The following is a 60,948-nucleotide window of genomic DNA, read 5'->3' on the forward strand; positions in this document are numbered from 1 at the left end:
ATGATAGCTTCTATCGTATTGTTAGTTATGTAAAATGGCAGAGTTTCGAACACCCGAAGGCTGCAAGAAAAGAAATTATGAAAGTACAAATGGAAAAAGACAATCTGTTATTCTTCCTGGTATTTGAACCAAAATGTGACACAAATATCAATAAAGCCATCGATATTGAAGAAAATTTGAAAAATGACTTGAACACGAGCAAAGCTGCGAGGGCCATTCCCACGCGCCGTGACATGTATGCAACCGCTGAATTTCTTCAAAGACCCATACATATGATCTACTGGGAGCGAAATGGTGTTCAGAAAGAGGTCATCGATCCGCCTTTTACATCATATGTAACAGATGAGATCATATATATCCTATCAGTCAGTCAAGAAAACAAAACTTCGTACATACTACTAACACAAATGGAGGGCGCTGCTACCATAGATATTGCGAAACACAGTCAGTGTCAAGGAATGGTATTCCGCAGAACATTTGCTCATCGACTTCCTGTTGCTGAGGAAACGATCACAGTAGGAACCGAAAACGACTGGGTGTGTGATCGAACTGTGACGAATGATGTAGGATTATGTTTTTATCAATCCCTCAGTAAAGCAATGTACGGTTCGAAAGTCTATTATCATTATGTGCGCAAACTCATAGTGAAGTGCTTGCGAGAGGATCTGCTGGCCGATGTTTTTTTTGACGCCAATCCCGATGATGACAATCAAAAAGAAACAGAAAAAGCAAAGAAAGAAAGACACATGAAGGAGATAGATATGATTGAGAAACAATGGAAAAATCCAGGGAAAGCAGAACTCTATGCGGCTGCATATATTTATAGGACACGCATCTTTGTAGACAGGAAGGACATAAAAGGATGCGAACTTTACTTGCCTCTTTTCTTACCAGAAACCTCGCGTCTGAAAACCTCCTTCATCAAACTGACACATCATTATAGACTTCTTATTCCCGAAACAGCACCATGCAGCTGTTTGATGAATACACCCTCGGTTGAATACATCGAAAACATCACCAGCGAAAACCTTAAGTCTTTAGCGTTGATGTTTGTCGGTAAGTATGTAAGTGTGTGAGGATTTTTTTTTTCACAAACTTGCTTACGGTATGAATTTCATAATAAAAGTGACATTGACATTTTGATCAGATATCACAAACACAAACTCTTCCGAGGTGTTAGTTTTTACAAATTAACAATGATAACCATCATTTTCCTCTCGCGCTAGACAAACATATTTACTTTTCATTCTTTGCAAGCTTAACATTGAATTATTTTTACGGTTATTTTTTTATGAAAAACCTAATGTATTGTAACAGCGACCTCAAAATACATTATGAATTGTGTTTGGAATTTGAAAGCTATGTCAAGGATATAAGAATCTAACATGTATTTAAAAAAATTATTACAAAAAATCATGCATTGCCTTGTTTAAATCCTTTACCTTTTAAGCTTAGTCATATATTAAGTGCAGTTGTCATTTAAGGATATATTTCAAGTGGTAAATATACAGAGCAAACACTTACTCTACTGGTATCATATAGTGTTAAGATCCACCTCTGTATTAAGATCCCCAGGTGATCTGAATAGAAAGGTTTCACTGTGCATATTCAAGACAGTAAAAGTATTTATACATTGCAAGGCCATGCTGCCCAACGTTCAGTCGTCAATAAGTATTACAGTTTTTAATCAATCATATTGATAATTAATATTCGCAAGAAATATTTCCAGCAAACAAACACACAAAAGGAAAACAAGGAATTATTTTGCAAATGAGAGAAAGACTATTTGAAAAATGTCTTCTGATCGGTTGTCAGGTTATTTTCATTGACATATGAATGCTGTCTAGATGACGACAACCTGACGCCCGTTAAATGGTTAAGTTGATTTGAGTTGTGTGTTTGCTTACTATATGAATCGAATTGTTCAACCTAGCAAAAGGCACGTGCAAAGGAACACTTAGTTAGATATTCCAGATATTGACAAATATTTTATTCTATTTCATTTTAAATGACGCAAAGGCTAGGCTAGAATAAAGATAATTATTTTTTGTGCCAATCATCAGATGCTATTAAGGCATAATTAAGTAGGAATAAAACTTCTCGCTTTTATTTGTAGTGAAGAAAAGGGAGCAGGTATGTTGCCCTGGAGAAGGGGAGACATGGTGGACACAGACACTTGGACGCCTTCTGTCAAAGGACGCCGACGATACAACGCACACCAGACAGTCCTATGCCTTCACCAGACGTCCTGGGTATAGATGGAAGGACATTGGACAAAGTATCCGGAGAGACTGCGACCTTCCAACAGTGTCTCCACAAACTGATATACGGAACCGATGAAGTTTCTGAAGACTTTGAGGTACGGGTCAAAGCTCCCGATAACAATTACCTACGGTATATAGCCCGTTGGCTCCAGAAAAGCATCTTCATTTACTCCACACTGTCTCGGTCCTGGGAGGTTTACAGTCCTGACGAAGATCCTAGCAGTGCAAGGCTGTTTGATGAATCTAGATCTGTAAAACTATGCCGGTATTACATCACCCTATTCTATGACCACGCTGCTGACAGATACGACATTCTCAGGCCAAGAGACGGCTGTAATTGTACAATGAGACCACCTACGTTTGTCAGAGGCGATACAGGTATTTTTAACGCATATTTGATTATTGATTGATGGGATACTTTGAGCATAATTCAAAGAATTGCATACACTTGTATCCTGCTATTTAAGCATTACATTGTCTTGATGAGATATCTATGGTAGATTTTAATGTCAGTATTTTCTCAATTTCTCAAAATTATGCTCAAGTAAACTTTTAAGCTGCTTTAGTAAATATACTCTTTGTAAAGCGTATTCCAACTTAAAACACTTATTGCCAATGACGTGACATACCAATTTCCGTACTTTCTGTTTACAAACAATGACACGTGGATCACAACACGTGTTCGGTCGTATGCTTCCTTCAGAATTTAGAAATTTAAAATCTAGTGAAAATAGACCCAGAAACAGGGGAGACGCCGCATAAAAAGTGGAAACCAAAATGGACCACCGACAAATGCAAAACAAGGACTTGTTGAAGTATATAAATGCGAAAGATCACGATCCAAAAGAAACGCAAGACGTGAAGAAAATGATAGTGGTAACAACGGGAATGAAGTCAGAGCTGTCCAATTACGGGAGGCAGGCAATGATGAGAGGTACGTTCACACTTAAGTCTAGAAGGTGGTTTAATATGTCTCGAAAATCAGCTAGATTCTGCATTAAAGACCGCATTTGATCTAACAGTAGCAGCGTTCATGACATGACATGTATCAAAATACACTTTTACTTGCCATGTGACAATGACAGATCACACGATTTATGATAAACTATGTTGAAATTGTGTATATAGACTGGGTGTTTTCTCACAGATTAACCAAGGTAATAAATCGGTAGAAAATAAAATAAAAAAGATATTAGAGTGAGAATGAGGGTTTGCACATTTGAGCTTTAATGAGACCTGGAAATGTACACTGAATAAGTATAAGTGATAAAAACAAACTTCAAAATGCATCTTCAACAATTTCACTGAAATACATAATGTAATTGTCTTAAAAGAGATGAATGAATTGTTTTTTTTTTGTATTTATTTTATTTTTCAAGTTTTTTTTCAGCATAGTAAAAACATAAATATAACACATACACTTACACTCGCACATAAGATCATAATCACATCACATATATGATATCATCATTATCATCGATATCATCATCATAGTTCATTATATCATCCTTTTCATGCTACACATTCAATTCCTTTACACACATTAATTCTTAAATATTTAACATACAATGTAGTGACCACACCTATACCTACAGTGTACATCATCACGATCATCATCATCATCATCATCATCATCATCATCATCATCATCATCATCCACTCAATATATCACAATCAACATATATATACTATACAATAAATTACATGCAATAATTATCTCACATAGTGATAATCATCATCATCATCATCATCATCATCATCATCATCACTCGATATATCACCATTTTCATTTCATGCTATACAATATTCAGTTACATACACTAACTATCTCAGAAATAGTGACCAAAAACACTATCATCATCACACATACATCATCATCATCATCATCATCATCATGCAACATAATCATATATATTTGTTATGATATCATCAACATCATCCTATATCCTTATTATCATTTTCCTCATATATATTCATTATGATATTGTCATCATTACATATATATATAATTAGTAAAATAACAAAATCATCATCATCCACACGTTTACATTATGACAGTATATCATCAACATACACACATTCTCCATACCCTCACAAAAATCATCACATCCATTCCACAAAAAAAAAAAAAAAAAAAAAACAACGAGAGAGAGAGAGAGAGAGAGAGCAAGAGAGAGAGAAGATAGACCGGGCTAGAAATGAGACTTACCAAACAAATATGTCAAATAAAACCGTAAAAAATAATTGTCATAGATATTTATCTTACATAGCTATATCAATTGAATCTAGGGTCTCCAGGGAAAGTAAGTAGAGAAACATAAAAAAAAAAAAAAAAAAAAATAGGATATAATACACTGGACACCATATATCAATTTAGAAAAAACTGTCCGCCAATTCTAATAATTTTCCCCACTTTCTCCATTCTTTGTCAAAGTTCTGCTGTACCTGGTCACCTTGGCTATTAGCAATATATTTTTGAATGATATAGAAATCTTTAATAGAATTAATCAGAGCATGTGGACTTAATGTTTTATGTAGACACCTTGTCTTGTATATATAAAACTTAATCATAATCAAAATTTCATTATCCAGTCTATTTGTTGTAATATTCATATTTTTTACAAAAACACCAAAAAGGAAACTTTTTTTGTTAAATTGGAAAGGAATAAAGAGAGCATCAAGTAGTGTTTCTACACTTTGCAAAAATCTTTGTGTTTCTCGACATTCCCACAAAATATGAATAATCGTTTCTCGCTCTAAATTACATAGATTACATATTGGACTATTCACCAGGCCTATTTTAAACATGAGAGCATTTGTTGTTAGTATATGTTGAACTATTCTGTATTGAAACCATTGTAGTTTTGTGTTTTTTGTAACCCTAAAAGGAGTTCCATAAATGTCTGACCAATTCAATTCACCATCTTCAAAAACTTCCTCCCATTTTCTCCTACCTCTAGAAATAATACTATTTTTAACCATCAGATTATATAAATCCTTAGTCCCTTTCACACTTTTCAGGAGTAGTAATATATTATTAGGAATGATTGGGTAGACTATTAACTGTTTTTCAAAGTTCATCTTTGCTAAGTATGTTCTGACAGCAGCAATCACACCCTGATATTGGAGAAAGTTAGTGTTTATTTGGTAGATCTCAGTAAATTCTTGAAATGAATAGAAAGTGCTCGTACTGTGATTTTTTACCAGATCATTAACTATTGTTACTCCTCTATTGTACCAAACTTTGTAAAAAATCGTTTTTTTCCCAATAACTAAATTTCTATTATACCATAATGGCATGGTCAGTATGAGGCTTTCCTGTTTTTCCCTTACCATATCCGAATTATTGAACCGTATCCATGCTTTAAACACATCCTTCCAAAACTTGTTTTTACATTTATTCTGACATTCCTGAATATAACCACTGCCACAATTAGATAGCTTATGTAAGTCTGAGTGTGTCTTAAAAATAGCTTGCCACTTGCATGTTTTCTTATATAACCTTCTCACCCAACCTAATTTCAATGAGTCTATAAACAATCTTACATTTACCATTTTAAGACCCCCTTCATAGTAATTCTGGGTTGCGACATCTCTCTTTATTTTGTCAGCCCTACTGTTCCATAAAAATGCGAAAAGAATTGAGTTAAGCTCCTGCAGAATTAATTCATCAGGGTTTGGCAAGGAAATAAACAGATGATTAAACTGTGATAATAAAAGAGATTTTATCAAAGTTATTCTCCCAAGAGGTGTAAGTGATCTTCTAGTCCATGTCTTAATAAGCATTTTCAGTTTAATTAACTTTTTATCAAAATTTAACTTGGGAATCTCATGAAGGTTCACACTAAAATCAATTCCTAGCAGTGTAAATCTATGCCTTCCCCATTGTAAGTTTAATTCTGGCAAAAAAATATCATTACTATAAATTTTACTCCCTATCCAGACAACCTGCGTTTTATCAACATTAAGTTTCAAACCAGAGATATTTGCAAATGTATTCAACTCAATAATAGATTCTTTTAAAGACCTTTCGGATCCATCCAGTATAAGAGTGGTGTCATCAGCATACTGAGAAATGAGAATGGGACAACTATCTAACTCAATACCCTTTATCTTATTATTATTTCTAAACCTAATACCAAGTATTTCAACACACAGAATGAAAATATAGGGGGCGATTGGGTCACCCTGACGACAGCCTCTTTTAATATGAAAAAATGCAGATAGATTACCCCCCTGATTTACAGTTGCTTTAACATCAGTGTGAAATAACTTAACCCAATTTCTAATTTCTGGACCAAAATTAAAATAATTCAAAACTTTGTCAATAAATTTCCAAGAAATTGAATCAAACGCCTTCTCAAAATCTATCATTAGTAACATACCTGGAATGTCTTTTTCTTCAGCATACTGCATGATATCATAAACAAGTCTCGTATTTTCTCCAATATAGCGACCCGAAAGAAATCCTGTCTGATCTTCACCAATTATTTTATCTAAAACTTTTCTAATTCTTCCTGCTATACACCCTGAAGCTATTTTATAAATTATATTCAATAATGTAATGGGTCGCCAATTTTTTAAGAAGTGCCTAGGCTTATCTCCCTTGGGAATACAGGTAATGCTTCCTTGTCTTTGTGTTACAGATAGCAAACCTTTATTATATCCAAAATTAATTGATCTAACAATGAAAACTCCTAACTGTTTCCAAAAGCATTTAAAAAATTCAACTGTAAAACCATCTGTACCTGGACTCTTATTATTTTTCATGTTTTTTAAAGTTTTTGCTGCCTCTTCTACAGAAATTAACCCTTCTAGATGTTCAGCTTCATTTAAATCTAATTTTGGAACTTCAAACTTATCTAAGAATTCTGTTAACTCAATATCATCTATTTCATAACTGTCATCATACAATTTTTCATAAAAAGAGCGAATCTCATCAAGAATATCATCTTGCTGTGTTATCATAACATTATACTCTTTCTCTATCTTTGGTATTATCTTAGAGGTAAAATTCCTATTCTCCAGATTAAAAAAATATTTTGTTGGCTTTTCACCTTCTTCCTGCCATCTTGCCCTAGATCTTATAACACTTCCTTTAATTTTTTCAACTCTTATGCTTTCTAACTCTTTTTTCTTACCCTCTAATTCTTCAATGTCTACCTGTTCTTGCTCTTCCATGCTTTGTATTGTTTTCTTAAGAATGTCCTCATTTCTATTCTGCTGTTTCCTTCTAAAAGATGAGTATGATATGCTTTTCCCCCTAATTTCCATAAGCAATGTTTCAAGAAAAAGTTGATCATCAATTATAAATTCAATCTCTGTATCTGGAATATTTATTATATCATTTCTGTTATAAACTGGAAGACAGTATTGCCTTTTTGTATCTAGAATAACATTTTTAACTAACTGAAGATATTCTTCATTATAGAGCAGAGAAGAATTGAATTTCCACAGTCCCTTTCCTCTTTTGAATTCATTAAATTTTAAATTAAGCAACGGGAATGAGTGATCAGACCTATATCCTGCTTCAATAGTTGCATTAGTTACACTTGGTAACAAATTGTCCGATATCAAATAAAAATCTAATCGGGCCTGTTTTAGTGGGTTTTTCTTTCTCCAGGTATACCTTCTAGTTTCTGAATGTAGTTCTCTATAAATATCAACAAGAGAGTAACTTTCAATAATTTCCATAACTTTTTCTCTTGCTTTCTGGTTATTTACATTTTTATAGTTGTCATAGTCTAGCTCTGGATTTATAACAAGATTGAAATCCCCACATATAATGTATTTATCATTGCCAAAATCCTCTATAGTGTTTGCTAATAAATCATAAAAACTAGGCGTGTCTGTGTTTGGGCCATACAATGTAATCAAAGTAATTCTTGAGCCATCTAGTACAATGTCAAGTGCTAAAAAATTTCCCGTTGAGTCCTTCTTTTCTTTATTGACCTTAATTTCAAAATTATTATTAATTAAAATAGCTACCCCTCTTGAATTGGATTTAAATGAGTTAAAATGACAGTCAAAGCCCCATTCATTCCTAATAAGATTATGATTTTCCTCAGTAAAGTGTGTGTCTTGCAGGCAATAGATACAGTACTTCTTGGCTTTTAAATAGGAGAAAACGTCCCTTCTTTTTATTCTATCCCCAAGACCCTGACAATTTACAGACAAGATAGATACACCATCCATTACGTTATATTCTCTTCTACAAGTAGTATGATTTCTAGCCCATCTATAGAACACAGAGGTGAAGAGAGAAAGACAAGTGTAGAAAAAGAGTAAAAAGTCATATCAAAATGGCCAAAGTCAAGTCCTACTGTTACTCACGTACACACACTATCAATATTCAACTGCACGCACCATGCGGTCAGGCGGAAACAATGTAAACCGGAAGTAGTATACTAACATTTGATACGGAACATTGTAAATATTTTCCGGATATAGATTATAATGTATAAAAAATAAAATGGTTTCCGTCCGGAAAGCCCAGTCTTCAAAAACATTATATAACTTATGGTAACATATTTACATGAGTTCTTATTTCATGGTTCTAGAAAGAGATTACTCACATGTATAAAAATGAAGGAGTTACTGAAAATTGACTTACCGGTTGACAAGAATTGTTCCCACATTATCCAGTTATTACATAATTCCATTACGAAAAAATGAGAACACTGACATATTAGGAAAAGCACAAAAAAACAAACATCCAAGTTTCAGCAAATGTCCGATCGATAAACCAGAGAAAATGTTAATCTCCGGTGGTACTATAGAGGTACCTAGAGTCCATTATCAATCAGATATATCCATATACGTATCAACTGGTTAGATGTTTCCAAAAATGAAATGAAAATCAGTAAAAAAGTCCCGTCCTGAAATTGCTGTCATCTGCTAAGTACTGATCCGTCAACTCAGTGTCATATCTCAGTCTACGTTTCTTTTCATTCGCTAACACAACAAAAAGTTTTCCGTCCACGCTATATGTATGCTTAACACTTTTAAGTCTGTACGCTTCTTTCAGAATTTCCTGGTTTCTTCTCGTCAAGTCTTCAAAAACCACTTGTCTCTTTCCTCTCAATTTCCGTCGATTGTTAAGAATCTCAGTTTTTTTTCTTCTGTGCGTTAATTTACAAATGACGGTGCGTGGCTTATCTCTGCTATATCGTCCCAATCGATGGGCAATGTCTATGTACTTTTCCTCTAATTTCACGTCTAGAGAATCTCTCACAAAAGTAACAATTTTCCCCACACATTCTTCCACCGATTCCCGTTCGTTGGTGTCGTCTAGTCCTACGATACGGATGGAGTTCTTTCGCCCTTGCTGCTCCAGGTCATTCAGTTTATAATCCAGCGAGGCGTTGAATTTCTCAGAATCTCTCAAATGATTTACTAATGTATCCACCTTGGTCTTCAAGATATCGTTTTCTTTCTCCAGATCGAAAATTCTTCCTTCTAGTTGTTCAACTAAAACACGGTTTTCCTCCCTGATATCATCCCTTAGTCTTTCCAACTTTCTGTCCATCATTTTGTCCATATCTGTCTTGGTCACCAGAGACGATATCATAGTAAAAAGTTCATCAATCCTGTCCTTTTCTACCGGTTCTGTCAAGATATCCAGAGGTCTGCTTTTAGTACCCGTCTTTCCGCTACCTACACTGGACCTGTGTCCCGGCATGATTATAGAATGTAAATGTTCAATTCCAAGTTACGAATACAGGTAGCACACGTGCAGGAAAGGTATACACACACTAACGCGAGTGAACAGTAGTCACTACTGGTGGTCAGTCCATTGTCCTTAGTGTCGTTATCTAAAACAACATTTTCTTCAAAACTTCTTCCGAAAAAGTCCTGTGATTAGGTTTCAATAAATCACCGAGCTATTGTATGCCAAAAAGAATCATCCTATTTTAAGGAGAAAATAGTAAAATCTAACAAAATTACGGAGCTCACGAATCGTCGATCTGACCAGGTCCAGTGCTGTCCTTGACCTTCCCATGAATGAATTGTGTGGACAATATTGAGGTTTTTAAAGTAAAACCAATTTTCATGAGGTAATACTTACCATAACTTTAGTATGCATATTCATCACTTACACCCATCTTTGTATCCCCAAAAAACAAGATTCAAAAATCCCGCCCTCCCTACCGTCACGTGACCTGTATCTTAATGATTACGCAACAGAGTGATCTCCCATCCTCAAAAACCTTTATGGAGCCACATGGGCAGCCAGGATAATGAGTTAAGGGGAGGAATAAAAGGGTGGGACTCCATAAAGTTATGGTAAGTATTACCTCATGAAAATTGGTTTTACTTTAAAAACCTCAATTTCATTTCAGTAATAATTACCATAACTTTAGTATGCGAATTCGTCTTACCGTAGTGGAGACTCGAAGCCAGGCAGCCCATAACGACGGCACAGCAACCCAGATGCAACTCCAGGTAGGTAGGGAGATAAATAGGTTCAAGAACCCCCCAATTTTAGCCGACAATGATTAAAAAATGGCAACTACCTCCGCGTATGCAGAGCAGGTGTACCATTGTGATGCCTGATCGCATGATAAATTAAAAAACCCTACAGATTACTGTGGAGGCACAGCCACAGACTGTGCCACCACCACCGGACCAAGAGAGTACAACCCATCTGAATGCGAAGCCAATGACCGGAGATAAAAATCTGTAAAGGTATTCTGCCCACGCCAGAAGGCAGCGGACATGACATCCTGAAAGGAGGAGCCATTGAGAAGAGCCCATGATGTAGCAAGGGCCCTAACCTCATGAGCTCTCACCTTGTAACGAGCCTGAACCTGATCATCAGAATGGTCATAAGCAAACTTGATAACCTGACAGATCCATCTGGAAATGGACTGGGAGGAGATCTCCTGCTGACCCTGCTTTATGGACAAGAAAAGCCGGGATCGAGTACCCCGCCCCCCCCCCCCCCCTTGGTTTTCTCAAGGTAAAACCTAAGTGCCCGACAGGGACAGAGCAGTTTATCCCGCTCCACAGAACCCATTGAGCCCTGCAAGGAAGGGATCTTGATAGGCTCAGGCAAGAAACCAGGAACCTGATTCTTAGCCAAAAAGGCAGGATCAGTGAGAAGGGTCACGGCAGAAAAGTTCCTAGCCCAACGGAGGCAAGAGGGGTGAGAGGACAAAGCATGGATCTCACTTCTCCTACGACCAGAAGCCAAGGCGATGAGGAACACCACCTTGAAAGTAAGAAACTTCAAGGTGGCCGACTCCAAAGGCTCATAAGGAGCACGCGTCAGAGAATCGAGCACCAGAGCCAGATTCCATTGAGGAGCCAACTGCCGTATTCTTGGTCTGTCCAACCCAAACCCCCTAATCAGGGCAGATAGAGAAGAGGATGAGCTCACCTCTGATCTACCCTGAAAGGAAAGCACACTGGCTATCGCCGTACGATAACCAGCAATTGTGCCCGGGGCAAGATTGCGATCTCTGAACAACCAAAGCAGAAAATCAGCAATCAGTTGTACAGATGCCTTGACCGGATCAACCTTCCTGCCGACACACCAATCACAGAAAATCTTCCATCTTGATTGGTAGACGGCAGAAGAGGAAGACCTAATCGATCGAGCGATGCGAGCTGACACGTCTCTAGAAAAGCCCGCCTGAGCGAGGCCTCCTGAGATAGCCTCCACGCGTGAAGTGCATCGTCCTGGACCGAGGCTGGCGAAGGAGATTCGTTCTGAGTGGGAGAATCAGAGGATCTTCCACCAGAAACGACAAAAGCTCCGGAAACCAAGGCTGCCTCGGCCACAGGGGTGCTATCAGGAGCAGGGAGCAATGATGCTTCCGAAACTTCTGCAACACCCTGCCCACCAAATTGAAGGGGGGGAATGCATAAGCATGCATCCCCTCCCAGTCCAGAGATAGAGCGTCCACGGCCCAAGCCCTCGGATCTGGAACCGGAGAGACAAACGTTGGCAACTGATTGTTCAGGGATGTGGCGAACAGATCTATGTGAGGTCTGTCCCACACCTGACAGACTCCCTCGAAAATCGAAGGATTCAGTTGCCATTCCGTCAACACCGGTTGGCGGCGCCTGGACAGAGTATCCGCCAACACATTCAATCTGCCCGGAAGATGCTTGACAAGGATAGTTAATTGCATCTCCTGGCACAGAAGAAGAACACGGATAGCGAGGGCACACAGGATGTGGGACCTGGTACCCCCCTGCCTCTCCAGATACGCGACAATTGTTGAGTTGTCCGTAGCCACACAAATCACCTTGGATTGCAAGATCCCCCGAAGAGACTTCAATGCCAATAGAACAGACCTCAACTCGAGCACGTTGATGTGCTCGGAGAGCTGTTCCCCAGACCACTCCCCCGACCGGCAATGCCCGTCGAGGTACGCCCCCCAACCCGTCATGGAAGCATCCGTGAACAGGGTCATAGTGGGAACGGGCTTGGACAAAGGAACCCCACGGAGAACGTTGTCCTGAAGGGTCCACCAACGGGCAAACTCCTTGACCGACTGGTCCAGAGGAATCCAAGCTTCCCAGTCCCTTGACGAAGGGACCCAATTGCCAAGAAGGAACATCTGGAGAGGTCTGATGTGAAGTCTCCCCAAGGGGACCACATCTGCCAGGGAGTTGAGAAATCCCAGGAAACTGAGAAACCAACGCACCTGGACCCGAGACCAGCCGATGAAAGTCAGGGCGAGATCCCTGGCTTTCTCGAACTTCCCCATTGGTGGAAGGGCAATGCCCTGAACCGTGTTGAAACGGTTTCCAAGGAAAACGAAATCCTGAGAAGGGGTCACCTCCGACTTCTCCCTGGATGGAATGAAACCGACCTTTAGGAAGAGTTTCAGGACCAATCGGGTGTCCTGCAACAAGGATCTCCTCACTAGGTGAAGCATGAGGGAATCGTCGAAATAGATGTGAACATCTATTCCCCGAGAATGCAGGAATCCCACGACCACCTGCAGCAGCTTGGTAAACACCAAAGGTGCAGTCGTGAGCCCGAATGGCATGGCCCGGAACTGAAAGACCTTCCCGTTGCAAGTGAACCGGAGGAACTTCCGTGCCGACTTCTTGATGGGGATGTGGAAGTAGGCATCCTTCAAATCTATTGAAGTGGCCCACATTCCATCTCTCACGGAGGCGATTATGCCCCGAGGAGTCTCCATCTTGAAGTGAGGAGAATCTACGTGCCTGTTGAAGGCACTTAGATCTATGATCGGGCGCCACGCCCCGGACTTTTTCCGTACCAGAAACATTCTGGAATAGAAGCCGGGGGTGCACTCCGCCAAAGGTACCTCCTCGACCGCGCCCTTGACAAGCATGGTCCTTACTTCCTCCTGGAGAGCCAAAGCCTTTCCTGGATCCCCGGGAGGAGGAAAAAAGATTGGCCTGGACGCTAACGGCGGATCCCGCAAAAGCGGAATGCCTAGCCCCTCCTTGACCACAGACAAGGCCCAGGCGTCCTCCGTGATCTCCCTCCACTCTGGGAGGAAGGCGGATAGACGTCCCCCCACAGGAAGATCTGGCCGTGGCAGATCGAGCCCTTGCCAAGCAAGAGAGTCGTCTGCCAAGCCTGATCCTAATCCTGCGAGAGACGGACCGGAATCTGAAACGGGAGGACTGCACTCCTCCCGTACAAACTCCTCGTCTGAAAGGACCAAGGAGGGTAGAAGAGAGTCAGGAACTCTTCTTCTTACCCCCAGGAGGGTTCTTCCCTTTCTTACCTTTCCCTTTGTTGCCCTTGAAGGAAGGCTTCGCCTTTGGCTGAGCAAAAGTTTGCGTAGCCGAAGGTTTTGCCTTCTTCTTAGGAGGCGCTGACCCCTGCGAGGTGCGGGCCTTCTCAGCCTGAATCCTCTTCACCAAAAGTGCTGAGGCGACTGAGTCCTCCTTCAAATCCTTCTGAACAGAAGGAAGGGACCCTCCAAAAAGAGTGGACCCAGAGAAGGGGGCAGTCAACAACCGGGAGCGGTAAGGTTCATCGACCGGGCGGTTTTTCAAAACTGAAAAACGCCTAGCCAACAAGACATTGACCAGCAAAGACACCTGCAAGGCTGCCAGAGCTCTCAATGCCCCGTTCAGGGCAGAGGTCATCCTGTCCTGGATGTCGGCCTGTTCTGTCTCGGAAATCCGACCCTCAGGCACATCGGAAACCCTATACAGACAAACTGTCAGAAAGTCTATATATGACAGAATCTGGATGGAAAGACGCAGCAGTCTCTCCATCTTGTGGTGCTCTTTAGATCCAAACACCACCTGATCCACTGACTTACCGGGCCAAGCCGCCAGCTCTCTCGATTCCAGTCTAGCTGGTTGAGAAACAAGCAGGCCATCATGTGTGGCATAGTCAGAGGGATGAACCTCAGACAGGTCACCAACACTGAGCTGCAACCCAGCAAACCCAGGCGTACGGGTTGAAGACGAATTCTTCTCCAGAACCCGTGACTGGGCAGTGGCCAGAGCTGAAGACACAATAGTGCCTTCTGGCAGAGAGCGGTCCGACTGGGCGGATGCTCTAGGAGCCACCAAGGAACCCAAAAGGGTGGTGGACTCCGGGATAGATGACGCAGAAGGAGGTGGGCAAACCTTCTCCCCGAGAATCCGGGAAACGTCGGCCCTAAGGGCCCGCATACCGGACAAGACGTGCTGGGCCTCAGCCTCAGCAGCCTCAGGGTCACCCTCATCCTGGGAATCCCCACCTAGAGGATCGTCATCAGACCAGCGTCTATGTCCGAGCACCCAGGAGAGAGATGAACGACATCCTCCTCATCTGCCATACCCGCGTCCTCACAGTCCATAGCCTCCACACTAGCGGGACATGAAGTCTCGACTGCATGGAACGGGCCAGCCATAGAAACCAATTCAGGAGAATCCTGAAGGGGCTCCACAAAACGGCGTTTAGGTGCAGATCGCCTAACAACCGTGGCTGCAGGCTTAGACTTAGAAGTCACAGCCCTGCCCTTGGACCCGGAGACAAACGAGTCCGCACGCGAGGCAGAAGTCCTAAAGGTGCGGCAAACCTTCTTAGGACCGGCCACAGTGGCCCCCGAAGAAGCAGAGCGCTGGAGGGGGTCAGCGGAACTGCCAAAACGTCTCCGTGAGGGGGAGACCAAACCCCAAGGGTTCCAAGCAGGAAAAGCCATAGGGTTAAAACCATATCCCTGAGGAAATGGAAAAGGTCCCGCGGGTTGGGAGTGACCCCAGAACTGGTCAAACTGACCCGCCTGAGACTGGGGCTGGCCACCCAGTCCGAAAGACATGGGTGGACCACCACTCCCACCAGGTGGAAACCCGGACATGTGCGGGCTAGGCCCGCAACTGCCGGGATGCTGACGATACCCAAAACCATCCGCAGGCTGGTTTGGGTGGCCCAAGGATGGTTGCCCGCAGGCAACCCTATACCCTGAACCAGAGGGAAACGGCGCCTGGAACCCAGTCGCCTGTCCAGCAAAACACTCCCGTGGGAGAACACCCCCTGGGAAACCCGAACCAGCACACTCCGGGCTGGACCTAATAGGACCAGGGCCGGGTAACTGGCCAGGATGAAAAGCCGGACCAGAATTGATGCAGGAATAAGACAGCTGCGCATCCCTTACCCCAGTGGAAGTGGACAATCCCGCAAGAAAATCCGTAACCCCTGGACCTGAACTCGGAGGAACAGGCCCTGCATCAAAACTGCCCCCATCGACAACACCACCTGGATTGCCGAGATCACTGACCAAACCAGTGACCGGCGGCTGAAATTCCCTACCCAAAGGCAAGCTCGAAAGCTTACGGGAATTGTCAGCCAATTCGACCCTGGGCAGAGTTAAACCAGGGTCGGGATGTCCCTCCCCTACTCCAGGGAGTTCCTGAATGGGAAGGACCACCCTCCCGTCACGAGAAGAACCCGATGACACGGGAGCTCCCGAGATAGGAACAACAGAGTTGACAACCGACTCAGAGCCGGGAGCAACATTCTTAACATACTTCCCTCTCTTGCCGGAAGATAAAGACGAATCCTTCCTACGGGAAGAAGAGGGTCGCCCAGGTGGTAGAGAAACCCCGTCATGAGGTTCGTCCTGATTAGTAACGCACGGCAAATCCTCATGACCGGAACGATCAAGGGAACATATCTCATTAGAATCCCGTTCTCCGTAGAGATAGGAACGCTCATGAGACGAACCCCGTCGTAGTCCCGAGCGAGACATACTACCTACTAGCACACGACGTTTGTATTCAAAAAACAACAAACACGTAAAAAACAAACTAAAACATACAACGTACGTAAACAAGAATGAACTTTACATGCAGTGTAAAACAGGAACGATGTCAAAAAAAACAACGAAAAACTGCTACAAACGGCCGAACAAAGACCGGCGATTTACAAACGACAGCGACTGCAAAACAATGGCGGACCACGTGGTACACCGCCCGCACACGTGGAATGTAAACACCGGCCGAAAACGGCACAAAACAAAAATATGTATATACAAAATGTATGTAACTCAACACAAAAGGGGAGATGGGCAAAAAGCAAACAAGCGTTGCCAAAATTTGACCAAATAGTCAAAACAAACAGCTAAATAACAATGTCGGGATATCCACAAACTATGAGCCGTCAGCTATCAGCAAGCGCCATAAAGGAAAGAGCATGGGAGATCACTCTGTTGCGTAATCATTAAGATACAGGTCACGTGACGGTAGGGAGGGCGGGATTTTTGAATCTTGTTTTTTGGGGATACAAAGATGGGTGTAAGTGGTGAATATGCATACTAAAGTTATGGTAATTATTACTGAAATGAAATACACTTTTCAAGTGCATGCAGCAGTGGTTGATTATGTATGTAAATATAGCACTATGGATGATATACATCCTGTCTGAACTAATGTTGCATCTAAAATGAAAGATTTGTCTACATAATGAATAATTCACGGCTACATTTTTGTTAAAAATACTGACACCACAGAAAGTTTGAAAATAACCTGAACAACTTTAGAACTGAAAATTATGGCTAATAGACTCTTTAACTGTTTTTTTTATTGTGCGAGTCAGACCGGTAGTGAACTTAGGTACGTCATAGTGCCGCCAGAGATGAACCTTCTCTGGTTTACCGATCAGACCATTGTGGATATACAGTATTTTCTTTTCATAAGTTCGTGTTTATTTCTTTCCAAAAGTTTTGTTTGTGTGTCGGTGATTTTTTCCAAAAAAGTTTTGTTTGTGTGTCAGAGATTTTTCGTTTAGGATGGTATGCAGCGGACAGTTTTCGTACTTATATATTTTCTGGTAAGTGGCTTATACGTTTTTTTTTCTATATTGCGTCATTGCCTTAAATGTTTTTATTATTCACCTTACAACTGAATTGCTTTTATTTATGTATTTTTCTAGTTATTTATTATTTATTTATTTATTTATTTGTAGTATGCATTATATCCGGAAAATAGGGTGAGGACAAAACCCGGAATGCACTCAGGCGTGAAGAGATTTTTCATAATATTTTGTATCTATTAGGACATATCTCCGTTATTACTGAATGGATTTTTGTTCGGACACCAGCAGTGAAAGGGTTGATTTATCCCCTTTAAACTGGTATAAGTAATATTTAACAGTATCAAAAATTAGAAGTGAAAGTGGTGGCCGGAATGAACCCATATGGAATAAAAATGTCAATATTTACAACTGTTTTCGTTAAAATAAATACCCATATCTCAAATATTACTGAACAGATTTTTGTTCGGGAACCACACAAAAACGGAGAATTTAGTACTCTTTCATATGATATAAACTGTTTGAATACATGTTCGATATTACTTTCAAAAGTGGTGGCCGGAATGAATTGATATGGTGTGAAAAAATAGCAAAATCGTCAAAGTTACATGCAAATTTCCATCTTTATTGGTCCATGGTGAATTTCAACTAGGTTCATTCCGGCCACCACTTTTGCACCGAATTTGTAATGAATATTAATAAAAGTTATATCAGCTTAAAGCCTATAAAATTATCTTGTCCAGAGTGTGTTCCGAACAGAAATCGGTTAAGTAATAAAAGAGTTATTGACCAATAAAGATGGAAATTTGCATGTAACTTTGACGATTTTGCTATTTTTTCACACCACATCAATTCATTCCGGCCACCACTTTTGAAAGTAATATCGAACATGTATTCAAACAGTTTATATCATGTGAAAGAGTACTAAATTCTCCGTTTTTGTGTGGTTCCCGAACAAAAATCTGTTCAGTAATATTTGAGATATGGGTATTTATTATAACGAAAACAGTTGTAAATATCGACATTTTTATTCCATATGGGTTCATTCCGGCCACCACTTTCACTTCTAATTTTTGATACTGTTAAATATAACTTATACCATTTTAAAAGGGATAAATCAACCCTTTTACTGCTGGTATCCGAACAAAAATCCATTCAGTAATAACGGAATTATGACCTAATAAACACAATAAACCAACAAAAATCTCTTCACGCCTGAGTGCATTCCGGGTTTTGTACTCGCCCCGGAAAATACAAACACGTAGAGATGTTTGACGCCACTGTAGAGATGATATAAGAATTAGGTACGGTGCATGAGTTGGTAATTGCATTAACCTTGGACAACTTTGTTATGATTTTTATCTTTGTTTTTTACTGTTTATGTCATGTTCGTGGTGGCGATTGCTTCGATAGTTCTGTCAGAGCTTCGGAGCAATAGTAACAATGAACGAGACCCCATGATTGTAAACATACTTTCTCTCTTTTCTATTCCTTTCTGTACTTTTCTGTTCTATCGAGTGATATACTCTATTACATTTGGGTGTTATGGTGATTGTACGAACTGTGGGATTATGATTTGTATATAGTTACCTATTTAATTATGGATGAATTAAACATTCTCTCGGCCAATTGTCAGGGACTGGGGGACCGGGTCAAACGTAAAGATATTTTTTCGTACTTAAGAGGGAAAAAAACATAACATTTATTGTATACAAGACACTCACTTTACTCAGGAAAATGAAAATACTATTCGTAACGAGTGGGGGTATGAATGCTATTTCAATTCTTTCAAATCGAATGCAAGAGGCGTTGCAATTTTTTTAACAATAATTTTGAATTTAAAGTGAAGAAAGAGAAAAAAGACTTGTCAGGAATTGTTTTAGCTATTGAGGTAGAAATTAAAGATATAAGTATTACACTCATTACACTATATATATGGTCCAAATTCTGATGAACCAGAGTTTTACAACCTGCTTACTGACACAATTGACAGTTTTGGAAATGATGAAGTAATTATCTGTGGTGACTTTAACTTGGTGATCAATCCTAATAAAGATTATGACAGCAGTTATAAGTCCATAAACAATCCAAAAGCAAGAGAAAAACTTTTAGAAATAATTCATAATCAAAACCTTATTGACATCTATAGAGAATATCACCCAGACCGTACTAGATATACATGGAGAAAGTCAAACCCATTGAAACAATCAAGACTAGATTTCTTTTTAATTTCAGATAATTTTCTAGCTAGCATACATGATTCAACCATAGAAAGTGGATATCGTTCAGATCACTCATTTCCAAAATTAACTGTGAAACTCCATGAATTAAAAAAAGGAAAGGGTCTTTGGAAGTTTAATAATTCCCTATTATATGATGCAGAGTATTCAGAGATTGTTGAAAATGTAATCAAAGTAACTAAATTACAATATTGTCTTCCTGTCTACAACTTGGCTAATGTTAATGATCTGTCCGATTCACTTTTGCAGTTGAATATAGATGATCAGTTATTTCTGGAAACTCTACTAATGAATATAAGAGGTAAAACTATATCATATGCTGCCTATAAGAAGAAATTACAAAATGAACAAGAAAATAAGCTTAGGGAATCTATAGAAGAACTTGAAAAACAAAATACAATTAATGTTACAGAGTTAGATAATAAGAAAAAAGAATTAGAAGATATTAGAATTAAGAAAATTAAAGGTAGCGTTGTAAGATTTAGGGCTCGTTGGGAAGAGGAAGGGGAAAAACCTACTAGTTACTTTTTTAGTCTTGAAAATAGAAATTTCATATAAAAAATTATTCCTAAATTACAGTGTGATGATGGGAGTTTTATTACAAAGCAAGAACACATTCTAGATGAAGTGAAATGTTTTTATGAAAAACTCTATGATTCTAAAAAAAATCTTGAAAATGTTGACCTTACTACTTTTCTTGACTTTGAAAACATACCTAAACTTAATCATTCTGACTCTGAAAAATTAGAAGGATTAATAACAACAAATGAAGCAAGTAAAATATTGGCAAACATGAAAAATAACAAAAGCCCAGGATCAGATGTTTTTACAGTTGAATTTTACAAACACTTTGAGAAAAACCTTTGTATCTTTGTTGTTCGGTCATTAAATTATGGATTTGTTAAAGGGGAACTGTCAATCACACAACGTCATGGTATTATTACTTGTATTCCTAAAAAAAATAAACTGCACCATTTTATAAAGAACTGGAGGCCAATTAATTTACTGAATATTGCATATAAGATAGCGTCCAGGGTAATAGCTAGCAGAATAACATCAGTACTCGATAAAATAATTAATAGGGATTCGATCAAACAGGATTTCTTGAAGGGCGATATATAGGTGAAAATACTAGACTATCATATGATGTTATGAGTTTTACAGAAAATAATAATATCCCTGGTATGGTTCTAACGGTAGATTTTGAAAAAGCTTTTGATTCAGTGTCTTGGAATTTCATAGAAAAGGTATTTAGCTTCTTTGGTTTTGGAAATGATATTTTGAATTGGATAAAACTGTTTCATAATAATGTAGGGGCATCTGTCAATCAAGGGGGAAATCTGTCTTCATTTTTTAATATCAAAAGAGGCTGTCGACAGGGTGACCCCATAGCACCATATATTTTTATTCTATGCGCTGAAATTCTGGCCATCAGATTTCGTAATAACAAGGAGATTAAGGGTATTAAAATTGATGGTACAAATGTGTTAGTTTCTCAGTATGCAGATGATACTTATCTGACACTAGATGGTACTGAACAGTCATTAAGAGAATCAATAAGTGAAGTAAATACTTTTGCGAAAATTTCTGGCTTAAAGATTAATATCGACAAAACTGAAATTGTATGGATTGGGAGTAAAAAATATAGTCGGGACCAATTTTTGCCAGAGTTAAATCTACAATGGGGAAAAAAGAAACGGATCCTGACCAAACTTCATATGTGGGTCCAGCATGGGAATACCTCGAACGAGTTCGTGTTTCAGGGTGTCAAGGTGCCAAGGTCAAGGTCACCGTTACTATTTATAGAAAATCTTTGTCAGCACTCTTGCAACTTCATTTCTGAACGGATCCTGACCAAACTTCATATGTGGGTCCAGCATGGGAATACCTCGAACGAGTTCGTGTTTCAGGGTGTCAAGTTCAAGGTCACCGTTACTATTTATAGAAAATCTTTGTCAGCGCTCTTGCGACTTCATTTTTGAACGGGTCCTGACCAAACTTCATATATTGGTCCAGCATGGGAATACCTCGAACGAGTTCATGTTTCAGGGTGCCAAGGTCAAGGATAAGGTCATGTCTATTGCAGTTCAGTGCAAATGACAACTGATGTTATTTCAATGTTCTGCAATAACCCCACCCCCCATTTTGTGTCAGAGTTCATGTGTTAGCATGCGAGGGGATTTGTATCGTTTGCGATGCCTTGTTAAAACTTGGAGTAGACGAAATCTAACTCCAATTGGAAAAGTACACTTGATAAAATCATCAATGATTTCCCAGTTCAATCACTTATTTATTTCCCTTCCAAATCCAGGTAAGAAAATATTGAAAACAATAAACACAATTATATATGAATTTTTATGGCACAGTAAAGTTGATAAAGTTAAAAGGGAGGTTATAGTTCAAGATTATGCTCAGGGTGGACTAAAAATGCTCAATGTTTGTAACTTTATTGACGCATTGAAGTTAAGTTGGATCAAGAGACTATATGTATCCCCTGGTAAATGGAAAATTATTTTGGAGAAATTAGTGAACATAAAAAGACTTAGATATTGGAGGTAACTTGATAAAGATTTGTCAAGAAAACTGTAATAATATTTTTTGGAAGGATGTTTTAGGTGCTTGGTATAGACTAGATAACTCTGATAATATGAAACTAGTAAAGGGGAAGTCACTCTTGCAAACACCTATTTGGTATAATAATAGTGTAACCATTGGTGGCAAACCAGTATTCTATCCCAGGTGGTATGAAAAAGGCATTTATATTTTAGGCGACTTCATTAAGGACCATAATACTAATACATTTTTTACATATGATGAATTTATACATAAATATAACATTAAAACAGACTTTTTGAAATATAATGGAATAGTAGAATCCATTAGAAAATGTCTACAAAATAATGTACAGGTAATTGTAGAAAACAAAGTAACTCGTCCTAACCTACCGGCCAACATTGCTATATTTCTTAAAAGGTTCTAAAGTATTTTATGATTTGTTAAACAATAAAAAAACTAGTCGCCAAAGGCAAAGAAAAATGGGGAGAAATCTTTAATTTTAATCAGGAGGACTGGTTGAGTGTGTACACACTGCCCTATCAAATTACTAAAAACTCCAAACTTCAGTGGTTACAGTTTAGAGTTTTCCACCATATTCTAACCACCAATTCCTTTCTTTTTAAAGTAAAACTTGTCGAATTCTGATAGTCCTCTTTGTAATCTTTGTAACTCTGAAAGAGAAACCATTGAACATTTATTTTGGGAATGTGATCAAGTTCAAATTCTTTTACAAAGTTTAGATTTGTTATTGGAAGGTCTTTTTATTCCTTTTACATTAAACAAACAAACAATACTTTTGGCAAGATTAATACTTATAGCCCTGCATTATACAAAATTAACAATCAAATAATTTTACTAATAAAGCAATATATTTACAGAACTGGATGTCTGCATAAGTCTCTCAACATCAATGCATTGATTTATTCTATACTTGATCACTATAAAATACAGAAATACATCTCTAACATTAAAGGGGAGGGAGCTAAAGAAAAATTTGTGAATGATTGGAGGAAGTGGGGAAAATTAATACAAATTTTACAATGACATGCTTACTATTGTACATGCATGTATATAATATATGACATCAAAAAGTACATGAAAATGTTAATTTTCGTCTGTGTGACTTTATTATAATATTGGTATTTGCTTTACTATTTACATGTATATATTATTACTATAACAACAATTATATCATTGGACAGTCTTGAGTAAATTGAGTTAATCTCAGAGTCTTAATTTCACCAGTCCCTGACAAATGCCGTCTGATGCTTCTATTTTCTAAAAAAAAGAAAAAAAATTATTTTTAAATTTAACTCACCATTCAGATAAATTTAATAATTACATGCTCTCTCTCTCTATCTCTCTATCTCTCTCTCTCTCTCTCTCTCTCTGGAGCCTGGTCAATGGTGCCGATGACTCAGTTGATGTGGCAAGAGTTGATATGACCAACACAGAAGCTGAGCCCTCGACAGGATTGATCAGGCTACCAGGAAACTGAATATGCATGTGTGTGTGGGATGGATGTATGTTTATCAGAATATGTATACAGGTATAGGAGTATGTATGATTTGTATGTATTTATGCTTGTAGTTAAATTGATGATGATTGATGATGATGAGTATATGATGATGATTATTATTATATGATGATGAGTATGATGATGATGATGATGATGATGACTATTATGATGATTATATTATGATAAGATTATGATGATGATGATGATGATGATGATGATGAAGTTTATGATGAAGATGATGATGATGAGGATGATGATGATGATAAGATTATGATGATGATGACTATGATGATGATGATATCATGATGAGATTATGATGATGAAGTTTATTATGATGATGACAGATGATGATAAGATTATGATGGTTATGAGTATGATGATAATGATTAGTATGATTATGATTATGATGATGATGATGATAATGAGATTATGATGATGACTATGATGATGAGGATGATTATGATGTTTATGATGATGATGATGGTGATGAGTATGTTGATGATGATGATTAGTAGGATGATTAGATTATGATGATGAAAAACATAGGTTATGATGACAGTGAAGATGATATTATGATTATGATGATAGCAAACCATACATATTGGAATCGATATGTGTTTGTGTGTGTGATTCTTATGTATTTATGTATTAAAAATATCTTTAAAAATAAAAAAATATATATAAAAAAATAACCTGAACCAATGATAAGTGTAGTACACATTTGAATAACCGTATTTTGTGAGTTGTGCCATATGTAAATTGTAAAAGGTGGTATGTATTATTTTACTGAAGGGTTTGTGGATATCAGTCGTATTTCTTGATTTTTCGTTCACACTGATTGGTTAGATCTGTGTCACGTGGTTATATTGACCTCAAGGGGAATTCCCGGCGTATATCACTTTGAAGCTTGAATGCTTGAAGTCCATCAGAGTCAAGAACGGAATTCGTCCTCGGTTTCTTAGGTCGATAGTTTTTCTTAGGTTGATATACTCATGTATCGACCTCGTCAAAATGCTATAATTGTATAGTATCAATTTTAGTCGGTCAATTTTTATCTTTAAATACCCAATTGTAAAAGGTCAAAGGAATGTCATTGGCCTTGGTCCACTTGTGAGATTGTTGAGCACATGATGCTACTTAACACAGATCAAGGTTCAGGCATCACAAGATATTATTTATTATCAACCTATATGGTTGAGATAAGTGACAGAGAAAATATGCGCAGTCAAAAACTGACACATGTAGTACACATACACACACATATATATATATATATTCATGTATAATTATGTAAGTACTGGATATATATACTGTATTAAGGTATATTTGTATTATATATAGTATAACTATTTGACAACAGGCAAATTCTTTTTACACAGATTTTGTCAATCGAGTTTAGTAGGTAAAATATTACCCTTTTTGACCTATATTTTAGATTTATATACTATGTTCAGGGACCACTATATTACAATGTTACAATTATAGGAATTTTAACTTCCACGAATATGTTCCGAAAACGGAAACGCAAAATGTTGACCCAATGAATTTAATGCGCTCCATATATATGACTGTGTGCCAAATTCAATCCTTTGTGTTCTATACTTTAGATTCACACACTGTATTCAGGGACCATGAAATATTCTAAAATACTAATCTTAGGAAGATATCCAAAAACGTATAATCTGATATTAGGAAGACAGATTTGTACAAGAAATATTCCTTCAGCACGGACACATTTATAACTAAATTCAATTAGTGACATATACAGTTTTTGTATAGTTAACGCAATATACAACTATTTCAATATCATGTTTTGTATCTATATATGATCTTTATAGTGACGAGATAAATATTACTTGTTGTAATGGTTTTTGCTGGTTATTCATCATATAACTGATGTACAGATGATTCTATATGATGCTAGTATTTAAAGATTTGTCAGGTTATATGTATTTAACGGCTATTTCTTCATTATAGATCATCAGAAATTCTGCAGAAAATCCACCATCACAACAGATTCTGATGACAAGCTCCATCAGAGGCAACATAAACTGGAACTGGACGTTAAGAGTTTGATATTGCAGAACCAACTTCATGCATTGAAAATAAAAAAAGTGAACATGAATATCAAAATAATCAATAAAATGAATTAATTTGATATTTTTGTGGTTGTGTTTTCAATCTTAAGAATAAGCAGGCACTTACATCTTAAAATATATTCAAAACCATCAGTTCAGTCAGAATATGGTTTCTGGGCAGACATGATTTCTGTATGTCAATCAATAAGTCACAATATGGTTTCTCTAGGTCCTTCCATCAGGTCAGACAATAGGTACCAGGCCTGGCCATGAGTGATATTTTTGTTAAGCATATATCTCCTGTATTATGATATGCATAAAAATGAAAATAATAAATATACACTATAATTGATACATTCATTATGAAGTAGTACATACAGGCTTCACATTTGTTAAAACTGAAATAAATAAATTGGTTCCGCATTTAAAATTTCCGGATTTTACGGAAGTGTCTTTACACATGCGAAAAACGGTGACTCATAATCAAGGTAAGACTGCAGGAAAACTTCATGTACAACATATGTCAAAACAAGATTAATTCTGTCTTTGGGATAGATATAAGATATTTAATTTCAAATAGGTCTCAGAAGAAGAAAAAAATGTGTAGAGAATTGGTTCATTTTGGGTCAAATATAATATTTCACAATTTTTAAGTTATTTTTAATTTGTTGCCATGGTATTGACAGGTCTGAAAAACATAACAAAAAATTAACCTATCCTTCAGAGTTGTATCAAAATTGCAAATGTTGTATAGATTACAAATATATATACTTTATTACAGTTATATATTGTGTTACCTGGCAATGTTAACATACATATATCTAAAACATATGCCATATTTTTTATAACAGGGCATTTTTACCAGGGTGGAAACGGGTGACTGTGATGTCATAGGCATGACATTTTGAAATCCTGGATATCATGTCACTATTTATTAGTTAGAAAAGTGCATGTGTTGCAAAGTCGAGGTTTGGATACAATTTTGGTTATTTATTATGATACCATTGAGTATTTATGACGTCATATATGCCAACTGATGATGCCATACTTACCGATGACGTCATGGTAAGTATGACGTCATATATCAAGGCTAAATTTGATATTGGTATAGAATTTTTGCCTGATTACATGTACAGAGATTTAAAGTACCACATTCAATTCAAAACACAACTTTATTCATGAGATATACAGAATTATGGGAGTTTCCATTTTCAAAATTACCTCCCCTTATTACTGGATTTGGAGAAAAAGCTGTCAAAATACACTTCTCAGGGAAATCTACACATAAACCCAATATATATATTTTTAGAGGTTATATGTAGGGTTAACTTGGAATGTTTACATATCTATGTGCCATATTTTTCAGAATAGGGCATTTTTATTGTACACTACTACCAATATGTTTTCTGTAAGTCCTTCCATCAAATCTGATACAGTATGGTTTCAGGACTCATCAAATCTGATACAGTATGGTTTCTGTAAGTCCTTCCATCAAATCTGATACAGTATGGTTTCCGGAAGTCCTTCCATCAAATCTGATAGAGTATGGTTTCTGTAAGTCCTTCCATCAAATCTGATACAGTATGGTTTCTGTAAGTCCTTCCATCTAATCTGATACAGTATGGTTTCTGTAAGTCCTTCCATCAAATCTGATACAGTATGGTTTCAGGAAGTCCTTCCATCAAATCTGATAGAGTATGGTTTCTGTAAGTCCTTCCATCAAATCTGATACGGTATGGTTTCTGTTAGTCCTTCCATCAAATCTGATAGAGTATGGTTTCTGTAAGTCCTTCCATCAAATCTGATACAGTATGGTTTCTGTAAGTCCTTCCATCAATTCTGATACAGTATGGTTTCTGTAAGTCCTTCCATCAAATCTGATACAGTATGGTTTCAGGACTCATCAAATCTGATTCAGTATGGTTTCTGTAAGTCCTTCCATCAAATCTGATACAGTATGGTTTCTGTAAGTCCTTCCATCAAATCTGATTCAGTATGGTTTCTGTAAGTCCTTCCATCAAATCTGATACAGTATGGTTTCTGTAAGTCCTTCCATCAAATCTGATTCAGTATGGTTTCTGTAAGTCCTTCCATCAAATCTGATACAGTATGGTTTCTGTAAGTCCTTCCATCAAATCTGATACAGTATGGTTTCTGTAAGTCCTTCCATCAAATCTGATAGAGTATGGTTTCAGGAAGTCCTTCCATCAAATCTGATAGAGTATGGTTTCTGTAAGTCCTTCCATCAAATCTGATAGAGTATGGTTTCTGTAAGTCCTTCCATCAAATCTGATACAGTATGGTTTCTGTAAGTCCTTCCATCCAATCTGATACAGTATGGTTTCTGTAAGTCCTTCCATCAAATCTGATACAGTATAGATTCTGTAAGTCCTTCCATCAAATCTGATAGAGTATGGTTTCAGGAAGTCCTTCCATCAAATCTGATACAGTATGGTTTCTGTAAGTCCTTCCATCAAATCTGATACAGTATGGTTTCTGTAAGTCCTTCCATCAAATCTGATACAGTATGGTTTCTGTAAGTCCTTCAATCAAATCTGATACAGTATGGTTTCTGTAAGTCCTTCCATCAAATCTGATACAGTATGGTTTCTGTAAGTCCTTCCATCAAATCTGATACAGTATGGCTTCAGGAAGTCCTTCCATCAAATCTGATAGAGTATGGTTTCTGTAAGTCCTTCCATCAAATCTGATACAGTATGGTTTCTGTAAGTCCTTCCATCAAATCTGATACAGTATGGTTTCAGGACTCATCAAATCTGATAGAGTATGGTTTCAGGAAGTCCTTCCATCAAATCTGATAGAGTATGGTTTCTGTAAGTCCTTCCATCAAATCTGATAGAGTATGGTTTCTGTAAGTCCTTCCATCAAATCTGATACAGTATGGTTTCTGTAAGTCCTTCCATCCAATCTGATACAGTATGGTTTCTGTAAGTCCTTCCATCAAATCTGATACAGTATGGATTCTGTAAGTCCTTCCATCAAATCTGATAGAGTATGGTTTCAGGAAGTCCTTCCATCAAATCTGATACAGTATGGTTTCTGTAAGTCCTTCCATCAAATCTGATACAGTATGGTTTCTGTAAGTCCTTCCATCAAATCTGATACAGTATGGATTCTGTAAGTCCTTCCATCAAATCTGATAGAGTATGGTTTCAGGAAGTCCTTCCATCAAATCTGATAGAGTATGGTTTCTGTAAGTCCTTCCATCCAATCTGATACAGTATGGTTTCTGTAAATCCTTCCATCAAATCTGATACAGTATGGTTTCAGGAAGTCCTTCCATCAAATCTGATACAGTATGGTTTCTGTAAGTCCTTCCATCAAATCTGATTCAGTATGGTTTCTGTAAGTCCTTCCATCAAATCTGATACAGTAAGGTTTCTGTAAGTCCTTCCATCAAATCTGATACAGTATGGTTTCTGTAAGTCCTTCCATCAAATCTGATAGAGTATGGTTTCTGTAAGTCCTTCCATCAAATCTGATACAGTATGGTTTCAGGAAGTCCTTCCATCAAATCTGATACAGTATGGTTTCTGTAAGTCCTTCCATCATATCTGATAGAGTATGGTTTCTGTAAGTCCTTCCATCAAATCTGATACAGTATGGTTTCTGTAAGTCCTTCCATCATATCTGATACAGTATGGTGTCCTTCCATCAGGTCAGACAATATGGATTGTTAAGGTTCTTTAATCAGATCAGCCACAAAATGGTTTCTGCCGGTCCTCCCATCAGATCAAACAACATGGTTTCTGTATCTAAGTGCTCGATCAGTTCAGATAATATGGTTCATGTAAATCCTTCAATCAGGTCAGACAATATGGTTTCTGTAGGTCCTTCAATCAGGTCAGACAATATGGTTTCTGTTGGTCCTTCCATCAGGTCAGACTATATGATTTCTGTAGATCCTTTCATCAGATCAGACAATAGAGGTGAGACAATATGATTTCTGCAGGTCCTACCATCGAATCAACCACAAAAAGGTTTCTGCCGGTCTTCCCATCAGTTCAGACAATATGGTTCCTGTAAATCCTTCAATCAGGTCAGACATAATATGATTTCTGTAGGTCCTTCCATCAGATCAGCTAGACAATATTGCTTTTGTATGTAGGTCCTTCTATTAGGTCAGACAATATGGTTTTTGTAGGTCCTTCCATGTCAGACGTTCAGAAAACGCTTTATTTCATATTAGAAAACCAGCACTTTCACATGATGAGGAAGAATAATACAAAAATAAGTATGTTATTCAAGCTGTGGATCAAAATTACCCAAACGGTCCAGGATACTCTATTTTTCTAGTGAAGTGAAGTCCTATCTGATGAATGATATATTTTGTTGACATTTCATACATTGTTGTTCTTAATTTCAAATCGGTCAGACGTTTAGAAACCGGCACTCTCACGTAAGAGGAAGACACAAATTAACACGCTACTAAGCGATGAATCAAAATGATCAAAACGGTCTCAAATACTGCTTTTTTCTGGTAAAGTGAAGTTTTATCTGTTGAACGTTAATTTTTTTCTTGACATTTCATTGAAGGATATTCTTAATTTCAAACTGATTATTACAAATGCACCATTTTATATATTAGAAAAGGGACACTTTTAAACCCAATACGTTCTAATTTACCATAAAATTGATTCATTGTGAATACATTTGTTCCCCGATATGTACGTTAATTGGCCACCTGCAGCTAGATATCAAAAGTTCTCTAGCTGCAGTTCAAAGGAACCTTGCAACTTACTTTTGATAAAATGCACAACTTACCTAGCTGTGATCGGGTGACATGTTGACAAACGATGAAGAGTACACAAGAAAGTTCGCCCATGATCCTAATAATCTGATATTTGTATAATTGTCTGTAGCCAATTTCGGGAGGTATCAAACGCTATTTTCCAGCGGTATCAAGTAGGGAAATACATATATTATATGTTCCGTTATCAAGTAATTAATAAGGAACATAAAATATCAACCTTTTCAGGAATCTCGAAACCAAGAATGATATACATTGAAATGTATGTAAATATTTGTGATATCTAAATAAGACTCACTAAAAAATCCTCTGAACTTTGTTATAGTAAACATATTGTCTGTCCGGAAACTGTTTTAACGTCTCAAACTATGACAGTCAAAACTTAGATTTTTTGTTTTGTAACACCGGGCGATTTTAGGTAAAATGTATCTGAACAAGTCAGAAGTAATATGTTTACAATATTTACGGCCTGTCACTGTGTCAGTGGACGATCTGAGTCTTGATATAACACTAGGTTCTTGGAGGCGCAGGCGCACAGCCAAATCTCCCGACACAAAGCTTCCGCTCCAGACAACAATATGAGCATGCGAGATGTAGCGAGACTTACTTATGCTTTCGATTTCTCTGGTATACACGTCTCTGATTTTAGTCACGATAAAGCAATTTGTGAACACTAGATGTTTATCTTATCTTAAAAACGTACGATGTGGATGTATCGCAATGCTATGTAATGCTTTAAACTTAATTTTGACAAAAAAGTGTAAATATATTTCATAGTAAGATTGATATAATTTCCACTTAAATAGATGACAGGCAGACAAGAAGAATGAAGAAAGAAGACAGGCACAATCCTCTCGTTGAATTTCTTCTGGACGATGATGTCCGTGACAATTTTAGTGACGAAACACAAACCTTATTGCCCAAGGAGGGGTATTCTCAAATACATGAAGTATTTAATCGGCCCGATATGCAAGCTCGAGAAGTCGACGAAGGGCACGGTGTGCATTCTCTATACACATGCCTGAGCAAGGAACTCTTCGGAAATGAAGAACAAGCCGCAAGAATAGAGGAGTTAGTTGGTAGAGAAATGCTTGATAACGCGGAAATATATATTAGTCTTCTCGATGTGATGTCTCGTTTGAAACTCAGAACAGAAGATTTGCAGAATCATGTCAACAAAACTCTGGTCCCCTTTCTTCTCCTCTATAGTGATGTGTCATTGCTTGCCGCAGCGACAGTATTTCAAACGCCTATCCACGTGCTGAAAGTTGCACCCACTAAGGAGAAAGGCTGGAAGAGTAGTTGGTCCTCATTTACACAGGTCAGAAGAAAGAAAGCGCCACTTAGTATGCCTACGATACAAAGTAAATGTAGGCAAAGTGGACTATCAGAACAGTATTATGTATCACTTCTTCAGGATCCATATGGGAACTTCTTCAGAATCGTACCGGGGAGGGCAAAGGTATGCAACTGCGAACTGGAAGAACCTGATATCCAAGTAGACTTTGTGTTAGCACCTCGAAGTCGGGAAGAAATTCGTTCAAGGTCTATCGCTTTAGAACGACCAATTGCATGGGAAGGTCAGTAGAGATGTAACAAAGATATATACAAGTATCTTTACGCATCGTACTTTTATAAACGGAATTCTTGTTTTATTATGATTTTACTAAGTGTACTTTATATGAAACAATCTATCATATTGAACCCCATATTTAACTCACCTGATGGAATTGGTCTTCCTTTCTTTTCTTTTGTTTGCATCTTCTTGACATCTCTCATCGATAACACTTGCGGCTATGAGGATATTAAGCTGCATACATTTACATTTACTTTGTTTTCTGTTTCATAGTTGCAGAGAATGAAATCATCTACACCTTCAGATGCCTTGACAATGCCCTGGGCCAGAATTTAAAAAATCTTCGACCAGCTGATGTCACTGATTTCCGCGCTGCTTTTAATGTACGATTTGATCGTCGCAATCTTCGAAAGCAGACGTCGCGATGTCAATATCGCCTCCCTAGCAGGTAGTTCCGTATCATCTGCTGGTGCTGTCTTGATCATCCTGGGTTTTAGCTCTATCTCCTGTAACTGCAGGCACATCTCTAGGAATGTCAGTGGCCGGTGGGGTTATTTCGGGAGTTGGAAGTGTTGGCGTGATAGGAGCTAAACTTGCTGAAGGAGTACTTACCAAGCATCAACTTCAAGCTTTGATAATTATCCAGGAACTTTTAGGTATCTTATCGAAGGAAGCAGATAAGTCAAATAGGGTTTTCCTGGATATAGCAGAACAAATTACGAATTTCATAGAAAGTGATAGGGCTGAGATCGACGAAAATACCATTGGAATCGCAGCAGGAATGTCGCCAGCCCTTGGGAGATTTTTGGGCAGTTTTCACATTGTTCCCGTTATTATAGCCATGATCACAGCCAGAGTATCTTCCATCATTATCGGGACTGTCGCAGGGGGTCTTTCTTTGGTCGCAGACGCTGGGATCATTGCATATGCAGCTTACAATCTCAACAAGGGAAACAAAACTTCCACATCGAAAATGATTCGAAAAAACGCAGATTTGCTCAGAGCAACCAAAGTAAAACTAGAATCGTACATTCACGGAAATGTATATTAAATAACTTGTACTTCGAGTAAACTTCATTGATAACGTCTTAGATTTTTCCTTACTGAACTAACTTAGAATACTTAAACCTACATTAGACTGATACTAATATGCTAAGAACTGTCTTACTTACAGATATAACAGATTGAAAGCAAATTCAAATGATGTCTATAAGGAAAAGGAAATAAGTGTAATTTGTAAAAGAACATGTTAGCGGTATTGGCAAATATCTGGCGAGGAATAATGTAATTTACAGTTTTCGGAATCCAAATGTTTTATTTTATCAATATTACTGTTCAACATTAGAACTATGAAAGGCAAGTGTGCTATATTTGGTAGATTTATTCAAGTGATATGTTTCCACAGTTTAATGTATGGATATCGAATACAGATACTGGTTCTACTCGTAATATATTAAGGTAATTACGTGTTGAAGTCATATGAATTTTAGTGATTAATGGCGACATATTTCAGACCTGTGTGTATGTGATGCTTCATCTCCATCAAAAGCTGTATGATCGATTGAAAACAAGAACAGACTATTGTAAAGTTTACACAATACGAAAATTGACATACTTCACCCTATTAGCACTTGAAATTCTTCTTTTATCCTTTGAATTTTAAGCAAAATAGATAATGACCTCCCTCCCTCCCCCCCCCCCCCCCCCCCCCCCCAAAAAAAATAAATCTTTCGTGCCCCAATTCTGTATTTTGTATGTCACTTTCGGTGGTACATGCGATTTTTTGGACGTTATTACCCTCCCCTTTATATTGATTAGATATATTTCTATATTGTTGATGACTTTGTAACAAATGCAGTTCATGCGCGGTTACGTGACCTTTAACAATTGTTTGTTGTTCACGTTTACTGTAAATCACTTATATTTCGCGAAGTAATTTTGGATAGCGGTCAATATATCGGCACTGAACCAATATAGAAGTCTTGTAGAGTCGATGACACTAAAAGCTCATCATTCGCAAATTTAATGTCTTTTCTGGATTAGCGTTCGCGAAATAATGTATTCGCGAATATATGTGAAGAAGTAAGTTCGCAAAATAAAGTATCCACGAAATCTAAGTGATTTACATTATACCGATTCATATAGTCTTGTAAACGTTAGAATAAAAATATATTACTTAATCATCAGAGTGTATCCCCCATGTAATTTGTTTTTCAAAATGTCATGTCATATATAGCGTGACATTCTGATATTAACTTTATTTGATATACGACTTTATTAAATTGATATTCCAATACATGGTTAATTTTCACAGCTTTCACAGCTTGGGATGTTAGATGTTAATAATGATGTCATCTAGAAAAAGAACACATCTGAATTTGTTGTTCCATTTGCAATATCATTGTTTAATTTTTTTTAAATCCTGGACAAGAGGTTGGATTATAGCTACAACAGTTGTAAAGGTATAGATGCTAGAGAAAGCTCACCTTCAAATAATTTTTTTAGCCCAAATCTAGTCTAAATTTTAGTTATACTACGTAGAGTAAGTTTTTCATTCTCCTTTATGTTTTACGCTAATCATGTTATATAATTATTTAGTTTATAGTCCTTTCGTATAATGATCGAAAGTTTTAGCAGGTTAGGAACATACATGTTGTAAATATATTTGATTTTGATAGTGTCTACTAATTCACTGTCGGTTATTTATTATTTACTTTTTGTCTATATGTATTGGGGTTTGAAAATATGCTACTTTGGTGTGTTAAATTCATCAGTGTATAAACATAGACTTTTTTTTAGATATCCTGTCAGCTTGTACTTGGTTTTACTGAATAGGTGGTTAAGATGTACCGACACTTTATCACTAGCCCTCCACCTCTGCGTTGCGAGTTAGAAACCTACGTGTGGCAGTTGCCAGGTACTGACTGTAGGCCGGTGGTTTTTCGCCGGGTACTCCGGCTTTCCTCCACCTCAAAATCTGGCACGACATTAAATGACTCTAGCTGTTAATAGGAAGAAAAAAATCTTTCCTTTCCTCCAGCTGCTGAAGCAATGTTTGATTATGTTGCCTTTATATAATACTAAAGGTATAGTCTAGAAGAGTACGTCGTATTGCTGTTTTTGTGTATAAGGTGAATATTTTCTATTGGTATGTTTTTATTTGACACCTACATTGCACTATACATCTACTTACGCTATTTACCGGGTGTCATGAAACAAATTTGATTTGTCTTTATCTTAACTAATTTGTCCTTTTCTTTTCTTAAGGATCATCTGTATTGTTTATCCCAAACAATTGTGAAATGCATATTTTGTCAAAGTTGATCCTAACATATCAGTTTTCTTCGAATTTTAATACTGCTGATCTCGGCACATGTAATTAATGACATGTTGAACTACTGACGTTATGCTAGGGGTATAACCCTAGCGTGACGTATATCCAATGCGGAGAATACCATCAAATGTTTAGCTACTGTCTAAGTATAGATATTGTTTAAAATATGAATGATCAAATAAGATATTTAAGTTAATAACATTAAAACATTGATACCTTTTCAGAACTTGATTTTGAAATAGTGTATTACAGTATAACAATTAAACTATGTTTAATTGGTTCCATGCAATTGATAAAATACAGAAATAATGTATGACTTGATCGTATTAATTTAAATCAAAATAAGTTTGGGTAAGTAAAAATAGTCTTGACATACATTTTTGCCGTAGCCCATCAGTAGAAATAATCAATAACAACTATTAAGCAGTTTCCAGTTTCTTGTAATTAGCTGCTTATCAAGATCTTTTCATATGTTCCATTTGTTCTACCTTCGTCTTTTATATACATATGCAAATTTGCAGTATTTAACTACATATAGTTTGTTTTTAATGTTATGAGACGAGAACCATAAATATACAAAAGTATTTATAAATCCTTCTCTATGTATTATCTAATAGGGGATTTATTACTGATCATAATTACTAGTATTGGGAGTATATGACTGTTTATCATTACAATATTAGTCGTTTTAATGAGGCCACCGTTAGACAGTGGTTTAACCATTGTTTTCTTTCGTCATTTTCTTTTGCGATACTTTGCGTCTATATTTGCTATGTTATTATACAATTATAGAGTTTTGATAAGGTTAATACATGGTTACATTAACAAGAAAAAAACATGTATATCAATACTAAGTAATATTAATACAACCTGGTATTGACCGAAATCAAAAAGCTATAATTATTATATTTCAATATTCTGTTAATCAAAATTGTTGCTTGTGGTGTCAACGCCACCAAGGGGAAGTAATCCTTTATCAATCTGGTCAAGTCAGATTTTTACCATTTTTTTTTGCACGACCGGTTAATATGACTTTTTATCGGTAATCACGTGACACTAGTTCAGTCCATCGGAGAGCGAGCGTGAACGATATGATTTTATAACAAAATATATAAATAATAATTTAATAATCAGAGAAATATATTGATAATTGATATTAGAATAGTGTGAGTTGTTATTTAGATATATTTAAGGTATATGCAATAGTACAAATAAATTGTCAATTTCCAAAGGTAACACTAAGTCTTATTGAATAATACTTTTACTGATAACTTGTAGTGTCTTAAAATCAAACAATTATCATATTTACACAAAATTCCGAACTTGTGAAAACGATGAACGCTAAAACAGTAGATTTAGAGAAAAGTATTATTAAATGTATTTAATTGCAGCTCATCGGATGGGTCATATGAGCTTATATAGCCACGTACCACCAGCGTCATATTAGCCGCTGTTTTGTTTATGAGAGTCATGAAAATTTATCTAAAAATCACGTGATTATACATGCTATGCTTGTATTTAGCTTAGTGCAAGCTTGCTTATACATAATGATAAGAGTACAAAACCTACGCATGTGAACGCTCTATGTGCTTTTAAATTTGGCGAACGAGGTGAATTGTTAACTAGGTAAATACCAGACATTAAAAACTCATTCATAAGGGCAGGGAGAGTTGACAAGTTTCCAAAAGGCTTGTTTGTTTAGAGTAAATTATACTAATTACTTCGAATACAGTAGTCGTCCCAGTTGTAACGTCTGTCAAGGTTTTCAACTGCTTATTATGTAATGCATTGAATTGTTGAGTTTTGTAAGTAGAAGTTATTGCACGACATTCGAGAAATATATCCCGAGTTACGAGAAATCATGCAATAATTGACTGCATACTTCTCACCTTAAATTAACTGTGTAAGTAATAAGTACTCGCCCTAAGGATGACTTCATCTATACCATATATTATCCATAACACATGTAACCTTTACAATTGACAAAAGATCGTCCGTAAATTTCTTGTGGACTCACTTGGGTATACCCGTGAAAATGCAAATCAGTTACTGCTGACGGCCGTTCATCGACTCACTGGTGGATCGGAGGGAAAGAACAATATAATTATTAGACTCAGCACTCTACCGTGATGAAATCCTTGAGGCGGCCTACAAACTTCCCCGTGGAAGTGGCGTCAGTGTAGTCCCCGATGTCCCCATCCGTCAGTAAACGCCGAGCTGAGCTCCTGAAGTCCAGACGGGAAATGCCAGTCCAAGAAATGTCCAAATACAAACTTATATACATGAAGGAATTCCCCTTTGTAGACATGATCGAAAAACGTCGATAAATGATTAAGAATAAATAGAAAATGATTGAAATAAATTAACTGTCGATGTACTCTGATTCCAAATGAATTATGAAAATATATATTTAATGCAAAATAATCAATACAGATATGTAAACTTCTAGATATCGGCAATTCAGTAATATCTGCGCTATGCTACAGGCTTTGATCATTGTATAACTTTAACAAATCAACGCTTAACTTGGTAATTATATAACAATTACATGGTCATATCTCTTGAAAAGTATATATGTATATGTATATGAGTACATCAGGATATATTTATTTAACATATGCATAATAATACATATATATATTCAATCTAAGTATAAGCCTAATTTACAATATATGATCACGGGCAATTGTACTTTAATAAAAACATATTAAAACAACTGTAAACCAAAGTACGTACATTTGCGCTCATATAAGTGGTGTATGTAATTATATTCATAATATCAATATCAATGTAAATGTAATGTTATTAGAATTGATTTGAACACGGCTTTATCCGCATATATACAAGTGGTGTATGTAATTATATTCATAATATCAATATCAATGTAAATGTAATGTTATTAGAATTGATTTGAACACGGCTTTATCCGCATATGTTCTAATATACATCACTATGAAAACAGATGTGCACACATACATCATTCGAGTCAATGTCGATGCGAGCATGTAGTCACGTGCACCTCTACAGGTGAATTCAAACTACAACACGATTGCCGTGGCTCTGATTATCAACCATTAGTAATCTATATATATTGTTATTAGAATTAGTTTCAATAAGGCTTTATTCACTGCTGACCTTCCGCATGTTTTCTGATCTATACATGTATATGTCCATGTGGACACATTCAACCGGAGCGTGTTTTGTCGTATTCATATATATGTGTCATTGTCGATATGAGCATGTAGTCACGTGTACCTCTAATGGTACGTTAAAAAACACACACGCGCGCGGTTCTCAACTCACTATATCATTATCGTCGTGACTCAGATAATAACTCTCAGTAAAAACAACATACACAATTATGCATGTGTGCACTGACGTTTGTATTAGAATATTTATTTATATGCATGTATGGCACAATAGATAAAACTGTAATATATATACGGTCCGAGCACTCGCACACGTGTGTGTATGTGTGGGTACGTATTATTCCTAAGCTTGGTTGGCTAATAATAATTAATGACAGTTTTCTTACTATTTCCCATTTATATTATTCTCTGCTTAACAACTTTATGTATATATTTTAAAGTACTTTGCTTTGATAATTTATCACTACCAAGGGAGGTAATTATATCATTTGTACAGCAGTTTTATTTCTTTTCTTTCCTTTTTTTTTCTCTTTCTTGTTGGTTTTGTTCTCTCTTTTTTTTAATTATTATTATTATTTTTTTCTATTTCATTTTTTTTCTCGTTTACCTGTTGATTGATTTCACTCTATTTGCTTATTGTTTGATATGTATATTGAAAAGGTGTGCGGGTTATCTTTATCATTATGGAGAATATCACCACCGGAAGACGTTGAAGTGTTTTGCTTATTGATTTATTCTATAATCTCTATTTTGTTTATATCTTCATCTCCAAATTATCAACATGTATCTCAGAATATGAACAGTCATACAAATCCAATCCTTGAACATATCCAAAATAAGTCTCCATATCTTAAGTTCTATGTAATTGTCACTCATTTTCCCCTCCCTCCATGGTTATACCTCATATTTGTCATGATAATTTTTGATAATGGATAATGATGTATTACATTACTTAGTTAGGTTCGGAACTGTGAGTGAATCTTTATCAGAATGGTTCTCTAGTGTATCCCTGTGTTTTTTTTTTCAAAAATATTGAATTCCGCCTATTCAAATTCTTAATGTTATCAATTTGTGGTGATATACATCCAAATCCGGGTCCAAATTACAATACTCAATTAGAAAACATATCTGTTTGTCACATTAATATTTGTTCTTCACGAAACAAACTTGATACACTTGAAGCAGAATTCTCAGATTATGATATCCTATGTATATCTGAAACGCATTTGCATGAATCTATTCCTGATAATAACATTTCCTTGGATAACTTTGGTAATATATTTAGAAAAGATCGCGATAATAATGGATGCGGGGTACTTATTTATGCTAAAAATAACATTAACATTAAGCGTAGACCGGACCTTGAGTCCAATAATCTTGAACTTATCTGGACTGAAATAGCTGCTAATAACAAATCTATTCTTATTGGTTGTATATATAGACCCCCTAATTCCTTAGTTAATTACTGGGATATTCTCGATGATAATCTCAACAATGTAGCTGATTTACAAAGAGACATTATTCTTGTGGGCGATATAAATCAAGATATGATTAATCTTAATCCAAATTCTCATTTTCAAAGAATTTTATTAAAGTATGGATTAGAAAATACCGTTTCGGAACCTACAAGAATTACTTCTTCTTCTTCAAAACTAATAGACGTAATAATAACTAATAATACTAATCTTATAGCTAATACTTCAGTACATAGTCCCTCTTGTAGTAATCACTGTCCAGTAACTACAGAGCTGAATTTTAAATCTCTTAAAACGCATGCTTATAAAAAAAACACTCCTATACTTTAATAATACAGACTACGACGGTGCTAACAACTTTCTTAATTCTATCGATTGGAATGAACGCTTACAAGGTGATACCAATAACATGAATGCTATCCTCACTGATACAAGTCTTTCAGCTATTGACCAATATGTTCCAAACAATACTGTAACTATTAGGCCCAACGATAAAATCTGGATGACGAATGACATTAGAATAAAAATTCGTCAGAGAAATCGCCAGCATTCGAAAGCTAAATTAACCAATACTCCTGCCTCTTGGAACAAATTTAGAACTATTCGGAACGAAGTGATTTCTTCTATCCGAGAGGCAAAAGAAAAATACCTTTCTAAACTCCAATCATCCTTAGTTAATAAGTCTATTCCGCCCGGTAAATGGTGGCGTATTGCCAAATCAGTTACGAATCTAAAAAACAAAAATGAAACAGATGCCCCTTTGGTTATAAACGGAGAGTTAAAATTACACCCTATTGACAAAGCTGAATCTTTCAACGACTATTTTACGTCTATATCTGTTTCCAATAAGAATGCTGACGATTTACCACCTGATTGTCCCCAACCTCAACAGACCTTCTCTACTATCAATATTACCGAACAAGACATTATAGATCAGTTACGTCTTCTCAACGCAAGTAAACCTGCAGGTCCGGATACTATTCCCCCTAAATTTATTTAAGGTATTTCTAATTCGCTTATTAAACCACTGCATGTAATATTTAACAAGTCTATTTCTACTGGTATTCTTCCGACTGTATGGAAACATTCTAATGTCACTCCAATTAATAAAGGCAAAGGTTTACGATCTGATCCATCGAATTTTCGACCAATCTCTGTTACTCCTATTTTTAGTAAAATATTAGAAAAAATTGTCTTCAAGTACATGTTTAATTTTCTATCAGAGAATAATATCATTTCCAGAAATCAATCGGGTTTTTTACCTAAAGATTCAACTACTTTTCAGCTATTGAATATATATTACACAATTGTAAAACATTTGGATAAGGGTAAAGAGGCAAGAATGGTTTTCTGCGATATAAGTAAAGCTTTTGACCGAGTTTGGCATGATGGTCTAATATATAAATTGAAAAAATATGGTATCAGCGGAAATATGATTAAGTGGTTTTCATCTTATTTAAACGATAGGATGCAGATAGTGGTCGTCGATGGATTCAGATCTTCTTGGAAAACCATTCAGGCAGGTGTGCCCCAAGGTTCCGTGTTGGGTCCATATCTATTTTTATTATATATAAATGATATATGTGAAAATTTAACTTCAGATTTGAAACTGTTTGCTGATGACACATCTTTGTATTCACTTATAGAGGGAGACCGACAGGAATCTGCAAATATTTTGAATTCTGATCTCAGGAAAATTTCCTCATGGGCAGACGCCTGGGGAATTGTTTTTAATCCAGAAAAAACAGTAGCTCTTCTTTTTTCAAGGCGGGTTGACTCCCAGACTTTACATCCTGATCTGGTCTTTAATAACCTTACTATAACAAATGTAACAAATCACAAACATCTTGGTCTCTTCTTTAATTCTATGGCTAACTGGTCGACTCATATCAATTTTATTTATGAAAAAGCATATAAAAGGATAAATATACTCAGGATGTTGAAATACAAAATTGATAGAAGGTCTCTTACAACTATATATGCTTCTTTTATTCGGCCTATCCTAGAATATGCTAGTATTGTGTGGTCTAACTCTACCCAGGCAGAATGTAACCTCTTAGAGTCAATTCAACTTGATGCAATACGTATAATTACTGGCTTAAGAAAAGGAACTAGTCATTCAGTATTATATTATGAAACTGGTATTGTACCTCTCATAGCTAGAAGACATCTACATCAAAATATTACTTTTTGTAATATTTTTAACAATAACTGTCCGCATCATATCACTGACTAACTACGACCTTTTATTAACACCAATGATGTCTATAATTTTCGCCATGCTAGATTGTTTAATATTCCTGCCTTGAGAACTCAACTATACAGCATTATTTTTTTTCCGTCCTTGATGTCTGAATGGAACAGTCCGTCCTGTCCGTTTCCCTCTATGTCTTCCGTACGTGAAATAAAAAAGGAATGCTTACAAGCTGGTATTACAGATAGTTTCCCACTGTGTTCTGAAACATTTAAATATTCTGGCGAAAGAAAAATCAATATTTGATAATATGTCAGTTAAGAAATTCCGCTAGTAATCTAAACTCTGATTTATTTTATTCTCACTTATGTGATAGTCCTGCCTGCCGGTGTGGTTTTCCGATTGAAGATTCCTATCACTATTTTCTTTATTGTCCTCTCTATACTAATCAAAGAATTCGCCTAAGTAACTCCATTGCTGTATTAGATGTTAACATTCCTCGTTCTATCGAAACTTTCCTCTATGGATATAATAGTCATGTTTTTAATTCAAATGATATGTTATTGAAGATCGTACAGGAATACATTAGAGATACCAAACGCTTTATATAAGATATTAATAATTAATTATACTTAATTGAGTTGATTTTAGATTTATTAATTAAGATGTGAAAAATTATTAATCTAAGAGGCATTTTCACATGTCTAACATACGCTTCATGATTTATTTATATTCAACTTGCAAGACTCTCCGAAATTGTCTGTTTAATCACTACGCATGTGGGTTAATGTTGCATTTATAATTAAAAAGAACAAAAATCGTCATGTTTTCATGTAAATTCAATATTTAATGATTTCCCGGTAAGTTCTGTTTGTTTTCTTGATCGGATTTTAATGTTAGGTGTCCAACGTCTTTATCGGGATGTTTTCGTCGGTTCTCCTGTTCTCGCGTGGTCACGTGACCGGCACGAAGGACTACATTAACACTTGGTCGGTAAATATGGCCAGAGCACCCGACCAACGTATTTTGTCGTACAAACAAATATGATGCACTTATTCATCGTGCTAAGAAACTAGGAAAAAGTGCTGTACATTCTTCTATTTATTCAAGTATGGTTACATAACAGCGTTATAAACTGGTGTTAATTGAAGAAGTGCCGATTAATTGACTATTTTTTAAGTAATTTTGACGATGTTTGTCATTTTCGTAAGAATGTACAGCACTTTTCGTTGTTCTCATACAATTACTTTCACGCTCTTACCTGTTTCATAGTTATTGATTTAGGGTAGTCGGGTGCTCTAGAACGATTTATAGAGCAAGTGTTAATGTTCATTCTCCAATATTGGAACTCTTCAGTGTTTTAAGTATCGAAATAGGCATATAGAAAAGAACAAACGTTAATAAACGAATGTAATGGATCGTAATTAATTCAAATACTTATTTACAGATGATTTCCAAAGACATAAGGTATAGTTAGACGTTTTCGGCTGTACATGCAAGTTTGTAAATTCGACACTGTGATAAAACCACCGTCCTCGTCGTTGCCATGACAGCCGATCGAAGCTCCGATCACGAATGCACTGTCAAAGTGAAAGTTGAAGTATTTTTCGCAACATGCCGTTTAAACTTAAAATTACATTCACACCTCATATTTATTGGGGTTGTTTAATCATACCTGGTCAATTGAATTGTAAGAAAACTAACAAAAACACTAAAAAACACAGAATGAAGCCTTCGTGTCAGGCAGTGCAGACACAACGCGGGATCTGTAAACAATGTGACGTCATTGGAATGTACAAGTTGCAACAATGTACAACAATGTATTTTTTACATGAATACACTAATGAGCAACAAACCGGGACGCAACATTAACCCACATGCGTATTATCTTTGCTTTACTACATATATTTTCTAGTTGTGGATTTTATGTATTGTACTGTTATCAATGTAATTATCGGGAGAGGGCTAATATAGGCATTGCCTGTTGCCCAATTCCCTTTGAATTAACATCTTCAATAAAATATTCTGAAATGAAAAAATTGACATTGGTGTTTTTACAGCTTAAGTTTGGGATTTGGACGATTTTATTGTGCAACCATCGCAATGTTATACGAATATCATGGATATAAGTACCAAAAGACAATACCAGTAGTAGTCTGTAATTAGGCATCCAAATGGACACAAGGATATTTTCATATGGAATGAATTTCTGGTTTTAGTTATATTTCAACATAAACAAATTAACGAGAAATTGTGGAAATTGTACCATACAGGGAAGGTAAAAAGTGTTTGTTTAACATTGTTATAGATAGCGAAATATCAATCCTATAAAGAATTTAATTATTTTCCATCTGTAACTTTCAAGAAATGGTATATTTGAATTTGTAGTTTTGTACTCCTGAAAATTTTAACCTTTTCCAGGAAATGTTTTAAAATCAAGAAATTATCATTTCCAAATCAATTTGTTCTTTTTCGCTAACTTGAAATGTAATCATCAGTACTTAAAATGGTAATTATTGATTATCATTTCTAACCACGGTCTTTATCCTTTCCGCTTTATTAACTAATTATTGATTATCTTCCCTTTCTGACAGCATTTGTTACCACAGTCCACTGCACACACACTTTTCATGGTAATGTAATTATGATTGACCATGAAAGGGGATTATGTGTGAAGAGGAGTATGGTAAGAAGTGACTAATTGCTCACACTTTTTCGTTTAAAAAATGGGAAGTATACAGTAAACTATGTTATAAATGTTCTGGCACCTTTCCAATTCTATTAATTTTGGCGTACAGGCTCGACCGTTGACCTTTGATCAAAAGCTGTATATATATGAATGATGTCATTTTGTGAAATTTTAGGAATATCGCTTAAACGTTTTATAGAGTTTTAATGTAAAGGCAATATATGGCCAGCAGATATGTTTCTGTTAATGTGATATAATATGTTTGAAAAAATCAAAAACGCAATTTTTTTTATGAAAGTAAGTGATGATACCGAAGGGTGTTCATGTGGCACATTGGTAAAACATTTGCCTTTCACCCACAATAAGACCCCTCGCGCGCTGCAATCCGGGCCAATAAGCGTGATTAATTTAAATTGATATAACTTGTTTCGCAATCGTTAATCAATAAATAAAGTTTACATACGATAACGATGGGATCAACATGGGTGTCACCAGATTTGTTATTTTCGTAAGCAAAATCTCGAGGGATTTGAATCTCGATTGGCTCTCCTCACGTATTAACAATAAAATAAATCCCACGCAAAACATAAGCAATTTGAAATATATATATTTCTTGCTTTCTGAGTTCGGAGAAGGCATCAATTAGTTCAATATATATATATATATATATACATGTAAATTCATTATCTGTTGTTTCTAGGTTGCCACAGGTCGTTATGTATGCTGCCTTATATTTACTTTTGCTTTTCTAGTTACTTTGAAGAGCATTGGGTTTACTGTATATTCTGTTTCACAAAAGTACTAACTAGAAAGTTCATATATAGTTATGAAATTTTTATGTAATGCAGATAATTAAGACAATTTTTGAATGAATTTGTATCCGTCAGTTGAAGTCGAAATTAGTTGTATTAGAGTTTTACTGTATATGTTTTACAAGTCTTGTGCCAACCCGGGCCAATACCAAGAAAGCACCTGCTGCGTTTAAGATGCTTTCTGAGTTCGGAGAAGGCATCAATTAGTTCAAAAATATAAACGATTTTAAATATCAGTATTTTGTATAAGCTAGAATGCTGTTAGACTTGTTGTTTTATACGGAAATGCGTAAGCAAGGTTTGACAAACCATAGAGGTAATATTGTCTGTCGTTTTAAAACATTCTTCTATTTGAACCAAGAAAATCCATGAACATGTTACCAGCTAAAGATTGTTCTTTTTCAAAACTGTACTGCATTGAAATAACAAAAGAGTGATCACTGTTAAAAAATCAAACGTTTATAAACTAAATTGTTTCTATGATTTGTATTTAGATTCCCTTTAATCTCGAGCGATTAGTCCCTCATTTCATTTCCATCAATTAATCGTCTTAATGTTCTTAAGTAGACAAAATAACACTTCAATCATGTATGAAGTTTTCATGTATTGAATCAACTATGACACGTAGTCTTCAAAATTTCTGACATCAACGAAAGGATATAGATTGTTTAAATAGACGCTACCTGTATCGGAGCACCTGGTCCTTGTACAAATATATACGCTATATGATAGACGCTTAATACACTCGAGCTTCTAGTCAATGTCCATAAGAGGGATATACGTTACAAGAAAGACGTTAACTGCACAGGAACACCTGGTCCCTGTATAAAGGTGGACATAGGTCATCAAGAGACGCTTACTGCACTGGAGGACCTGGACCTTAAACAAAGAATGGATAAACGTTACAAGATAGACGCTAACTGTGCCAGAGCACCTGGTCCTGGTACAAACGAGGGATGTACCTTAACATTCTCTGGTTGACGTAACCATACATTATTTTCGCATTAGGTTCTTATTTTCTTGTGACCTCGAAAATAACTAATATCTTAAGTGGGTGGTTTTTATCACAATAACTGTCAATATTTTATGCAATATATCAAAAAGCAGCCAAGTATACCTTGATTAATATAAGCAACTAAAAAATCCACGGTATTTAATCGGTATATAAGCCTTGGCAATGAAACATATTTTCAGATTGGCGTTATCGTATTATTTTTCAGATGTCTCGTTCACGAGCTTTTTAAAAAAACTAACTCTATGTATGATGAACGCAAACATGCAAAGTCAAAAATGTATAGCATTTTATTAGATATCGGCATACTACTTGCCCAATATTTCACCTCCTTATTCAGAAAAAAATACAGTTACACCCATCCTCTTTATAACCCCTCATTCCTCCGGGCAGGTGAACTAACTTGTAAGATGTATATCATCAGTTTCTAAATACTTCTAACATACTGATTATTTGATTGCTAAAAAAGATACGGGTGAAATATCCTTAATGTTTCTGATGGAATTATGAAGAAGTAATTGCTGTTTTATCCCACAATTAACTCGTTGTAATTCTAAAGCACCTCTTATTGAGTTCGGTTTTCTTTTGTATTGTGTAATGTCGACATCTATGTTTATTTAAGGACAGACTCCATTGTGTTTAATATACATGCGTTTATACGCGGTCAAATTATACATTATGGGCGAAGCTCGCCTCTGATACCCACTCAAGCTGAACATTAAGCAGGGGTAGCGCGATGACATTAAATAACAAATACTACTTCTCCGACTATAAGTTCAATTATTTTATCATAATGTTATTTATCTGAAAATGACGCTTTAACAAACAGAGAACTTAAGTTGGTGATTAAGAAATTATATTTGTCTGCTAAAGAATTTTTGCAATTTTTTTACCAAAAAAAGGTTACTGATGTTATAAATAGAATCTTCCATTCGGCCGAATATTTTTTCTGGCGCAGTTATCAACCCTTCACGTTTGCTTCCTTTTAGCCAACAACAGACACGCATGAAATGGAAACAGAATGTATCTTACAATAGTGACCTATAGATTTGTAACAACCCATAACATACTATGTAAAGAATAATAAAATACTGACTAATGAAGTATTTCACTTGAAGTTACTACAGACAGATTAATATTTGCGTTAGTTTTATTTTAAAGATGCGAAGAATATGGATATCTAACAGGAAAATGAAATAAATGGTGAAAGAGTCAAGTGTTTAGTAAGTTGAAGTACAAAGGTAAGGCCCGAAAGCCTCTGTTGGTGATTCAAGGGAGGTAAATCTGGATGACATGTGACGCTTTTCAAGTAAGACACAACCAATTTCTTGTTATTTCTTAAAAAATAATTATACATGCTATTGCAGAAAGAATGGAATTATTTAAGAGTAAATAATAGATTCAAACAGATTTAATCGACCATAGCTGTTGATAGGACGTTAAATAATAAGAAACCATACATTTATAGTAATGACAATAAAAAAAACTTTTATTCAATTTCTTACCCTTAATAAGTAAGAACATGTATTTTTTCTTTGTGTTGCAGGATATCGTTCCGAATGTTTCCTACGACTTGACCTTGGTTGACCTCGGAAGTGGAAACTGCTCCAAAACAAGGTTTGTTATAGATGAGCTGTTGAAGAGGAAGAAAAAGCTTACATTTTACCCAGTGGACATTTCTGCAGGTATGTTTGATATAATAAATTCTTTATACCAATGCGTATCCAAGAACAGAAGAGGTTGACTATAACACAACAAACTCCTGTTATACTAACTCAGCCCGCTGTGATTCAAGTACATCTTGTGTCCACAGATGAATACACATGAACTATCATAATACTGATACGCGTTATGATTGTGTGCTTTCGCGTGTTTTAGAGTTTCTGATGAATTCGTCAAAACTATTGTCAGAGGAATACGACAATTGCCTTGAAGTCCGACCAATAGCAGCGGACTACGTTCAAGGAATAGAACAACTGAAGTAAGTTGTTACAATTGGAGGAACATCTATGTTATTGATGTCAATGTTTATATCCCCAATATCTATGTTATTTATGTCAAAGATTATATCCCCAAACATATATGTTATTGATGTCAATGATTATATCCCCAATATCTGTGCTATTTATGTCAATGATTATATCCCCCAAACATCTATGTTATTTATGTCAATGATTATATCCCCTAAACATCTATGTTATTGATGTCAATGATTACATCCCCAAACATCTATGTTATTGATGTCAATGATTATATCCCCAAACATCTATGCTATTTATGTCAATGATTACATCCCCCAAACATATATGTTATTGATGTCAATGATTATGTCCTCAAACATCTATGTTATTTATGTCAATGATTATATCCCCAAACATCTATGTTATTGATGTCAATGTTTATATCCCCAATATCTATGCTATTTATGTCAATGATTATATCCCCCAAACATCTGTTATTGATGTCAATGATTATATCCCCCAAACATCTATGTTATTGATGTCAATGATTATATCCCCAAACATATATGTTATTGATGTCAATGATTATATCCCCAATATCTGTGCTATTTATGTCAATGATTATATCCCCCAAACATCTATGTTATTTATGTCAATGATTATATCCCCTAAACATCTATGTTATTGATGTCAATGATTACATCCCCAAACATCTATGTTATTGATGTCAATGATTATATCCCCAAACATCTATGCTATTTATGTCAATGATTACATCCCCCAAACATATATGTTATTGATGTCAATGATTATGTCCTCAAACATCTATGTTATTTATGTCAATGATTATATCCCCAAACATCTATGTTATTGATGTCAATGTTTATATCCCCAATATCTATGCTATTTATGTCAATGATTATATCCCCCAAACATCTGTTATTGATGTCAATGATTATATCCCCCAAACATCTATGTTATTGATGTCAATGATTATATCCCCAAACATATATGTTATTGATGTCAATGATTATATCCCCAAACATCTATGTTATTGATGTCAATGATTATATCCCCAAACATATATGTTATTGATGTCAATGATTACATCCCCAAACATCTATGTTATTGATGTCAATGATTATATCCCCAAACATCTATGTTATTGATGTCAATGATTACATCCCCAAACATCTATGTTATTGATGTCAATGATTACATCCCCAAACATCTATGTTATTTATGTCAATGATTATATCCCCAAACATACAGTATATGTTATTGATGTCAATGATTATATCCCCCAAACATCTATGTTATTGATGTCAATGTTTATATCCCCAATATCTGTGCTATTTATGTCAAAGATTATATCCCCAAACATATATGTTATTGATGTCAATGATTATATCCCCAATATCTGTGCTATTTATGTCAATGATTATATCCCCCAAACATCTATGTTATTTATGTCAATGATTATATCCCCAAACATCTGTGCTATTTATGTCAATGATTATATCCCCCAAACATCTATGTTATTGATGTCAATGTTTATATCCCCAATATCTATGTTATTGATGTCAATGATTATATCCCCAAACATACAGTATATGTTATTGATGTCAATGATTATATCCCCCAAACATCTATGTTATTGATGTCAATGATTACATCCCCAAACATCTATGTTATTGATGTCAATGATTACATCCCCAAACATCTATGTTATTTATGTCAATGATTATATCCCCAAACATATAGGTTATTGATGTCAATGTTTACATCCCCAAACATCTATGTTATTGATGTCAATGATTATATCCCCAAACATATATGGTATTAATGTCAATGATTATATCCCCAAACATCTATTATATTATTGTCAATGATTATATCCCCAAACATCTTGGCAATTGATGTCAATGATTATATCCTCCAAAAATATGCATGCTATTAATGTAAATGATTATACCCTCAAACGAATTGGGAACATATTTTTACCTCCGTTTCTTGTAATTTCTTCTGGTTTATTCTGCCATTTATCTCGACAACGAAACTTTACATGATTGGTATGACAGCTATATCATTTTTTCAATCGGTCACCATGGATACCCTATACATGTAGAGCCATCTGATTGGTCGAAATTTAATTATTTGACAATTTCTGTTCAGATTTGGTATACAGGTGCATTTTGACATCACAAACATTGTTGCAATATCAAATAGCATCATTAACGACTGTGAAGATAGTTTTGGGACAAATGTTAGGGTTTCCATTACTTGTATTACTTGATGTAAACTTAATGCTAATATGCCAAAGAATAGACATTTCGTCCGTGTTGACATCACACATTTTAGAAGATAATGTATCTGATCTCTTACAGACGAGTAACAGGTGCAAAATTGATTCTATGGCTGTCCAGTATATTCAACTTACCATATGATGGTCAGGTCAGCACTTTAAGTAAGATATCCACTATGATGTCAGGTAGCTGAAAGTTCATGTCATATCACCACGTGGCATGGACTATGTTTTTGTTACTTTTGACATTTTAATTCAGATTTTCCACATAAAGTAATCACATGATACGAAAAGAAACATAGACAACTTTCACACACACTTACATACACAAACTGTATACTGTATATATATAACTTGAATACAAATTATGTAGCTTAGCTATAGCTAATAGGTGAATAATACATAAAAAAATTCAAAGAAGGCAGCATAATCAGTATAAGATAATGTGACAGAAGTGATGACAAAATGCATGAAACAATTCTTTTCTGTCTATTGATCAAAACGATTATGAAAAAGCCTCCATTGATGTTTTGATACAAACTGAACTGGAATACACGAAAGCGTAACATTATATATTACAAATGCCAAGGTTATAGCTTGTTTTCAAATCCTACTGAAAGATGTACTCGTATTGTGTTGTAGTTTGTAAGTGCATTTAATAAAACAAAAATGTTTAAACTAGTGTTTCATATTTCACTGTTTTCCAGATAAATGTGTACTGGTTTTTACCGCTGACATCACACAAGACGAAGAGGCTATTCTTAAGGCCTATGATAACAATACAGGTGATGGTATACTAGACATCATATGTTGTTCAAAATAATGTCATTGGTATGTTTACCTCAGATAAGGATATGTTATATTTCGTAATACAGCCAAACCTGTTGTAAAAGACACCGCTATGTAATGGATACCTATCTATAAAGGACACTTTTTGTCTGTCATTTGAGTGTTCTTTATAGAGAGTTTTGACTGTGTGTGTTGTATGAGTGTTTATAGACAGGTTTGACTGTACTTGTAAGATGATCACCTAAAAAAAGAGAAAAAAAGTATAAGTTTAGTTTTGGCCTCTGCATCACTTATATGACTTTAGAAAAAAAAATCGAATTGAGAGATTTCTATGTGCATGCATTGACAACATACAGTGATGTTCTTTGTTTTTTGTTTTTGTTTTTTATTCAGAACGAACATTCTGTCAGTATGCAATTACAAGGATGAACAGGGAAGAGGGCAGCGATATTGACCTGGCCAGGTTTACTTATCACGTAGATTTTGTCCGTAACATGAGTTACGTAAGGTCCTACATGGAGGCTAAGGAGGACACCCGTTACACTATACGTAAGTTGAGCTTTATATGTCCATATTAATGATTAAAAAATACCTAACGTAATCAGGTTAATTATGAAAAACCAGATAATTCTTTGAATCATATCAAATACATCTCAAGGTGTACGAAACATATGAAATTACATTTTGTCGAAGGAGTCCAAATCGTCACGAGCTGTTTGTCATCGAAATGGACACTGATATTCGATTAAACGTTTTATGATTCTGATATAATGAACATCTCCAATTACAGCCGGATTGTGCATCGACTTGGAGATGACAAAGGGAGAACGACTTTACTTTCATGAAGGGGCAGGACTCCGCTGCAAATATACGATGAAACAGCTGCAAAACATTGTCCAGAAGGCTGGACTTCGCTTGACCGGTACTTTCATGGATAACGAAAAGCATGTGGCTTTTTGTCAGTCTGCAATATAACAATATAAGAACAAATGAACGTCACAAGGACGGCTGATTATGCAGTCTTATAGATTAACCCAACCAAATTGAAGACAAAAATAAGCGATAGTGTTAACTTCAGTAAAACAGACAAATGTTTATGTAAAGAAAAACTGACGTCGTTTTTTATATGTGACAATCAAGCCCAAATGATATGTAACATCATACTTTACCAAGTATACAAAAATCTATTGAAATTCAAAGATGATAGCAATGTGCGAGGGGCCGCGGTGGCCTAGTAGTTGGTGGTTTTCTTGGGGTACTTGGGCTTTCCTAAGCCTCCAAAACATGGCACGTCCTTAAATAACCCTGGCGGGAAAATGATATATCAGCTGTCTCTCATTGCATGTCGAAAAGGGGAAGGAGGGAGTGTTGTCTTTTCTGGTCAGTATATGTATAGTATTTTTTATCAAAAGCTTGAAAAGCCTATCAATACATTTATTTTAAGCGTAACATTTTGTTGATTACTGTGTTAAACATTTAAATATATATATTAGAAACATTAACTACAATAATGATAATTATCATCGGTTTTCTTTTGATTGTTCTTTAACTAAGTTCAACTTTTAAACATTTTAATATCCAATATTTCGATAAACTTTTGGATAAATACTATTGATATTTCACGCAGTGCTTTGGAAAGTCCTACTTCTCGCAACAAATGTTTTCTGTTTGATAACAGTTTTAAGCTTCCCGAACACATTTTCAGAAGGACTAAATTCGGGAATGTATGTGGGAAGAAATATATATCGTATTCCCATTAGGTCTAAAAAGTGCGTATTTCACTGTTGTTTTTGTTTATCGGACAATTATAAACAACAACAAAGTCTTCAGGTTAAATAGAGGAGATTTATGCTTCAGAAACAGAACCTGCAACCTCCTCCCAGAACTGGCAGTACGTTTCGGTGTTTGACGAATCGTCCAATGAAACAATGATATTAAGCGTAAAATTGGGCCCTTCAATGGAATCTGTTTATCTCGATACATCTTTCTCCTTTCAAACAATGACAATAATTTCTGTTACAATCCCGTCAAAATATTTCACTGTGGCATGGACATTGACGACTCATGTAATCAATAAACCCTTGAAAATATGTTTCCCATAGGTCGGTTAACTCTTTTAAAAGTAAATGTACCGCACGGTAAATATTTTCTTATAGACGTTGAGATCCATTGCTGTGTGGGCGGTTTATTTATGGCCGAAAATTCCATCAGTTTAATGCCAATCTCCTTTTGATATTTCATTTCATTTCAACATATCTTATTGGAAAACAATTGGATTGAACATCAGGCTTATGCCTATATCAAAATTCTCTCCATAACATATTGAAATAATTAGTATCAGGTTATTAGTCAAGAATAGAAAGTATAATAAATATATATAGAAAGAGTATTTGTGAATAATATATAATGTTAATCTTATCTTTTCTTTATATTTTAGAAATCATTATCAAATATATATCAGTCCTTTTGAGATATCGTAAGTTTATCCTTTTCTCAGAAATTTGATAATGACTCCGAATTCAACTAAATGTTTCACAACTTTATTTCTGGTTTCACCTGGAATACATTCCTCCCTTGGACGTCATTGTGCACTGATAAAACTATACATTGTATCGACTGATTCAGAGTTGCGTCTCCGATGCCCACTCACTGACTTAAAATAATACGAAGGAATATCAATGTTTGAAGCACCTTTTGGAAGATGTCAAAGGCCCAAATGATGATTTCTCGACTTTATCGCAACGTTTAAAATACACTTTCTTGTAACTTCTGGAGCATCGTGGATAGGAATACATGTATACGTGATACTGATATAGTATGTCGCCAATTTGAGTATTTTTCGTAATTAAGAACTATATGGTGATTTATTTTCTCCGATGATATCATTATTGACAAATATAGTATCCCAAAGTGGGAGAGTATTCTATAGGGAAACTGTTAGTACTAGAGTTCTTCAGAATTGTTCCTACTCATCTTAAACTACGATATAACAGATAAAAGTTTTGTTTCTCTTCTTTTTTTTCTTCTTTTCTTTTGTCATGTGATAAAATGTCGGGACACCTTAACCACTCGGCCACCGCGTCCCCGACTGTACCTATTAACTGACTATAATAACATACTTGAAAGGCAATGTCGTGTATCATGTTTACATATCACTAATTCGTATTTTAAGGTTGCAAATATTCCTCAACATAAAGGGTTTATTATGACGTATTATTTGTTTACAGTTAGTTTCAGGCGAGGCACAGTTTCGACCATTGTGTGAATTTGAACGCGGATCTTGTGTTATACCGTTGATCAGCGGTTGTGTTATTTATTTTCGTTTCCTGAATCACGGCAGTTATGTATTCACTACAGGGAGCAGATATGATATTCGTTTCGTCCGGAAAACAATATGCTTCTGTCCAGTCGTATAAACCTACAACATTTACTGCCGAACTGTCTGACGCACACTTTAAATACTGACTATGTTTGTTGCGATACAATGTTTTCAATAAAAACTGAATTACGTTATAAATTTTAAAGTTTTAATTCTACAACCGTCGATTTGTAACGATTACGTGTCTGATATAAGAATAAACAGTTTAATGAATGACTTAAATTTAATTTTCAGTTTTACAACAATGTAAAAGATATAATAATGAAAATTCGGCTAAAATTTCCATGTTTGTCCATAACGTAGGCTCAGAGTCGTGCTACATTGGCAGATAACAAAGGCTCAACGGGGAAGTATTGTCCTGCAATTATATATATATATAAAATCAATTATTTATACACACACAATGTACATCAATAGATACGGACAGGTAAAATGGTAGATATATCAGTCTACAAAAAAAAAAAACTCAACTAAACTAATTGTTCTCTTTCTTCAAAATTGATTTGTTGAGTAGATAAATATTCTTTTCATTGTCTAATTTGGCAATGTAAAACAGTCAATATTCAACATATGAGAGAACAGTTATGAATTTGCGGACCCCATTACTCACAATATAAACAGTATGTAAAAACCGTCATTTTTCAGAGGAGTTCTTCCACCGCGGAAATAAGATAACCATCAGTCATGCTCTTTTTTCATGATATGTACCTATCGACATTGATTTTGTAAGGAGTATGCATCAAAAACCCAAGATACACCTGTTTTACCCTACTGGGGGTGCTATGGACCATAGGTATTGATATATTGGTATCGTGGTCTATTTACCTCTAATGAGCTCCGCCATGGGGACGGTGGGTAGGATGAGGTGGATGGGTAAACATTCCATGGTTGTGTCCATGACCCTCACAGCGACAGGTCTCGTCATAACAGTGCCTCATGCTGGCATCACAGTCCATTGTTACAGAGTCCATCTGACAGTCAGCCCTTGCAGAACACGCTGGACACATAATCACAAGTTTTTGATCAATATGCTTGCATTTATCTCGCGAATAGCTTAATTTTACAACATCTCAAGATTTATTGGTAACATTGGTTTTTTCCTATTCAAAAAATCGAAAGCAATGTATGACTTCTTTTGTTTGGTACAATCTACCGAAATCAAAAAGCCATGATTCTTTCTACATTCTATCATTCACAGCAGTGAGCATGAATACATAAATTAGTTAACGGGAATTATTTGCGGACAGGATGGTTCGGTTCGCAGATCAATACAATTTTAATTTGGTAATGAATTAGGTTGATATTGAACTTTTTGTCTGGTATTACCTTACATATCTATATAATACATATTCATGTGTTATTGTTTCATTTAAGTGACATATGGTTGTATCTGATTCCGGAAAAGCATGTAAAATTAATGTATTTAATCACGCAATAATGAGAATTAATACGTTTTTAATACTAATATTTTGATATTAGATAAAGCACAACGATATGACACAAGATACATGAACATTAAAGCCGTCCGTTCCTAATAAGATAGTTAAACGTAGGTATACATCATAAGATGGCTAAATAGTGATAATTATGTACAATACAATTATAATTGGATGAGAGAAATGGAAAGTGGGAGAGATAATGTTATTTGAATGTACCAAAGGGAACTTAGATGATAGCCATAAGGGAGTTAAAAACTTCTTACATCTCAAGTCGTACATCATTCAACTTAGACACAAACTTACATATACATTTATATACACTTGTACTATAGAATGTCTGCTTCTAATGTAAACGTGCTACTTAAAAGTTTCAATGTAACTAGCTGAAATGAGCAGTTTGCTTCACGAGATGTTATTACAGAGGAGTACATTTTTTTTATACATTTTGTAGTTTGTTTAGCGTTCATTCGTTAGACTTACATTAGACGTAATATGTAATTCATAACAGGAGATTTAGCAAAGAAGTTATTGAGGATATTTGTTTTTACCTTTTTATCAATATACAAACAACACGTACATAAAAATAAATCGATTAGAGTCAGCGATTTCAATCAAGTGTAACTCTATGTATGTTTTTTTGTTTTCTTTATAATACAAGCATTGTCATTTGGATGTGTAATCCCTATAGTAGCTGCATGGTGGCTAATAGGATATTCTTGTAACATTATCTGGAGCACGTGGGTAAAGTGCCTTGCCGACAGAACAACGACAGCACATGACTGTTTGTGACCCACCATGCATTTCTCACATTTTACTGGTTGTGATGATAAGAACCAAACAAACAATGTATACTTACCAATATTGTGGGTATTGCTGTGAATGCACGTGCACAAGTGGTTACTGGCGATCGCGACACATTCGACCATACCGCTTTGACAAGTAGTGTCCGCACAGTCAGTCTTGCTCTTGCAAACCTCGCCGTACACAACGGCCGCTATAAACAAATGCAAATAAAATTTAAGAAAATGCATATTTCTTCATAAATCGTTTGATCTTCAAATATTTAACGTTACGAATAAAAAACCGAAAGGAAAATATACATGGTGTTGTCACAAATGGTGTCCGAGAAAAAATCAGTTGTACCTCGAAGTAAGTGGCATCATTTAAGTTGAATATAGATTGACACTAACACATAAATAATGATTATGTAATATTATGTGGAATGTATGTTTGTAATATTTGCGAGGGATATAATTTTGCTATATTCGCGGTAATTAAATAAAGCGCGAAAATAAATACCCAGCGAATATATATAATTATGCACACAGGTATGAAAGCATTTACTGGCGAATGTTTGTTTACAAGGCGTGCTTGCGCGAAATTTATTATCCGCTAACTAGGTCCGACAGAACAACCGTGAAATATTAGCCCCGCGATATTGAACAACTATACAGTAATAAGTGTGATTGAGAATAAGCAACAGGATTGTACAAAAGACATACGATATTAGTACCTTTCAAAATAAATTGTTTGTTTAATAGAGTTGAGTAAAAAATGAATCAAACTTTATCATGCAGTTGTTTCTTTATTTCAGGACTTCAGCTGGTAATGTTGAGGACCTAAAGTGTTTATCAAAGAAGGCAATCAACAAGTTCAAAATAGGTCAATAAAATTACCAAAATCGGAATGGGAAGGTGAGAAAAGAGACACATAATTTTCGTAATTTTAGATAAAATATTTTTTAACTTGTATAATTCTAATGTGAGGCCGTGTCCTAATGATAAGTACATTTGTAATTTTTCTCGGAAGACGAAGAGTTCCAATTTCATCGCTGTGTTTCGTATATTTGATTGACAATCAATTTAATAATAATTATGATAGCAAAGACTTATGATCACAAAAGATATTTGATATAAAAACATTTCAATACAATTACTATATTGTTTTTACAACAGGAAGCTCTGCAACTGTACCATTTGGCATTATGTTTGTTACCCAACTATTTTGAATTCTTTAATTGGAGAATGATGTCAAAAACAACACTAATTGCTAATGCTAAACAAATTAAACTCTCCTTAGAGCCTTTACGCTCTCAATCTCAATGCTACATCAAAACAATAGTGTCAATTTATCTGATACAATAGATCAAAAATTGGTAGAACTGTAAGACACTGCTGGAAGTAATTTTAAATACTTAAGAATTTACACGTGCCTTACAACAGATAAAGAAATACTTAAATTGTAAGACATTAAACCGAAAATATTTAAAATTTGCTTTGTGAAGAAGATTAAGAATTTCATAAAATTGTAAGATTCTCAGCTAGATAATGCACTATAAAATAAATCTAACGCCTTAATTGTAAGGCTCTAGCTGAAAGAAATTCAACACTTACCCATGAGGCCTACCAAAACTAGAGCGAATGTGGAGTTCATTGTCTGAGGTCGTAAGGTCTGATGTCAAGTATTTCAGACTTATGGCTCTATATATACTAACCTGTTGACCAGTGTTAGATAATGCCATCACGATACAAACTACTCTTAGCCAGCTGGAACCATGGCTGGTTGTCACGTTTGGAAAATTACGTAAACTATGGGATTCCTTTATCAACACGAGCCAAAGGTTAACAATTTAAGCAATAACTATATACAATGTATAAACATTATTCCGTTCAGTTGCTATCCGTATCGACGAAGTCATACTTTTTTTTTGAAGATTGACTGTCTTTGAAAATCCCTGTCTCTATAGCAATATTATGTCATCATTTATCCTGGTTTCCAGCATCTTTCGCCCCCAGCATCACTGAAACTGATGCAAAATATAATGTCATTTCATTTATAATTGATTCATATTCAAATTTGCTATTCAATTTTGCTTCTTAAAAACTGATTGATATGTGTACTATAAAATGTTCTTTGTATCTTACGAAATGTACGATCATAGGTTCTGTGGTCGAAGGAACTAATTTAAGCTCTAAGCTTGTTTCCCAATCCCATATGAAATATCTGTTTATTTTGGGTATTTTGAGCATGGAATGCAATATTGTTTCAATATACACCCGAAAACAAATAAAAATGGCCACTATTTGTACAAAATTTGGCAAGGGCATTAAATTGGTATACAGTGTGGTTTTAATTTAAAAAAAAATTATACTCAAAGTGTTCAAACTGCACAAGGATATAAAATATAACTTAATTGTAATTATGGCGACCATAAAATTTTCTCGTCGTCTCATCAACATGCCATTGTTGCGTGAATGTCCCACTAAGTAATGCTTTTGGTTCAGTCCGTCTGGCATATTTGGAGTGGGACAACTAACTCGCCCGTTGTCAGTATAATGTGACCTGGTCAGGTATCCTGCCGGGTGTGTTCGGTAGCATGCTTCAGTGAGGTAGCACAGTAGGGTCGACATCAATTCAGCGCTACCAAAAGGAGGGAAACACGAGCATACCGCAGCATCCCAAAATCTCGCATAGATAAGAGAAGACCGTCCTTTAACGCCCACAACTTTTGATAGGACATTAACAATGCTAATCTAATTTTAACATCAACCTGCATTGTGCTGTTTTTTTTTCACGAAGTTAGTCAACATCTCTCTAAATCATGATTTTGCGAACAGGATTTTGAGTATCAAATCGAATGAGGACATATGTGAATCAAGATCAAGTGGCTGATGTTACAAACTACATTTTTATCATGATGTGGATTAAATAGCATGCCAAAATGCGTATGAGGTTAAATGATAAAGGTTTAACAGCCAAGTATAATCAATATTCCAGTTAACTTACTAAATATAGCCCTAACTTTAAAAATACATTGCAAAAAATATGTTTTTAATTTTTCGAAGGTACATTGTAGTAATCAGCATTGTAACAGGCAATAAGTCTCCCGAAACCAACATTTAAAGGGATATTTAGCGATAGTCAGGGAAAAGATACAGGTAAAATATCGAGTGATCTAATGTGATTCTCTTAGTACCAAACCAGATCGTCATGGTCCACTGATGCGCTGTGCTTAGTCAGCGGACTGTTTAGTTGTTGCTTATACATGTAATATATGTTATGTAATTGTTTACACTTTACTTCGAACAAATACGGAGTAAATAGTTTATCTTACTTTTTATCCCAATGACAATTTCCTATCTCAGTATCTGTATCTTTGTAT

At 35.7% G+C, this 60,948-nt stretch overlaps 2 protein-coding genes and 1 long non-coding RNA gene across 3 annotated transcripts; 2 read left to right on the plus strand and 1 right to left on the minus strand.

The window, feature by feature from the left end:
* Positions 1-18,767: 18,767 nt before the first annotated feature.
* LOC117337099 lies at positions 18,768-25,981 on the plus strand. The gene is made up of 2 exons (XR_004534754.1): positions 18,768-18,812; positions 25,801-25,981. It is a non-coding gene; the product is annotated as an uncharacterized LOC117337099 (long non-coding RNA).
* Positions 25,982-32,780: 6,799 nt separating this feature from the next.
* Positions 32,781-52,765, plus strand: LOC117337796 (histidine N-alpha-methyltransferase-like). Its single transcript, XM_033898914.1, has 6 exons — positions 32,781-33,260; positions 48,460-48,598; positions 48,792-48,894; positions 51,262-51,365; positions 51,887-51,964; positions 52,362-52,765. Exons 1-6 carry the CDS (start codon positions 32,781-32,783, stop codon positions 52,544-52,546), a joined length of 1,089 nt encoding a protein of 362 aa, XP_033754805.1. The 3' UTR covers positions 52,547-52,765.
* A 2,773-nt stretch (positions 52,766-55,538) lies between these two features.
* LOC117338110 lies at positions 55,539-59,310 on the minus strand. Its single transcript, XM_033899310.1, has 4 exons — positions 59,180-59,310; positions 57,643-57,780; positions 56,173-56,344; positions 55,539-55,705 (listed from the first exon to the last, which is right to left on the minus strand). The coding sequence occupies exons 1-3, from the start codon at positions 59,217-59,219 to the stop codon at positions 56,175-56,177; spliced, it is 348 nt and encodes a 115-aa protein (XP_033755201.1). The 5' UTR covers positions 59,220-59,310; the 3' UTR covers positions 55,539-55,705; positions 56,173-56,174.
* Between the last annotated feature and the right edge of the window lie 1,638 nt (positions 59,311-60,948).

This window comes from Pecten maximus, chromosome 11 (assembly GCF_902652985.1).
Source record: "Pecten maximus chromosome 11, xPecMax1.1, whole genome shotgun sequence".
NCBI lineage: Eukaryota > Metazoa > Mollusca > Bivalvia > Pectinida > Pectinidae > Pecten > Pecten maximus.

What these genes read in the sequence shown, in the direction of transcription:
- LOC117337796 (XM_033898914.1), top strand. Translation starts at nt 32,781, where the DNA reads ATGTCAGTGGCCGGTGGGGTTATTTCGGGAGTTGGAAGTGTTGGCGTG. An exon ending in ATTTGCTCAGAGCAACCAAA is followed by an intron (nt 33,261 to 48,459) that starts GTAAAACTAGAA and finishes TTTGTGTTGCAG; the next exon opens with GATATCGTTCCGAATGTTTC. An exon ending in GGCCTATGATAACAATACAG is followed by an intron (nt 51,965 to 52,361) that starts GTGATGGTATAC and finishes TTTTTTATTCAG; the next exon opens with AACGAACATTCTGTCAGTAT.
- LOC117338110 (XM_033899310.1), bottom strand. Translation starts at nt 59,219, where the DNA reads ATGAACTCCACATTCGCTCTAGTTTTGGTAGGCCTCATGG. An exon ending in AGTTTTGGTAGGCCTCATGG is followed by an intron (nt 57,781 to 59,179) that starts GTAAGTGTTGAA and finishes ATTTGTTTATAG; the next exon opens with CGGCCGTTGTGTACGGCGAG. An exon ending in CAGCAATACCCACAATATTG is followed by an intron (nt 56,345 to 57,642) that starts GTAAGTATACAT and finishes TTATGTGTCCAG; the next exon opens with CGTGTTCTGCAAGGGCTGAC.